Source organism: Gastrolobium bilobum, unplaced genomic scaffold (assembly GCF_033153095.1).
Source record: "Gastrolobium bilobum isolate Gb01-03AN ecotype WA unplaced genomic scaffold, APGP_CSIRO_Gbil_v1 utg46591, whole genome shotgun sequence".
NCBI lineage: Eukaryota > Viridiplantae > Streptophyta > Magnoliopsida > Fabales > Fabaceae > Gastrolobium > Gastrolobium bilobum.
In genome coordinates, this window is record NW_026899873.1 from 1 (window position 1) to 57,419 (window position 57,419).

The 57,419-nt window shown below is 35.0% G+C and overlaps 3 protein-coding genes and 1 long non-coding RNA gene across 4 annotated transcripts; 3 read left to right on the top strand and 1 right to left on the bottom strand.

Moving 5' to 3' along the window:
* The first annotated feature begins 627 nt into the window (after positions 1-627).
* On the top strand, positions 628-3,388 carry LOC133294043 (uncharacterized). Its single transcript, XR_009749136.1, has 4 exons — positions 628-762; positions 845-938; positions 2,398-2,492; positions 3,074-3,388. It is a non-coding gene; the product is annotated as an uncharacterized LOC133294043 (long non-coding RNA).
* Positions 3,389-4,284: 896 nt separating this feature from the next.
* LOC133294041 (uncharacterized mitochondrial protein AtMg00810-like) lies at positions 4,285-5,525 on the top strand. Its single transcript, XM_061492688.1, has 2 exons — positions 4,285-4,429; positions 4,594-5,525. The coding sequence occupies exons 1-2, from the start codon at positions 4,285-4,287 to the stop codon at positions 5,523-5,525; spliced, it is 1,077 nt and encodes a 358-aa protein (XP_061348672.1).
* A 1,889-nt stretch (positions 5,526-7,414) lies between these two features.
* On the bottom strand, positions 7,415-10,550 carry LOC133294042 (putative HVA22-like protein g). Its single transcript, XM_061492689.1, has 7 exons — positions 10,519-10,550; positions 10,308-10,406; positions 9,803-9,859; positions 9,650-9,713; positions 8,886-9,101; positions 7,658-7,941; positions 7,415-7,439 (listed from the first exon to the last, which is right to left on the bottom strand). Exons 1-7 carry the CDS (start codon positions 10,548-10,550, stop codon positions 7,415-7,417), a joined length of 777 nt encoding a protein of 258 aa, XP_061348673.1.
* A 13,485-nt stretch (positions 10,551-24,035) lies between these two features.
* Positions 24,036-24,569, top strand: LOC133294038 (transcription repressor OFP6-like). Its single transcript, XM_061492685.1, has one exon. The coding sequence runs from the start codon at positions 24,036-24,038 to the stop codon at positions 24,567-24,569; it is 534 nt and encodes a 177-aa protein (XP_061348669.1).
* The last annotated feature ends 32,850 nt before the right edge of the window (positions 24,570-57,419 follow it).

Consider the following 57,419-nt stretch of genomic DNA (forward strand, 5'->3'; position numbering starts at 1 on the left):
GGAGTAAGTTTGGGTTTACCTTGGTAATTAGGCCTAAATATAATTTAGGTTGAATAATTAATTAGTTTAGAGAAATTAGTAAGTTCAAAGTATCTTTAAATGATTTAAATGATACTTGGATTAATTGTTAAAATTAAGGAAAAGATGGATTAATTATTAAGCAATAAGATGAGTTTTGATTAGTAAAAAGTCAAACAAAATTCTTAGTCTTAATTATTTAAGTTGCAATGTTATGTCTTCTTTAAATTGCCATGTACGTAACTTTAGTAAGAAAGATGAGGAAATTTGATAGAATTGAACCAATAAATATTTAAGATGATACTTGATTAGTCAAATGAAGAATTAAAGAACCAATAGTATTTAATGTTGACAAATCTATATTTGGTGGAATTGAGTACTTTATCACCAAGTTTCATTAAAAGTCATTCACCAAATTGTTGTACGCTGCTTCATGAAGTTTTTATGCCTTCCTTCCTTTCTTATCACTTATGTGGGCCGTAGAGTTTAAGAAGAAAGCAACAAGCAAGTAGTTTGGTTGTTTAAACCAATGAGAAAGTGACATGTTGTCAAAAAAATAAATAAATAAATAAACTAAGACTACTTGGCTTCAATTAGGCGGTCCCTTCTCTTCCTTTCTTTTTTTTTTTCACGCTGCACTCCTCTTTCTTTCTTCTTCCTTAGTTCGTGAGCTTCAATGGAGAAAGGGCAAGAGAGAACTTGATGATTTGGTCACCATTTCATCCAGACTCCAACATAGAAAAGGTAGCTTAGCACCCCATCATTCTAACCCACCATTTTTCTAACTTTGGGAAGCTTTAAATCTCTTCTTTTCTCCTCTGGACAGCAGCGCCTGCACATGAAAGGAAGGAGAAAATGGATTGATTCCATAGTTCTAAGCTTAGGGAAGTCATCAATAGTTATTGGTTAGGCTATCTAAGGTATTAAACCTTCACTCCCTTGATTAAATTCTTAGAAATAATGATGATATTCATGATATAGGGCTGTTTATGATGATAATTTTGATGTTGGTTTAATGATGAATTTAAGTGGTTTTATTGATGTTTAAGTGGGTTAATGAGTTGTTGTGATGGATTGGTTTTCTATACTACAAAAAGAAATTGAAATCACATAAGGGATGAGTTTAATGAACTCTATATGGTTCAGATTTTGGTTGTAAAGATGTGCACACCAAGTGTTTGTAATATTTCCTAAGTGAAATACATGAAATTGAGATGACAAATTAAAGGTTCAAGTGATAGAAAAATTGAAAGAGAATTCATTAAACCTTGAGCTAGGCAAATCGGTCATCATGTGATAAAATAGTTAAAGGATGTGTTTAATCAAGTTGTATGTGGAAATGTAAGTGTAATATGATTTAGAGTTGGTTTGTAAAAAGAATGAAGTATAGGAATTTCAAAAGAACTTTATGGACCTTTTAGGATCAACATAGGGGCTGTTATGTTTAAAAATTCATATCTGAAGCTACAAGACTTCAAATGGATTGTGGTTTGCGCCAAATTAAAGCCTTAAGTGTCTACTATAACATCCAAAATTCAGGGGAATCGGAGTTAAGATGAATTTTTCGTGATTAAAATGGCACAGGATGTTGATGCTGTAAAAAATGTGTGTATTTCGGCCCTTTAGAATTAATTGTGCAAATTAAGTGTTTAATTCATTGGTTATGTAAAACAATGATCCTTAGGAGATTTAATGATGATTGGCTAGTATTTGAACCAAACATAAAGTGTGAAATCTTAATTAAGTCTAGGATGTAGACTATGTTTATGTTAGAGTTTTGATGAAAAAGTTATGTAATAGTTTATACAAGACTACTTAGTGATCAAACAAGGAATTAACTAAGATGAAATGGTAAATCCATGAGTATATGTATATGTAACTATTCGACCAATATGTATTAAATGGCTAAGGAAATTGATGTTAGTTTTATGTCAAGTTAATGGAATAATAGTGTATGAATGCTTTCACAAGAATTAAGCTAATTAGTTAAACATGACAACCAAAAGAATTGTATATGTGTTTATATATAGAGTTCGGCCATAAAGGAATAATGGGCATAGATTATGTGTTTTCAATTCAAGTGATTGATTTATAGCATTTTCCTAGAATAAGTAAGTATGATTCAAATGGTTTAAGATACGTGAAGCTTTGTTAAAAGTGTATGAAATGTTAACTATAAATTAGTAAATTAATTAACTAATTGAGACTCTAAGTCATGAAGTATAAATTAAGTTGTAAACTTATGGGATGGCATGAACTGTCAAGGGAAATGAAGTTGTCAAGTTGGTTATGAAATTAACATATGAATATAATTATTCGGATTTCAAGTAATGTATGTTTCATTGGAAATTAATGGTACTTTTATATGTACGGTAACAGAGTGTAATCAGATGAAGTAGGTGGACGAACAACTTGTAGACAACCAAGTGTACGTGTTATTAAATAGCAAGTTAGCAGCAGGAAAGAGACGACAGGTAAGCTTTCGGTTAGGAGTTTTCTCAGCCTTTTTGTTCCGCCATGATCAGTGGCGATTATGGTTTCCGTATGGATATAATTGTTGTTAATATTGATACTTTGCGTAGTTGCATTCATATAGTGCATGCATATGATATTATTTATGTTATGATAAGTTAATATGATATGATCTTCAATGAAATAAAGCCTTGGAAGTGTAAGTTATGGTTTCTGAACAGAGGAAACAATTATGGATATGATCACGGTATACATAAGGTATAGCCGATAATACTTTAGTTCTCTAATCATTATGAGTATGCTATTGAATATGATACGACATTACAAATATAAGATGGAAGCCTTATTCATACATAAGACATGAACATACTTAAGATTAATAAGAAAGTACATTATAAGAATAAATGAGAATTATTAGAAAAGATATATGATACAGAAATTCTAATATGGATTATATGGTGTTATCTATGTCTTGGTACTTGATATTTTCTTGCAGGAAGTGGACTCTTGGGTGGAGACTGCTCCATAAGCCCCAAGTTTATTGAGATTCATTCTCACCCCGCGTTATGTGGATATATTTCAGGTATCGCAGCAGTTGACGATCGTTCTCGGGGCAAGAGGCCCGTGGTTGATGAGTAGATCTGAGCATAGATGTTTCCTGCTTATTTTGGGAGTCTGTTGTATATATTGTGACACTGTGATGTATTATGTTTATGTAGGTTGATGTAGGATGTTGTAGTTATGGCACAGAGTCACCTTTTTGATATGATATATATAGAGTTATGGATCATGTATGTATACTACTGTATATGATATGGAATTGTTGTATATTGTGGGTTGTAAGAGCCCCAAGGCATTGCTGGTCCTTGTGTGTGCCACCCATTGGATTATTAGGTATATTTGTGGTATTAGCAAGCTTATGTAAATTGGGGATTTAAGGAAAAACAAAGGAAACTCTGGCGAATTTTCTGTAGAATTGGTGTGCCACCCATTGGATTATTAGGTCCTTGTGTGTGCCATACGCCTTTTTGAAGCTTGAGATGTCCCCTACATTGTGTAAAAATATTAGAATTTTATGGGTTGTGCGCAGCCCTGTGGAAGTCAGTGAACACAACTGCCCTGTTTTGCCCTGCACTTGGGGGCTGTTTTGGTCCAGTTTTGGGAATTTTATTCCTGCTTCATTTCTTGGTCAAATTAAGCGTATGATATATCAAATCGAAGATTGAGGTGTCTAGTTTATAGAATAAAAATTTGAGAGCAATTGGATGAGTGAATTTTCTGCATTAATTCGAGGAGTGAGAGAGGTTTTGAGCTGTTTTGGGGTTGGTTGGCTGTTTTGCTTATCCAACTTCAAACGGCGATATCCGGAGCAAACGTGCTCCGATCATAGCGTGTGATAGCTTTTTAGAAAGGTAATTAAGTAAGAAAAAAATATAACCTAAGTGGAAGGTCTGAATTTTTGTGGTGCATTCGCAGTAATTTAATTAGTGAACCATGTTCGGGTAAGTAAAAACGTAAAAGTTAGTAATTGGCTAAGTGGGTTTATGGGAACCCCTTAGTAACTTATGATAAGTAAAATAAGACATAGAAGTAGTTTAAATAAGTATTCCGAAAGAGTTTACAGTTACGGTCACAACTTTTAATTATTACGCTTTTATTATTTTAAATGCTCGCGTAATAATCGTAAAAAGTTTATTCGCATTTTTATAAATGAATTGCTGTGATTGTAACTGCGCTTAATATCATATTAATGTTAACAATACCGGTGTACAACGGGCTGTTACAGAAGTCTTCATGCGTTTCCCTCCTGGCTTCTCCAATGGTAAACCAGGTCATGCATGCAAGCTTCTACGCTCTCTTTACGGTCTTAAGCAGTCTCCAAGGAACTGGTTTGCCAAACTCCGCACATCTCTCCTCACTTTCGTCGGACCCCTTAGAGGTTCTAACCAGGGAGCACGCAAATCCCAAAACCGCATAGTTTCTCCACCAAAAATAACCTCTCCGGATTCAATCATTCTCATGCAGATTACACTTTGTTTACTTACACTCATGGATCACATTCGGTCACAATCCTAGTTTATGTTGATGATATCCTATTGGCAGGAGATGATTTAGCTCTATGTGATCGAGTCAAAGCCCATCTGCGCACCTGGTTCAAGATCAAAGACTTAGGCCACCTCAAATACTTCCTTGGTATTGAATTTGCTCCAAGCCAATTTGGCTTATTTCTTAGCCAACAAAAATTTGCATTGGATATCCTACAAGAATGTGGTCTTCAGGGTTGTAAACCAGCAGCATATCCAATGGATCCAAATCATAAACTTGCTCTTGCAGATGGTCTTCCTTATAACGATCCCAAACGCTACCGTCGCATCATTGGTCGTTTAGTGTACCTCACTATAACACGTCCAGAATTGAGCTATGCCGTGCACTCTCTCTCTCAGTTCTCGCACAACCCCATGCAGCTGCATTTTGATGCTACGATTCGAGTATTACGCTATATCAAGAAAAATCCTGGCCAAGGTCTTCTTCTACGCTCTGATTCTGATCTCCTTGTTCGAGCTTACTGTGACTCCGATTGGGCTAGTTGTCCACTTACCCGCAAGTCTGTCACAGGGTATTACATCACACTCGGCCACTCTCCCATCTCATGGAAAACCAAGAAACAACACACCATTTCTCGTTCCTCCGCTGAAGCCGAGTATCGCGCAATGGCAGCAGCTGCTTCTGAGCTCATTTGGATCAAATCCTTCCTGAGTTCCCTTGATCTTACTCATACAGAACCAATGACGCTTTTCTGTGACAGTCAATCAGCCATTCACATTGCTACCAATCCAGTCTTCCATGAGCGCACAAAGCACATCGAATTGGATTGCCATTTTGTTCGCGAACACATCCTCGACAAATCAATATCCACTCAGCACATTCGGACACAGTCTCAACCAGCTTACATTATGACAAAAGCACTAGGCTCAAAACAGTTTGATTTCTTAGTTGCCAAGTTGGGCATTGCATCCCTTCATGCCCCAACTTGAGGGGGAGTATTAGGAGTTTGTTATTTGCTGTTACAACTAATATATTTAGTTTAGATTATTATCAGATTGTATTGTTAATATCATATAGGATTAGTTTTATTTGCTTTCCTGTTTTCAAGTAATTAGCTTCACTGTTCCTTAGTTGTAGCTGTTTCTGTTGTAATCTTTTGGGTGTATATATTTGACCCCAAGCATTGAATGAAAGCAAGTTGCTGATTCAAGCACCTTCTGTTATATAGCTTCTAGTTTGATATTCTTTATCTCAAATGTTAATGATCTTTGTTGGGCTGACGGGAGGAGTTTATCGCAGGGAGAGACCGCAATCCATGGCTAAGTGAGCAATGACGTTAAGTGGGATTAAATACCGCAATCAAATCCAAAACCTTAAAATATTATGTGCACAAGTCTTTCTACTTATATTATGCTCACTTACTCTATTCTTAACCAATGGCGGAGCCACATTATGACACAGTAAGACCTTGGCCCAAGTTAATTTTTAAAAATTAGTCATTTTTAAACGTGGCTAAGTCACAGTAGCTAATTTGCAGGTTGATTTTCAAATATTAGCTACGTTTTAGACATGACTAAATAACTGTAGCTTTTGCTAAATTTTTTTGGCCTTAGATGGGTTTGCTATGCTGGCTTCACTATTGTTCTTAAGCAATGTGAAACTTCATCCACTCACACTTAGAATCCTCCCAACTATTGTTCTTAAGGAACAGAACAGTAATTTCAAGGCAAAGCAAATGAATATTGAGTCTATACAAGCCATCGTTGTTACGTTATGAAGGAGAACAAATTATGGATAAGGCAATATCCTCTTAGGACAAGTGAAACACGCATTGGAGCTCACTCTCAGGCATCATGCACGTGGGAATTTACAACCGCAACTAGTGGTACAACTCTAACAAATTAACTAACTTCAGCTAACCTATACAATGTACTACTATAAGAGACGGGGAATATTATTCTCATGTGACATTTTCATAATTTTTCTCTCATGCACTCACAAATTAAGGTGGGATTCAATCTCTATTTTTTCTCTATTCTCTCTCCTCTCTCCTCTAAGTTGTGTTTGCGTGAGAGAAAAATTCTCTCAAGAGTAATATTTTCCATAAGAGATATCCTACATGCACCGTTTCATGCGAATTCTTTCAAACGTCTTGGGCCACTCTTAACTGGACTTAGAGATCTCAGCTCGTCTTTGGGCTTTGGACTTGTATCATTTTCCAAAATCCAAATTATATTTTCTAACTAATATGCGAAAGTCCAGAACTGTATCTTAAAAATGTTCTCTCGTCATGATATATGTTGTGCATAATGCATACAATGAAATAATTACTTTCTCCCCTTCTATCCATTATATTTTATACATACTAAAATTTAAAATATAATGTAAATTTTTTGTATTTATTTATATTTATAGACATTAAATAGACAAAATTTTATTAATTTTTTTGAATAGATAAGCATAAAATTCTTACATAACAATATTATGTAAAATTTTAATACCGCAATTTAATTAATGTTTTTTTTAAAGTAATGTGTTATTAATTTACCAGTAAAAAAAAGTAACATATTATTATACTATTATAGAGCCTTTAATTTTTTTTTTTACTACTATTTAAATATTATACTATTGATACTTGATAGCGATATTAAATCAAAACTAGTAATATTAATAAATTAATATTACTAATGTATAAGATCAATATGCGAAAAATCCCCGCAAATTATAACTACATCAATCTGTCCCTGTCTTTGAAATTGATTGATTCTCTATTTTCTTATTTATTTTCAACAGTTTTTTTTTACTTGACCAAGGAATAACATATATTTCTCATTTTATTTTATTATTTTGGTCTCCAAGTACGAACCAATAAAAACATTCAACTTGAACCGAGTATTGCAAATCTGCATTAAAGTATATGTTACAAGAATAAAATTGTATATCAATGAATAACAATTTTTGGGATAAGAAAGAAAGAGAAAGCAGAGTCTAATTTCGTTTTCCCCATTTTTTTTCTTTCTCTACAGGGATTAAGGTGAGGACTATATATATATACAATTGTTGTTATTCTTGGTGTCGACGTTGTGGGGTTCGTGGGCTTCGAGGGTTTTGTGTATCTAACCGTCTAAGCCTAGCACGAGCACGGTTGATCTTGTCTTTCACGCTCACGCGCTCATCATCTTGACCTTCATCCATTGTAACAGGTTCAGGTTCATATGCCTCATCCTCCTCTTCAAACGAAGTTGGTGTCTCAGAGATGTTACGGTGGATTGTGTGATTTGGTGTTGATGGGGAACTTGGCGGCCACTTCTTGCTCCTGCTTAGGGAACTATTTTGCTTCATCTGAAACGATGATTGTTTTGAAGCCATTTGTGGGGGGGCACTTTGGTCTTGAATGTCGTTTTTCTGCAATGTGGTACTTTTCTCAGTTCTTACCCTTGTACTATGCCTAAATATATAAATACATATGAGAATAAAATGCTCTCGTGTGAAGTTATCTCTAAGGATCTCAACCTTGATTGATCCAGTGGTAAAGAGTTTGGATAATTTATATTATGTGTTCAATTCCTAACATTGTATCAAAAAAAGATCTCAACCTTATAAATAAATTATTATGTTAAAAGAGTGCATCAAGATTAAAAAAAGAAAGAAAAAAATAGATAAAAGTTGATTTGTAATTAGAGACTGAGATCATCTTCTATGATCTATGTAAGAGGATCCATTCTCAATATGTATATAAAAAAAATGAAGGAGTTATAGTTTGGGGGAATATATTTTCTAGCGTGACATAAGATTATATGAAACTATTTTAGCCATCTAAATAAAAATTAACGGTGATAAAGAATGCAAAAGAAGTGAGAAAATGATAACAATTAGTTTTTATCATGATTGGTTAAAAAACCTTAATTTGGATGAGATGATCCTTTATCATGATTTAGTATGATTTATTATTGGGAATAACATTTCTAATTTTGTTGTAGAATTTTTTTCTCTCCTATACTCACATACTCGATCTCACAATTTTTTTTATAACTATGACAGAATTTTTTTTTATGACAGGAAAAAATAAATTTTCATGACAAAAGTAAAAATATATTTTCCTTTATTAATAACTAAAGTATAGATGGAAAGACACGTGTAATTTGTGAGCTAAAGTACGGATACGTGTAATTTTCTGAAACATCAATAAATGTTACCCTATTTTAATTTTATCTATCAACTTTTTTTTTTTTTTTTTGTAATATTTTATCTATCAACTTTGTGTGTTAACTACCATGATCTAGTAAAAAAAGAAGGGGAGGTTTACAAGCAAGGTTGTTCAGTTGTTCCTATTTAAAGGGAGGGTTTACCTGAGTAGTTGAGTTGGGAGAAATTCTCGTAGACTGAGAAGCCAAGTGCTGAAGACCCTGTGCAAATGCGTTTTGGCCAAAGTGTGCGCAGTATTGCCAATAAAATATGACATAATCCCAAGCCCTTGCCTTCCACTCTAGTAATGTCCTATCAATCTCATTTTCGTGGCTTGATAGGAATGGCCTCAGCACTGTCTCATAAACATACCCCGTCCCCTGCGTTATACAATATCATTACATTATTTTTACAACATTTATTAAAGGGAGCATATTTTCTTATGGGATATATTTTTCTTATGTTGTAGGAAAAAAATTATCTCATGTTATAGAAATAAAAGTATAAGTGGGATCCACAGGTAAAAGGAGAGAGAAAAAAAGTGGTGGGACCCAAACTCTTTTTATGTGTGTAGAAAAGTGATTTATCTTATGTAAAATGAGATAAACATAACCCTTTTCTTATATAAGAGGAGAACATTGTTCTCATCTGACACACAAACACACTGATCCCACTGTACCGAAAAAAAACCAAAACAAAATAAAATAAAATGGGTCCACACCATTTTGAGTTAGCCGGAAAGTGGAGACTTTGCATAAGACTTATATTTTTTTTTTATTTTTTTTTGATAAACTGACTTATATTTCCCTTTATTATAATAAAACAATACATTCCATGACATATTTTATACTTTTTCCCCCTCAAACAAAAAAGGTGTTGGTGGGCAAATAACATGAAAATAAATCGATAAATGTAAGAAAAAAGGTACCTTGGTTTTGGGATACCACATGTAAACAAAGAGCACCAACTTCATCTCTCCATACAGTGGCAGCCTTCATAAAAGTTCCAAGTGAATTTACTGCTCAAATCTAAATCAAACGGCAACAATATAGAAAAAGGTTAAAACCTATACGACACTTACCATGAAATAAATATATCTGCAAACTTTTCCAACACAGTGAAAATTGCCACAATGATCCTGCAAATAGATGATGCACAAGGACGTGATTCAGAGGTACTAAAACTTAAATTGAGCAATGCTATATTAGAATTCAACATGTTTTTTTTTTTAATAAGACAAACAACCAAAATCAACTGCAGAAAGATAAATTCCTAATCTTTCCTATTCATTCAACCTTTTTTTGTTTTGGTCTCGGTTTAGAGATTTCAAAAGAAGATTCTTTTCTTGGCAAAAATTCAAGGACTCATTTATTATTTTTTTAACTCTTGGGCTCCATATAATTCTAGTTCTAGTAAATTGCAATCATCTAAAAATTTCTTCTACATCATAACTAATATTGTCAATATCCAACATCTTAAAACATATTAAATAACATGAGTGACGCAAATATTATAAAAATTGATAGAAAAATAGTCCCATTTCAGAAGAACTTTATTGCAAAAAGGAGATGGTGTTTTTCTTGTACCAGTATTTACACCAGAAGCGAAGTTCCTCAATCTGAACCCTATTTTTCTCCACAGTTTTATAGCATTCGAATCCAGGGTATGCATACCCTAGGAGGAGTCTGCAATAAAAAAATTAATGAACAATGTAAGACAACAACAAAACATGACTAAAAAACAAGTAGGAAAAGAACCATTCATTAAAAAAAAAAAACATGAAAGAAAGGCACTTACATGAGACACCGATTAATGAAATCCCCCAACATTTTCAACCCCTATTGCGCACCAACACTAACCGTGGAAACTCTGAAAACCAAAGCAATCAACCAATCAAATTCTGAATAATATACAACAACATCAATATCAACACCACATTTATTCCAAACTAGTTGGTTCGATGAGAAATGAACCCAAATGAAAATTATGAAAATTTTTGAATCATAGAGAAGTTAAAAAAAAAAAAAAAAAATTGTTGGGCACATTTTCAGTTATATAATGACCATTTTCACCAAAAGAAACAAGAGAAAGGGTTATTAAGCAGCACCTGTTTCACAAGGATCAAATAAACTTAAAACTAGATTCAGAGGCACCCTAAGTTCAAACCTTTGGTCAAGGAATTGGGGTGCCCCCTAACCCAACTCCTGAGGAATATTAACAAGTTGAGATTTTTATACTTTAGAAGGTAATGTGGTTCAATCCTCTGGAAGAATGGCCTCTGATTCTCTCTCTCTCTCTCTCTGAAACAAAATGAGGAAGAAGCCTTAGATAAGAGGCAACAAAAAAGCTTCAGAACATATAAATAGTAGTGCAGTTATATATTTAACAACGTGAAGAGAGTAATGTGTTTCTTTACTATTTTTTTAATAATAGAAAATAGAAAATCCGAGGAGAGAGAAAGAAGATTAAGGAGGATTTCTTGGTACGGACGCTTCTCTTTAATTTTAGACGCAAATAAATAACTGTCTCATGAGATTGAGGGGTTTCTCGATATTGCGGTTGGGCACGCACTGATACGAGGCCATTTGGGTCATTTCGCGTTGGTTATTGAATTGTGAAACGTAAATCACTATTTCTTCGTTTGATTATTATTAACTCTGTTAATCAGAAGAGAATGTGCAAGATTAGTTAATGCTTAATTATAGATAATCTAATTACCTTGTTGATGAATGATGGTGGATGAGCCAACTGGTAAGTGGAGATTATCACCTTGTTCATGCAATTAAGCCTCTCCATAATCTTAATTAATATCAAAAGAAATATATTGTTTTCTTTTTGTATGATACAAGATATTTTCATTGATGATCGAACCAAATTAAAATGAAAAAAATGGTATTGATCTCATATGAACTCAAAAGGGGGATAAATTAAGCTATGTATTTTTTTTTTAAATTTAAATTAATGTTAATTTCTCAATAATAATTACATGGGAAAAAAATTAAAAGGAGAAAAAAATTCACGATCCCAATTCGGATACTATCCAATTGAAAAATAAATCCACTATAATAAGATAACCTGAATTTAAATATAAGAATAAAACTTATTCTATCCTTATACAAAATATAATATATAACTTATTTTGCTAAGAGAATAGACAGAATATAGATATGGTAACCAGAGTATTGATGGGTCGACAGTGAAACTAAAAATAAGATTCGGTAGCTAGTCTTTATCAATTTTATTTAAATTTAAATAAATTATAAAAATATAAGAAAATGGTTTAAAACACAAACAATGTTTAGAAGTCAATTGTGCTTAGGGAAGTTTGAAAATTAAATTCTCCATAAGTTAGAAAACCTAACTCAACTCAACTTGTCAGATATTTATCCAATTTAAAATTAAACCCAAGTCCAAGTCAGCATGCTACCTTCAGGCCAGAAAAAAAATAAAAAATCTTAAATACGAACCTAAGAAAAGGGGAAAATAAAGGCAAGCTTTGGAGTTGGAAGAAGTTGAAAACAAGTATAATCATGGGCGCGATGGAATCTTTTTTTGAGAGTGTGATTGAATGTGTTTTTGTTTTTAAAATTATTTTATAAAACAATTTAGAAAAGCTGTTTTGTAGCAAAAAGAATAAAACAAATATTTTTTATTATAATTACCAGAATGCCATTAATGAAATGTTGTTAGAAAAAAATGTTTGTCATTTTTTAGAGTAAAAGTAGGAAAAAAGAACAAAAACAGATAAGTGTTGTTCTGTATTTTTTGTTTTAAAAAACTGAAGAACAGATGTTGTTTTAAGAATAGCAAATACAAAAAACTCATACCAAACAATATTTTTAATTAAAAAATTGTTTTGCATAACAAAAATCAAACAGAGTCGAGGGTGTGTTTAAAAGTGTTTTTGTTTTTGTTTTTAAAACTATTTTATAAAACAACTTATGAAAGTTGTTTTATAGAAAAGGAAGAAAACAAATCTGTTTGATTATAATTACCAGAATGCCATTAATGAAATGTTGTTCGTGTTTGGTATTTGTCATTTTAAAGGACATAAGTTATGTCATTTTAGGAGAGAGATAGACACAGAAAAATGGAAATCATGAGAGAGAGAAAGTGAGTGGTTTTTTTAATTTAAAATTTAAATAAAATTTTTTATGTGTCTGTCTCTCTCTTAAAAAGACAGAGTGTTATGTAGGGGTGTTTGCGGTCTGGATTGGATCGATTTTGGAAGTAAAAATCATCCGATCCAATCCTTTCGGTTTCATCATATAATCATCCATTCGGTTTTGATTTTTTTTCAAATCCGATCCGATCCAATCCAATTTTTTCGGTTTGGATTGGATCAGTTTTCGGTTTTTTGAAAATCCTAAAATTTATTTCATGATTATTGTGAAAATAACATCTTGTAAATATTTTTTTTTGAAATACAAAAGCATTAGTAAACTATAATATAATTTTTTTAATTTTGGCAATGAGATATGAAGCTCTACAAAGATAAAATTTTGTTGATCAGATATAAATAGATTTTTTCTTGGGTTTAGTTGATAGGTTAATGGGTCTTGGATTTAGAAATTTTTAGGCTATGATTAGGGAAATACCTAAGTAGTTAGAGGGAAATTAATATATTGGATCGGTTTTCATCAACCCATCCAAAAACCGATCCAATCCAATTAAAATTTACAATTTTTAATCGGTTTTTGGTTTTTCCGTTTTCGGTTTATTCGGTTATCAGTTTTTCGGTTCGGTCATCGCGGTTTGAATCGGTTGATGAACACCCCTAGTGTTATGTCATTTAAAATGACAAACACTTTTCCCATGTTGTTCTCCATGTTTTTGTCATTTTTAAGAGTAAAAGTAGGAAAAAAGAACAAAAACAGGTAAGAGTTGTTCTCTATTTTTTGTTTTAAAAACTATAGAACAAACGTTGTTTTTAGAAAAGAAAACATAGAAAACTCATACCAAACGAATTTTTTAATTATTTTTTTTAAAATTAAAAAATTGTTCTGCATAAAAAAAATCAAACATCTTAAATTTCTCTTTTATTATGATTTTTGGTCTCGATTCAATTCATGCATTCCATATTATCTATCGATAACAATATAAAAACATATTGAAGGAATAACTTAAATAATAGGAGATAAGACTTATCAGCTTAATCCTATGCAATTTGACTCTTACTCAGACTTTCATATTTACATGTAATCCTATTTATAAATAACGGGACAAGTCTCTCAGGTTATGTTATTAAACCCGAATTGATCATCAATTTGATCGGATATCGGGTCAATGAGTCACTGATTTAATCATTTGGTCATTAGTTGGACCGCATAAATTAAATTTATGTAAATATAAAAATATATATATATATATATATATATATATATATATATATATATATATATAAATAGGAGTATTGTGATAACCAAATTAAGTAATTTGGCTTAGTGGTTAGCATGTCATTTCCCTTCTCTTAGGTGCCAAGTTTGAATATCAAGAGTGCAATTGTGATGGAATATTTTGATATAATTTTTAAAAATTGGTTCAACCGAAAAACAAGTACCAATGGTCCAGTTCCAGGTTCAACCGGTCCGATCGGCTGGGTCGAGCCGATTTTAATAACACTGCTATCAGGTTTACATCTTCTGAATCATACTTTCATAGTTGTCATTGTGCACACAGGCCATGCCTTCGGTCTCAAGCCTTCATCTTTGTGCACAATGATCTACCATTCTTTTGCAGCGTCTCTTCCATAGACTACGACAAGTGTACAGATTCCATTTTGATTATGACCTTAGGTAAGACATTCAAGATCCTCTCGGATCAATGAACTCTAGCAAATTTTCTTAAATATTGAAGTTTTATAGCAACACTAGTATTGTTCCCTATCTAAAAATGTCTTTATTGCTGCTACCCGACTCGAATCGGATTAGTCAAATAATCAATGAACCGATGGACAGTATTAAAAAAGAAACGTCTTTATTGCTTTCCAACTTTCCATGTCTTGAAACTTCTTGCCAATCTCAATATCTTCTTATGTTGTGCAAATATTCCCATTATTATTACGTGACTTCGGACTCCAAAGGTAATGAGTTGAGTTTTAAAAGTAGTTCACAAGCTTTTCATAAAACTTTTGACTTTTAGTTGAAGCTATGGTGTAACACCCCAATTCAATGACGACATGATACACAACAGTAAGAAGAAACAAAATACATTTAAATATGAATACAAGGCTCAAGGTTGCTAATTACAAGGAAAAACAAAGTTGTCCAACTTCTTTGAAATTCAAGTACATCATTTTTTATGTCACCTAAAACGCATACATAGCTCTGCAAGATTCTTCAATTACAACCAAATAACAAAACTACACTAATTTAATCCTGCTACCCAAAGATAGAGAATCAAGAACTGTATCATCCACGAAAGATATATTCATGCGCTACTGAACTCATTGCCTTTATTTTGACCTAAAATAAATCCCATGAAATGAGTGAGATGTGAATCTCAATAAGTACCTAGGGAGACAACTCTCTATTCTAGACTAAGCAAACTAGATCAAATACGTAAGTGGTATTTGGAATTTCTAACATACCACCTGCAAAAGTTAGTTCTCACATATATATATTGACAACATTTAATTTAGCAATACATCAATTTATCATTAACTAATAATGCAGGGAAAACTCAAATGATAAACAATAACATGATTGTACGACTTTGCGCCTTCAAGATCTAAGCTACTATATGTGCACTATATTGCACTAGTTGATATGTATGTAATTTGAGCTTAAAATGCAGTGAGACATCCCTCATAGGTGTCAACTAAGCTATCACTATATCAATGAATACACCAATGGTGAAGATTACTAGCCATTCTTTTCTGTGAGGCAACAAAATACACAATATGTAAGTTAATAACACATGGATAATAATATAATTTCATTACATTTAATATCACATGATTTAAAATGAAAAATTAAATGGATTTCTATTGATGAGTATTCAGATACTTCTCGAAAAGTATCCGGGTACTTCTTCTTCAGGTATCTGGATACTCTTAGAGAAGTATTTGGATATTTGTTCATACTTGTTGAACAAGTATGCGGATACCCTTCGAAAAGTATCCAGATACTCGTTGAACAAATATTCAGATAACCTTCAAAAAGTATTCGGATACTTGTTGACAGAAATCAAATTCGGATACTTTGTATTTGAGAGGTTACCAAATCCTTAAGTAAATTTAAAGTGTAAAGGCATTCAAGAGCCCGAATGTAACACCTCGTAGTACTCCGATTGTTGACATACATGATATTTAGCATACACAACAAAAGACTTTATTTTACAAGAATAATGAAACGTCTTATAAAAATACAAGTAAACTTTTTCCAAAATATTTTCTAAAACATTTTCACAGCGTTCATCTGATATATTGTATAAGCGTAAAATTAACATCTAGGTATACTAAATAAAACCATTGGCCATCACTAATGGCCGTTGACCATCAGGATATGACATCAAGTGTCATTCCTGACGGAGTCTCACGGACAACATAATGGCTGTATTTCGGATAACTGGGAACATGGGTCCCACACATACACAACCTGATAGATACAATAATTAAACAAATAGCTTGCAAGTCCCACATGGACTGCAATCCCCTCTCGGGTCAATACAAACAATAAGGCTCCATGCCCAAATAGCGAAAAAAACATACATCAAGTCTATATTAAACTTCGAAAAATGTCGAAGCATCAGTAAATAATCCATGGCTCCAATATTACAGTCATAAGCCTAATCAAATGCATAACATAGTCTCAACATAAAATAACTAAGCATGTTAATAAATATACATGCCATCATAAAGTCTAATAATAATAACAATAAATCAGCAGCGTCATCCACTACTCCAAGGCGGGGCATTGCCCTTAGAAGCATCACCACTACTCTGGATACCTAAAATGATGTCCCCAAACAGGGTGAGATAACACATCTCAGTAAGATCAAGGTTCATAGAGGATCCTCTAATCTCTTGAGCCCACTTCCTGCATGACAAGTCAGATATAAAGCATATAATACAGGCATACAACATAAACATTGCATCATCATATCATCCTTGTGTAACCCCAGGGTCAAAGCCATAGACGGTTACGCATGTGTGACTCCAGGGTCAAAGCCATAGACAGTCAACACAACCTCTGTATGAAATAGCTCCCAGAGTCAAGTCATAGGCAGCCTATATACCATAATTACTGGTCAGGATTCCCGTAACATATATCATCAATGCATCATCATAACATCAAGAATCATATAACATCTATATGAATGTGAATGAATGCACATATACGTCATACCACATACTTTCATATAATACAACCATAATTCCCACCATCATGGTGGGGCCACAAGAGAGAGGATGCAACTAGAACTAGGAGCTTACCTCACTGAGCTTATTACAAGCCCAACTCCAACCGAAAAATACGTAAGCTCCAATAAATCCTCAAATGCCAAATCCTCTAGGAAAACCTAGAGTAAGAATCATTTACGACATTAATACTCAATCACATAATGATTCCATATTTCATTCTTACATGCCAATAATATGCCCATTACAAGTCTAGACCAATTATTACATAATTACGTATTTTAGTGCATTATTACAAGCAACCTCAATCTTCAATTACTTACATAACTTAGAATCACATGCAAGACTCACTTAGGTAACTTAGATTATTCTTAACTCATCCAAGCCATATATATAATTATTATAAGTTACTAAGGGTTCCCATAAGCTCACTTAGCCTAAATATCACTTTTATGATTTTTCCATAACTGTACATGCTTATGTTTTCTAGTCGCTGTGCGCAACTCACTTGTTATAAAATTCTCATATTTTAGTATGTTAATCTAGACTCAATTACCTTTCCAAAAAGGTATCACATGCCTCATTTGGAGTTTTCTAGCTCCGGTTATCACCATTTGAAGTTGGACAAGTAAAGCTGTTTGCCAACTCCGAACAGAGCCTTAAACATCCTTTACCATTTCTACGATTATAGAAAATATACTAAACCAATTGCTCTCAAATTTTTATTCAGATAACTAGACACCTTCAGCTTTAATTATACATATTATGAGCCCAATTTGAGTAAGAATAGAGGGAGAAACAATTCGTGGAAGTTGCAGCCATGTACAGCCCCTGCACATGGCCTTCCAGGGAAGTCTTCACTTAATCAAACATACAAAATTCTATACATCTTCAATTGGTACCAAATTTTGACACCATATAGCTAACATCTCAAGCTGCAAAATGATATAAGGAACAATCCTATAGGACCTTTGTGGAGGGAGATATGCTCTCCACAAGTTCAATAATTGCATGATTAGTGTTCCTAAACCCTAATTAGGTTCACTTTTAGGGTTTAATATTTAATTAGTGTATTATGCATAGTCCACCTCACTTAACCACTAGATTAATGTCCTACTTAGGTCTTAATATTAATTTTAACATAGTGACCCGATCTTAAGCATACATGGCTGAATCATTAGTGGTGAAGATTATGGTTTTAAGCTTTTTTCTTAATCATTTTTTTTAGTTAATTAGTCCCCACACTTAATTAATCCACTAATCCATGATTTCCTTATTTTTAACACAACTAATCCACATTACATCAAAGAGGGCAGATTTGATTAGTATTGTTCATTAGAATATTTAGCCATCCTTAATCAAAATTAATAGGTTTCACTTAAAGTTAATCAACTCAACTAGACTTTCTTAGTTTCTCTTGGAATATTTCCACACTTAATCACTTATTAATATTTTTTTTGTCATCAAACCCTTGTCCTCCATGGTATGACCGAATTGCTCATGGTCCCATTAGGGTTCATGTTCCTCTTTTTACATGAACACCACACAAGGGTCCAAAGATGGCACCTTTACACATCAAACCAACCTTTTCTTGGTTCAAAACTCACACACCCTTAAGAACAATCATCAAAACATCAACTTTAAAAATTTTTCAGCAATATTCCCCCATGAACATGACAAAACCGTGGCATATACAAGGAAAAAAGAAGGCTTTTTGGGTCATCTTTCCCAAAGTAAAGCTTACATCTTCAAGCTCACACCTTTAGCTCCAAGCTCCACCTTTTACCACCAAGAGTGCTCCTTTAAATAAGAACATACCTTCAGGAACATGCTCAAGAGTTAGACCTCATGAACACAAGAGAAAAAGATGAGATTTTTCAAGAAATATTTAGGAAACTTACACTAGAAATCAAAGGAACCAAGCAAACATGTGTTGTTCTTCAAGAGAACTCAAGAACACAACTCCATAGCCTTAGAACTTGACAAAACCGTGGCTGTTCATGGAAGTTTGGACCATGAAAATGGTATGGTTGTGAAGAGGAGAGTGAGGGGAGGAAGTTTGGTGCAGGAGGTTTAGTGATTTGGAGGGGTTTTGGAGGTGAAATCTTAGAGAGAAGTGAGAGCAATGTTTGAGTTTCAAATTTTAGAGAGAGAGGAAGGTGGGAGGCGCTGGAATCTGGTCTGAAATGGGAGGGGAAGGTGCCCTAATTAGGAGTGCCATGTCACTTTAGTGGCATTCGTCCTTTAGTGAGACCTGATGTAATTTTTATTTGAACCGTTGTCAAATTTTTACCCAGAAACTTCTAAGACTCTAATTTTAAGTAATTAACATTAATTTTGTCTAATTATCATGTCCATAACTTAAAAAATTTGATTAGTAGATCACAGATCCACTAATAGTTATTTAATTGCACTGTAGTCTTTACTGGTGTTATTAACTGTACTCGGATTTCATAATCTTCTTAAATTTAATATTATTGGTCTAATTATGACTTGTTAGGCATATATTGGGCTTTCATTCCCTTATTTAATCTTTTTCCCATTCCAGGATTCTACCGGTTGTTGCTACAGCAGTACAAAATATTTGATAAAAGTGACTTTTCAGAAATACCCAATATGAGTATCAATCTTCACCATTTTCATATACTAACCTCATTCATGATGTCTATATCATTAGATTAGCTCTCTAACTCATATTTGCTAGATTGGAGCTATTCTACAGACAGTTACTACGTCAGCAGTCAAAATTAACAGATAAAAATTCATCTGTGCAAAATACCCTCAATATGGGTATCAAAATTCTTAGAATTTCATCCTTATTCCATTCATGACCATAAGATCCTCATCATAACCCTCTAATTTAAAAGTAATATAATTAGGGTTATTATACCGAAATCTTAGAAGATTGTAGTGGTTTATCAAGCACCTTTGAAGCTTGATAGTTAGTGGAAAGTTGATTGAGCGGCTTCAGTCTGGACGTAGGTCTCGATTGTGGTGACCGAACTAGGATACATGTTGTTTGCAATTTCTCTAACTTTCAACTCTTTACTTTTATTTTGAAATTGCATTATTAGATTGTGTTGATTTATGTATTAGCTTATATTTATTGATTACACACTAGCACCTACACTTATAATTGTCCTTGTTAAATCACTTAATTGAAGAAATATTCTTTAAAATTTCAAAGGAGGCATTTTGCGAATTTTTTTATAATACTCAATTCACCCCCTCTTGAGTATTGAAGCCCCTTGTCTAACAGTTATTTCTCCTATCGACTGAGAAATATATTTATGAAATAGTATCTTTAAACATGTTGAGAGCTTGAAGATGACTGTATGTCATAAATTTTGAGATATCATGTTGTATTGTGACATATTGGATTATTTAACTTGAGCAATTTCATGTCGTTTGGAAATTGCGTCAATGCAATTTCATGTTAAGAACACTTGTATTGAAAATAACAATTTCACGTTGTTTAGAAGCGTTATGTGATTTCATATTGTTGAGAAATTGTATTAAGGAGTGTAATTTCATCTTGCTAGGAAACTACACTAATGTAATTTTAGGTTGTTGAGAAATTACATTGAGGAACGATAAAAATTAGAGTATTATACTGATTGATCATATTTTTGCTCTAATTCTTACCACACTGCTAGGCCCATAATTGATGAAGATATAATACTTATTGTATATATGTGTATGGAAGGTCTTATGTTATGTTATTTTTGACATATTAATCGCCATGTTCCTATAATAAAGTTATATTGGATTGGATTGAGATGCTAAAATCATAATATTGTTTTTAAAATCATGGCCACGTAAAATATTTTTCCTTTAGTTATTAACCCGATAGAGTCATTTTTAAAATAAAATCAAAATTAATTAGTATAGCCCAAATGGAAGAATATTATAAATTTTTATGTGAGTAGTATTAATTAATATGTTTTATGTTTTCTAAAAGTTAAATGGGTTAAAAATATTCCAATTTTATTTTATGATAAGCCTATTGTGATCATGTTGAGTTGGACTTTTGACATCTATTGATACTAAGCCTAGTTAGGCAGCACAATGTAGGTATTGATGTCTAATTAATTAGACTTCTGTGATGGGTGAATCCATCAAACACACTTTTGACTAAGGTTATGCTATACGTCCCCCCTCAAGCCTATACAATAGGGTTATACCTTGATAGTCGCCATGCTCCCATCACAAAAAAGGCTGCCTCATATGTTATAGGCCATAGAGAGGAAGATCTTAGTAGGAGGAACAACTCTCACTCAAGTTTGTTCAGCAAATTAGATTGCCCAATCAAGTATTCCTTATTCCTGAACTTTAGTTATTCATATGGTGTTTTATTGATTATATATGTATCGATTCTATAGATGAATTGTTATAGAAAATTTCTTACAATATGAAGTCACAGATATGTTTAAAAGTGATGCTCAAAATCCTTTTAAGATCCATCATAATTCCTTTTTAAATTAACTTTTTTTAATACAATGGCACGTTCTATATACGCATGCTTAAAAGTAATTTTATTGTATTTTTGTTTCATGCATTGACGACATGAAGATGAATTCCTTATATAGGAGAGAAAGGAAAGGGGAAGGAGCAAGGTTTTTTTCATGTGAAACTTAAATATGACTTCTCCAATGCATGACTTACAAATATGAAAAAGAATCAAATTTATGCCTTTCTTTTATTCTTTTGTTTTTCTTTGTTTTTATAATAATATCAATTTTTCATGTTTTTTATTCTCTCAAATAAAAGAACAAACTTGAATAAAGTCAGGTGTTCACAATTACTCTTCTTTACTTGGTTCTTAGAAGAGAAGGACAATATCTTCTCTTGGAGTAAGTATTTCTTTACTAAAAGTAGGATAAAATAGGACTTGAGTGACATTAATTAAAAAGGGTAGATAAAATAAGTAAGTTAAGTGAATTATTTTTTTCAATTTTAGCGATTGTGTATTCTGCAGAAGTACTGAAAGTATTTTTAAGAGAAGATGAATAATCATATATAATTATTATATTATCGTAGTACATGAATACAAATTTTGTCTCAAAAAATAATAAATGTTGAATTTATGTGAAAAATTAAATGACTGATTTATGTTAAAACAATGAATAACTTAATTTATGTGAAAACAAAAAATTGATGAATTTATTTGAAAGCAATATGAATTTATGCCAGAAGAGTAAAGATTGATTGGTTAAATTTAAGCGAATGAGTGAATGTAACAAACTTTGCATTAAATTAACCCGCTCTATCATGAAAACTGTCTTATCCTAATCGAATTACATTGATCCCCTCTATGTTTTTAACCCATTCTTCTCCCTTAACATATTATACCTCAATCCACTTCAACTGTGTTACTTCTAATTTGATCTTACGCAATTCACTTTTGATTTCTTACTCTGTCGGGCTATGATATTTTTTCTTTTTGGCCTTTCAATCCAAGTCGTGGTTTATTAGAATGCAAAAGGAAAACAGCAGTTTAATTAGAAATGTTTAAAAATGGACACTTGGTATATTTGTAGATTGGAGGCAATTATTCTATACAAAAAAAAAGATTGGAGGCAATTAACCCCTTTAATAAAAAGGCTCATAGACTAGTCTATCAAAAAAAAAAAAAAAAGGCTCATAGACTACACTACAGAATATATATGTCAAGTGTAGGGGATTTTTTTTAAACCTTAAACATTTAATCGTTTTAATAATAAAAATGGTTAGTCTATAAATAGGACAATGATAAGTTGTTCATTCAAAATTTGTTAACTGTTATGTACCGATTTAATGGATCTTTCACAATCGGGCTCACGATTTGTAAAGAACTTTGGTGGTGTATGTAAAGAACCTTGTGATACATCACCCTAAAAGCTAGCTCAAAGGGTGGGAGTGCCCAAAGTCTTATAAACTCCACATTAGTTGCTCATACAACCAATGTGAGATTATATATCTCAACACGATTCAACCCTAATCACTCTGTTAAAAACCTTTATAAAAATGAAGTTTCATCTCACATGTATGCACTTAAAACCCTAATCTCTTCGTTGTTATTCTGAACACATCATTCCCTCTAACTTACTGCCATCCTATAGTGGAAACAGTGATCAAAATGTTACTGTTTGACAATTTTTTACTCAAATATCACGCGAATAATACTTTTTATTATACTTCCACGCGATGTGATTCACTACGACTGGTAGCGAATTACGTTCGCTTATAATTTCGTGACACGTGATCACATTACGTACCAAATTCGCTATTATTAGTAGAGAATTTCATCTAGTCAATTTTTTTTTGCGAAAATATGCTACATGTTATAAAATTATTGACGAACATAATTCGCTACCAGTTATAATGAATAATAAAATATACTGTTCACGTGATATTTAAATATAAATTTTATCAAATAGTGGCACACCGGTGGATCTTTCCCATAGTGCACAGAAATCCATTTCTACCTATAAACACCGTCAACCCAAGATACAACATCAACCTTTAATTCAACCTGATCAAACATTAACATATCACATCCATTCGATCAGCTACACATTACAAGATTATTATTAATTATCTTAAAATCAGTGTAGTTAAGATCTCTCCCTAAAAAGCTGTAACTCTCAAAGCACTTATGATTGGATCGCCGGTGTCTTAGATACCTAGATGAACATTTGAATATTTGTTTATCCCAATAAAATCTGCGGTACAGGTCACTCTGTTACCAATAAAGTTTCACAAGCAGGGTCCCTCTTAACCTCACATGCAAAAAATAAATAAATAAAATAAAAATTAGAAACACGCTTGTTCTCCCTCAGTTCCTTCCATCTCACACACCACCCCCATAAAAGCCTCTTCCAAAAGCAACAGCTCACAAACTTAATTGTCTCTCATATCTCTCCTTTCCACGTTGTGGGTTTCAAGCAATACACAGAACACCGAAAACTGAGCAATGTCAAGCTCAAGAAGAAAGCTAGTTTTGAACACTGTGTCCGTGAACCTAGGCTGCGGAAGCTGCAGAAGACCAAAGCTTCGTTACATATTCCACCCAAAGCCAAAACCCAAGAACCCCATCTTCCAAAAACACAAGCTTTACAATAATTCTTCTTCAACACCGTGTGGTGAGGACAGAGATGACACTGCCACCACAAGCACCACCAACACCACGTTCTCTCCATTCTACGTCGAGTCATCACAGTTTTGTGTCAGAGGATTCGGAAGAGTTGGAAGCGAAGGCGTGGCCATAGAGAAAGATTCTGAAGACCCTTATATTGATTTCAAGCATTCCATGCTCCAAATGATATTGGAAAATGAGATATACTCAAAGGATGATCTTAGGGAGCTTCTGAACTGTTTTCTTCAGCTGAATTCACCGCACCACCATGGCGTTATTGTCAGAGCTTTCACTGAGATCTGGAATGGGGTCTTCTCTGTTAGGTCCAATTCCCCCAGGTTTCCCTTGACCCGTAAGTCACGTGACTTCTAGCTTCTGCACGTGACTAACATTTTGTATAAGTGCTAATCTATGTAATGTACTAGTTTGTGAAATCTAGTCAACTAAGTAACTTGCTTACGTTGTTGTGTTGTGCCACACATTTTGATAACCGAAACCAACAAATGAAACTCTCTGTTTTTTGCTTCTGTAAGAGTAACATTAGACCTGCTATGAAATCAAATTACAAAAAACAAAAAAAAAAAGGCAATTGCTTCTATTAACAGCTTGAAAGATAGTTTGTCAACTTTTATGTTTAATTTCATGCTTTAGCAAAGTGAAAATAATTTTTTTAATTTTGATTATGAAGCTGGATACAATTCAACCATATAAATGACTCTTTCATTTTTCAGAGGAAACAACTGCGTAAATTAGCATTTGTTGCTGACCTTGTTCTCTAAGTTTCAATTAACTCATTTTAAGTTTAAGATAATTTATAATTGAAAGTTTTTTATGAGTGTTTTAAAAATGACTTTTTATTTTACAATTTAATCAAAACCCAATATGCCAGTTGTATAACGTTAAAATAGTTGAATAAATATCTTTTATTTTCGTTACATATTTAATTTATTTATTTTTTAAATATTAACTGATGTCCAAAATTCTAACAAATTTTATTTTAAATTTAAATTTCTCTATTGTCTCCAAAAAAAATAATTTAAATTTCTGTATCTTTTTAAAAAATTATGACTATCACTCTATAAAAAATATTTATGGTATATCCATCACACATTGCATTTGATGCGATGGACCAATAGAAATGGAGCATCAACTATGATATTTGTACGGAAGATAGTAGAAAATATTTTTTTGTCCAAATATTAATTTCTAAATGGTAGATGCAGGTACTATAGATGTATAGAAAATGATTTGAATTGAATTCACGGCTTTTTTACTCTTATAACCCTTTATTATTAATTAATTACCGATTTGACCTTGATTATAAACTATTTCAAAAATTTAACCTCCTCAAAAAATATAACACCAATCTGCCCCTGTTTGACCGTTGACCACCAAGCCTACCCGGGTACACCCCTCTGTACCCGGGTATTTTTTGAAAATTTTTGTCTACCCGGGTAGGGAGGAGTGTACCCGGGTATTGTTCTTCGCACCTGAAAAATTACTTGAATTTTTTACCTGGGTAGAGAGGGGTGTACCCGGGTAAATCTTCGACCACCCGAGTATGATTACTCTTTGGATCTCCCATCCACTCTTCTTCTCCAAGCTTTGAATATGGAGGCACCCACTATCACGTGCTCCGCCTCTGCAACTTTTTTGGGTCTGTAAAGCACAAATATTTTTCAATGATTATTTCAGAAAGGGAATTATCAGTTAACACTATAAATCCACAACCACAAACCTTGTCCCATGCATATCTTCCCTGAACGTGATAATTCATCATTTACCAGTAAAATGAAAAGCTGCATGCTCACACTAAATTTCTGTACCATGAACCATGTCTTTATTTTCTTTCCGTCTCACTCTCCCCAATAGACCCGGTACCACATTTATATATAGGAGCGCGATTTTGACGTACATAAAAGTAGACCCCATCATAATCGATACGAACAGGGACCGCTTTGATGAGCAGTAAAGTGTTGATGTATGGAAATTCCAAATCCATTCTCAAAGCTAAAAGCTCTTCAAATTGGATAGGCATGCTTAACTTGATAATACTGATCTATCTCATTAGCTGTAAAAAAGAGAGAAAAAAAAATTACCATGAAACAATTAATTACACATCCGCAAATATAATTAACTTGTGGTAAAATCAAATAAATCATATCTGTTCTTATATCCATCAGCTACAAGTTGCCCCAGTTATAGCAAGTACCAAATGGGTGGTCGAAGATTTACCCGGGTACATCCCTCTCTACCCGGGTAAATAATTCAATCAATTTCTCAGGTACGAAGAACAATACCCGGGTACACTCCTCCTTACCCGGGTAGAAATTTTTTTTCAAAAAATACTCGGGTACAGAGAGGTGTACCCGGATAGGCTTGGTAGTCAACGGTCAAACAGGGGCAGATTGGTGTTATGTTTTGTGAGGAGGTTAAATTTTTGAAATAGTTTATAATCAAGGTCAAATCGGTAATTAATTAATAATAAAGGGTTATAAGGGTCAAAAAGCCTGAATTCACTGATATAATTAAAAATATTAAAATGAGTCATAATCACCTACGTACTAAAATATTATTTATAATCACCTACATCTCTCCTTCCGTTTATTTTTTTATAGTATAAGTAAGCACTGTGCGTGGCCGTGTGGAGCAACGAATCCAGGTCTGGCCCCTCATGAATTTGGGTTTGGTACGGGGATTTGGTCAAAAATAGTTACCAACTTGCCAGGTTTTGGAGAAAATTTAATAGATTTTATAAGAGTTACGTTGTAAGAAAAATAATTATATTATATTATAGAAATTCATTTTGCGTGTAATAATATTTTTTTTTCTTCAAATCATGCGAGTCTCATAAAATGTTGTGTGTAGAAAATTTTTTGTGATCATGTTAAATGATAAATACAAACCTTAAATTTAATACGATCCAGAGCATTGAATGTTTGGATACTTCCTTTTACAAGCACAATTTTTTTTTTCAGTTTTATTTATATTTTTTTTTCTTTTTCTTTTTCCCTTTTATCCTCCCTATTTGTGAGAAGGAACACACAAAAAATGGTGTTTCAATTGCACCGAAAATAATCTCCAGATTTTGAGTACTGACTAGTGTGGCAAAGATGGAAAGATATAAGCATTGGGATTTGAACTACAAATAATAAGCATTGGGATTTGAATTACTAATAATAAGAATGGTCAGAGCCTGGAGGGACAGATGGTTTAATGCCTTTCAATGAGATGAAGGCAGAAATTTCTGTGACAGACTTGAATGCTTTTCCCAATATTGGAATTGAAGTTTGGGTACTCCGTACTATTTGTTTTTATTATAATTGCCAGTTGGTATGTATCTATCAACACTTTCTTGTTGCTATTGAAGTACCTATATATATATATATATATATATATATATATATATATATATATATATATATATATATATTTTCCATTTATTTATGTATTTCAACACTCATTAGTCATTACTCGACTATAGATAGTGCATGCATTTAGTTCCTCTTGTGCATTGATAGTATGAATGCCGGCCGGTAGCTCTATTTGAATTTAAACCCCACAAGGGAGGTAGGTTCCAATGGTTGATCAAGGTCACCAAGCATTTATATCTACCACAAAAGACTCTAATCTTTTATTAACATGAAATTATGTTAATTAAAATATCTCTCAACCTTGACCTTAAATTAAAGACACTGAAGATCACTTGCTGAAGAAGTATGAAGAATGGCTGCTAACTATTTTAGTTTCACATAATGAGTCATACATCATTTAGGGTACTATATAAACTTCCTAACACTAACTTAGAAAGAATATTGATAGGAAGGGGTCATTCACAAAAATATCTTTGGTACTTTCATAATATGAAGATTCAGTACATTACTTATTAAAATTTGTTATAAGTAATATAATTGACTTAACTCATTCTACTCATCCCTTGATGGTTAATGTCACATAAGCCCCACTTTTTCTTATTTTTAATAAATGAGTACCTATTAAGATATGCTCATTTAACTTAGGTTGTTCATGAATTTCCTGCGAGTCAAAGTATATAAGATATGAAATATTTTTTTTTTTTTTTATCATTCAAAGAAAATTTAAGTGAGTTTTACTTTTACTTGAATGATCCATATATTGATAGACTGAAGGGGAAAAAAGCATGGATGCAGATTTTTAGCAGCAGTTTTCAGTGAGTTGAATCTTCAAAGGACAAAATAAACCCAAAAAGATGTGCTTTTAATCTCTCTGTCTCTCTTATTATTAAATAAGATTCTGGATCAGGAGATGGATTTAAATGTGGCCTAGTTTCAAGGGATGGTCAAATCTTCATGGTAGTGGAAACATAGTGGGTCATTATTAAAATCAAAATCCAGACCATATAACACAATTTGTCATAAAGATATGTAACTAAATTAGCAAGTTGTCCAACTCAGCCTTGTCAAATACTTGCTTTTATTGCTTCCATGATTATAAATATCTTATTTGTGAATAATAGTATTAAAACTCTTTTCACTAAAAAGTTTGGTTCTATTTCAAAGGAACTTAATCGAAGTTGAGAACTTGAGAGGAGAACATAAATCGGAACATGAAGCCTCTGGAATAGACATAATGACAATCTTTATCTTGTCACCTCTTTTTTGGATAGTGGGAAACATCTTTGTACTTGTGTAGGCCAGAGTTAACATGATTTGTTACCTGAACTGAAATCAAAGTTGTGTTATGATTTATCATCAACAGAGAGAACTAAAAAAGTTTATACAGAAAGATGTTAATTGGTCTTGTCTTCACAAGAAAAGCAAACTAGCTTCTGATGGATCTATGCAATGAGTTGGTATTTTGGACTTTGGCACAAAAGATATAATGAGAGTATTGGCACACACTTTCTAAAATTTGATCTCAATCAACCTTAATATTTATTTATTGATTGATTGAAAACCTTAATCTTTATTAATAGTTTGATCAAATGTGCACTCGTGTATTCTAGTGTGTGTATAAACTAAGCTGCATCATATTACATGAGTGGATAAGAGCTTCTTTTCTGTTCTGTTTTCTTTCTTTTATTCTTTAGGTCCCCCAGGGCCAAGGGCTGCCCTTGCTACTTCCTACTTCCTAGGCAAAGCTAGAGTACTCAGTGTGACTATTTGCACATCGCTAGCGGACAAAAAATAATTATTATAATCAGCTGCTGATCTCAAAAATAGAGTAACCTCAACCTCATATAAGGTGTGCGCTTGTTTCAAGAGATGAAATTTTTATAAATTACTTTACCTTTGTTTACTATATAAATGTGAAAACTCATTTTACTTTTATTTTAAAAAGTCAATATCCACCAAAAAAAGAATAAAAAAATTCAGTCATTCTAAAAAGTGAGTTAAAAATAATAAACAAGCAACAATTATCAATCTTATTCTATTTTCTCTTCTTAATTCTTCATATTTCTATTTTAGACCCACACTAAGACTAGTCTTACTCAACCATAACTACATAAACAAATAACATGAATTTTAGTTACATATTTGGGAAGGAGCTAGAACATTACCAAACGGATAACAATTTTTTTATTCATATTTTAGTCAGAACTCCCACGAAAGAGTAATCTTATTACCTACTTTAAGACTCAACTAACCCTAGTACAATTTTAACTATCAGAGATAACTCAAACTTATTGATGCACTTGAGTTACAATGAGTTATTATAATTGCAGACGTTTCAGTTTTAAGGCCTTTTATGAATTTTAGTAATTGCAGACGTTTCAGTTTGCATGACTTTATGTTTTGTTTATGGTTATTTTTGTTTTGTATCAGTTTTTAAGACCATTGATGGTGCTTTATTATCAGTTACTTTTTGTATTTCCTGATTAAAAGGCTTGTTAGAAAAATGTGAAAGGAGGACTTTTGATTGTTGAGGAATAATAATATAGCAGAAAACTTCTGCATGCGTTTTTCCTGAAAGCCTACTTTCTCTATAATTCTGCATCATTTGGTATCAAAGCTCAGGTTGCCTTAAAGATGGCTGAGCAGGAAAATCGCGGAGGTCGTGGTCGTGGACGAAGAGGTCGTGGTGGCAGAGGACGCGGTCAACCTACCAATGACGATTATTATACTGATGCGAGAGATGCTGAAATTGAGTAAAAGGACAGACGAATCCAAGAACTCGAACAACTACTTACAGAGGCACAGTTGCACGAGTCAGAAGGGAGACAAGAATCTGAACTGTCATCTCCAGAGGAAGAGGAGGTCGAAAATCCATTTTGGAATTGCGAAAGACCAAGGAGAGGTAGAACCGGTGATCAACCCTACACATCCAATTTTGGGATGAAGATCGAGATTCCAGAATTTGAGGGATCAACTCACCCTGATGTATTCATCGACTAGTTACACACCGTCAAAAGGGTCTTTGATTTAAAAAACTCAGAAGAGCAAAAGGTGAAATTAGTGGCAATCAAATTAAGGAAGCATGCCTCAATCTGGTGGGAACATGTCAAGAAACAAAGAATCAGAGACGAAAAGTCTAAAATTCAAAAATGGGACAAGATGAAGAAATTGTTGCAACAAAATTTTTTGCCCGCTCAATACAGACAAGAGGCATTTATTGAGTATCACAATTTCAGGCAATGTGACCTTACGGTGGAACAGTACACCACTGAATTTGATCTTCTTTGAATGCGTTGTGACATGGTCGAAGAAGATGAACATGTGATTGCTCGATATCTAGGTGGATTACGAGATGACATTTCTGATGTTGTGTACCTACAACAGTATTGGTCTTATGAATATGTGTGTTAACTGTCCTTAAAGGTTGAAGGACAATTTAAAAGAAAAGGTGACAGTTCGAAGTTTCAATCAAGATTTCCTAGAAAGAAATTTGGAGCTAAATCAGTGACTTCATCAGCAACTTCACCTGCTGGAATGAGTTCTACGCCTCAAAAAAATATTCCCAACAAGGAAGGGTCAAATAAAGGAAATAGTGTAGGGAAGAGATGTTTCAAGTGCCAATGAATTGGACACTTTGCTGCAGATTGTCCAAATAAACAGATTGTGACGTTTGCAGAGGCTCCAATTTTTTATGAAGAACCTATAATAACCCTAATTATATGACTTTTAAATTAGAGGGTTATGATGAGGACCTTATGGTCATAAATGAAATGAGATTGAAATTCTAAGAATTTTGATACCCATATTGAGGGTATTTTACACAGGTGAATTTTCATATGTTAATTTTGGCTGCTGACGCAGTAACAATCAGTAGAATAGCTTCAAGTGAATAAATTATAGGTAGAGGGCTAATCTAACGATATAAACATCATGAATGAGGTTAGGATATGATTTGATGAAGATTGATACCCATATTGGGGTATTTTTGAAAAGTCATTTCTGCCGGGTATTTTGTACTGCTGTAGCAGCAGCCGGTAGAATCCCGGAACGAGAAAAAGATGAGAAAATGGAAATAAAGACCAATATATTCCTAACAAGTCATAATTAGACCAATAATGTTAAAGTTAAGAAGATTATGAAATACAGGTACAATTAAGAACACCGGTAAAGACTACAGTGTAATTAAACAACTGTTAGTAAATCTGTGACCTACTAATCAAATTTTGAAGTTATGAACATGATAATTAGACAAATTAATGTTAAGTACTTAAAGTTAGAGTCTTGGGGGGTTTCCAGGTAAAAATCACATCGGGTCTCACTAAAGGACAAATGCCACTAAAGTGACATGGCACCCCTAATTAGGGCACCCTTCCCCTTCCCCCTCATTCTGAATCAGCAACCCCTTTCTCACTTCTCTCTCTAAATTTCAAATTTTGAAAACTCTTTCACTTCTCTCTAAGATTTCTTCACCTAAATCTCTCCAAACCACCAAATTTTCTTCACAAAGATTGTTCCCCTCACTCTCCTCTTCACAACCATACCGTTTTTATGGTGTGGGTCAAAAACTTCGCGCCCCTTATCATCCCAAACAGCCACGGTTTTGTGAAGAGTAAAGGCCATGGAGTTGTGTTCTTAAGCCCTATTGAAGAACCACACTTGCTTGTTTCCCTTGATTTTTGGGTAAGTGTTCTTGAATGTTTCATGAAAAATCTCATCTTTTCCTCTTGTGTTCTTGAACTTTAACTCATGAGCATGTTCATGAAGGTTTGTTCTTGATTAAAGGAGGGTTCTTGGTGGAAAAAGGTGGAGCCTTGAGCTAAAGGAGGAACCTTGAAGATGTAAGCTTCCATTGAGAAAAATAACTCAAAAAGCCTTCCCTTTTTGCCATGTGATGCCTCGATTTTGGTTGTGTTCTTGAGGGAAAATTGTTTAATTTTTTTTTATGTCATGGTTTGATGATTATCCTTAAGGGTGGGTGTGTTTTGAACCATGGAATGATGGATTGGATTACTAAAGGTGCCACCTTTGGACCTTTGAGTGATGTTCATGTAAAAAGATGACTATGGACCCTAATATGGACTATGTATGATTCGGCCAAGTCAAGGATGGTTAGGGTTTGATGACAAAAATATGTGATAAAGTTGTTAAGTGTGAAAAAATGATGAGAAATATTAACTAGGTGGGTTAACTCTAAGTAAAACTCACTATTCTTTATTAAGGATGGTTAAAAACCTAATTAAAATAGCTCATCAAATCTGCCCCATAAAGTATATAAGGATTTAGTTGTGTTAAAATTAAGGAGATGATGAATTAGGGGATCAATTAAGGGTAGGGATTAATTAACTAAAGAAAGGATTAAGAAATAAGCTTAAAAACCCTAATTAGCCCACTAATAATTTGGCCATGTATGCTTAAGATAGGGTCACTATGTTAAAATTAATATTAAGACCTAATTAGGGGTTAAGTGAAGTGGACTTTTCATAATACACTAATTAAGGATTTAACTCTAAAATTGGACTGAAGTAGGATTTAGGTGCACTAATCAAGCAATTAGTAAACTTTAAGTATCATGACATAATGTGACTAAGGGGATTTCATAATGTGACTTAATAATAGAAAAATCCAAGAATTAAAGTGAATTAGGATTTATAATCAAAAGTAATTAAGGTTTGTTAAGTAAACACATTTAGGGCTAAATAACCAGTTTTTAGGCTAAGTTAGGGAGAACATATCTCCCTCCACATAGGTCATATAGGGTTGTGTCTTATATCATTTTGAAGCTTTAGATTTAATCTATGTGGTGTAAAATTTGGTAGCAATTGAAGATGTATAGCATTCTGTGTGATTGTGTGAGTGAGGACTGCCCTGGGAGGCCATGTGCATGGGTTGTACATGGTTTCAACTTCCACGAATTGTTTCTCCCTCAATTATTACTCAAATTAGGATCATATTATGTCGAATTAAAGTTAAAGGTGTCTAGTTATCTGTATAAAAATTTGAGAGCAATTGATTTAGTAGATTTTCCAGAATCGCAGAAATGATAAAGGATGTTTAGGGCTCTGTTCGGAGTTTGCAAACAACTTTGCTTGTCCAACTTCAAATGGTGATAACCGGAGCTAGAAAACTCCAAATGAGGCTTGTGATACCTTTTTGGAAAGGTAATTGAGTCTAGATTAACATAATAATATATGAGAATTTTATAACAAGTGAGTTGCACTCAGTGTCTAGAAAACAGAAGCGTGTACAATTTTGGGAAAACCGTAAAAGTGATATTTAGGCTAATTAGGCTTAAGGGAACCCTTAGTAACTTACAATAATCATATATATGGCTTGGATAAGTGAAAATAATTTAAGTTACCTAAGTGAGCCTTGCATGTGATTCTAAGCTATGTAAGTAATTGAAGATTGAAGTGATTTGTAATAATGCACTAAAATATGTAATAAGTAATAATTGGTCTAAACTTGTAATGGACATATTATTGGCATATGGGTATGAAAAGTGGAATCATTAAATGATTAAGTCGTGGATATGACTTGATTAATTAATATGTACTTAATGATGTGAATGGTTCCTACTCTAGATGTGCCTAGAGAACCGTGCACTTGAGGATTTTGTTGGAGCATACATATTATATTGAAGTGTTGGCTTGTGCTAAGCTCCCCGAGGTAAGCTCCTAGTTCTAGTTGACTGCTCTCTCTTGTGGCCCCACCATGATGGTGGGCATTATGGTTGTATTATATGAAAGTATATGGTATGATGTATATGTGCATTCATTCACATTCATATAGAAGTTATATGATCTTGATGTTATTATGATGCACTGATGATATATGTTATGAGGATCCTGGCTAGTGATCATAGTATGTAGGTTGCCTATGACTTGACTCTAGGAGCTATTTCATACAGAGGTTGTGTTGACTGCCTCTGACTTGACCCTGGAGTCACACAGGTGTAACCGTCTATGGCTTTGACCCTGGGGTTACACAAGGATAATATGATGATGCTACGTTTTTGCTATATGTTTGTATTATATGCTTTATATCTGACTTGTCATGCAGGAAGTGGGCTCAGGGGATTAGAGGATCCTCAATGAACCTTGAGCTTAAAGAGATGTTGTTATCTTACCCCGTTTGCGGACATTATTTCAGGTACCCAAAGCAGTGGTGATGCTTCTAGGGGCAAGGCCCCGCATTGGAGTAGTTGATGATGTAGCTGATATTTTATATTATGTTTAGACTTATGACGGCATGTAGATTTGTTAACATGCTTAATTATTGTGTTGAGATTATGTTATGGATTTATTTAGGCTCATGATTGTATCCTTAGAGCCATGGATGATTTTCTGATGTTATGTTTTAGGATTAATATAGACTTGATGTATACATTCAGTTAATTTGGGCATGAAGCCTTATTGTTTGTATTGACCCGAGAGGGAATCGTAGTCCGTGTAGGACTTGCGAGCTTTTTGTTTTAATTATAATTTGTAGGTCAACTGTATGTGTGGGACCATGTTCCCAGTAATCCGGAATACAGTCGTTATGTTGTCCGTGAGACTCCGTCAGGAATGAAACTTGATGTTATATTCGGATGGTCAATGGCCACTAATACTGGCTAATGGGATTAATTAGTAGATGTATGTTTTAGACTTACGCTTTCGCAGTATTCACATGAACATTTTTAGAAATGTTTTCTTAAAATGTTTTGGAAAAAGTTTACTCGTATTTTTATAAGACATTTTATTTATTTTTCAAATAAATTCTTCCGCTGTGTATGCTAGATATTATGTATGTTAACAACCGGAGTACTACGATGTGTTACATTCATGGTATCAAAGCAGTTTCACCGGGACGTTCACTGATTTATTGCTTAAGTGTTAACTACCTATAGAGTGTTTCTTTGAGTTCTTTGATAATGCATATGTCATCACTTGTATGAGCGTAGCTAACTCATTCCGGGTGTAGTTGTGTGCAATTATCATGGTTCCTCAAAGGAGGACCCGTCGGGTAGTTGAGGATCCAACACTGGATCCCGTAGCAGCTGCTTTAGGAGGTCTTCAGCAGACCTTGAATACTATCAAGAAAGCTAATCTGTAGAGGTTGGCTGAGGCCAGAGAGAGAGATATGGAGCACATGAGGAAGACCAGTGAGGATCTCATGACTCATAACAGATTAGCGAACGTGGAGATGATGAGACTATTATTGGCTGAGGTTCGAGCAGGACCTCCACCACCACAGCAAGACATACAGGAGTATTATAGGACACGAGGTAAGGATGTTGCAGGCAAGAATCTCTGTGGGAAGACTACTCCCTGGAACGGGAAGAGCAAGGGCTTGCAGGTGAAGCAAAACGGAAACAAGTCTCATAGAAATGGGAACTTTAAGAAGGAAAATAGAAGAGCTGAGAATAGGAAGACTCCTACTTGTGTTAAGTGTAGGAGGCTTCATTATGGTGTTTGCCGGATTGGGCATAATGTATGATACAATTGTGGTCAAGCAGGACATTTTTTTAAAGAGTGCCCTAGGAAAAGTGGGCAAGTTGTGGCTATTCAGGCTATTCCTATTTAGGCTATTTCGACTACCATTACTATTGAGGAGCATCCAGTACCTTCTGCTACACGAGTTTATGCAGTTACCCAGCAGGAAACAGAGAAGTCTCCAAATCTGATCAGAGGTACCATTTCCATTGATAGCCATGATTTTGATGCATTGTTTGACTCGGGAGCTATACACTCCTTTATTTCGGATTTTGTTGCGAATGGTTTAAACTTACCTATGTATGCATTTACGCCTCCTATGGTAGTGAAGACTGCCACCAGAGACTTGGTTTCCACTTCTTTGATGTCTAAGGAAGTCAAGTTCAGTTATGAAAAGAAAGAGTATGTGGTTGATCTGATTGTGCTTGAGGGTATGAATCTGCACATCATTCTAGGCATGGATTGGCTACTCATACATGGAGTTATGATTGATTGTTGTAGCAGAAAGAATTATTTCTCTGCTAAGAATGAGAAGAAGGACTCCCCATATTTATCAGTGTTGCAGATGATTAAGGCTCTAAATGCGGGAGAGGCAGGATATATCATGTTAGGAGGATTGGTTGGTGTCTCTAAGGAGCCAACTTCTAGTATCTCGATTGTATGTGACTTTGAGGATGTATTTCCAAAAGAGATCCCACAATTTCCACCAGAAAGGGAGATTGAATTCTCCATTGACCTAGTGCCTGATATGAGGCCTATCTCTTTGGCTTCATACCGGATGTCACTAGTGGAACTTGTAGAGTTGAAGAAGAAAATTGAAGATCTTTCCAGCAAGAATTTCATTAGACCTAATGTGTCTCTTTGGGGAGCACCAGTTATCTTTGTGAAGAAGAAGGATGGAACTATGAGGTTGTGCACGGATTACCGACAATTGAACAAGGTGACTGTGAAGAACAAGTACCCTATACTTGCAATGATGATTTGTTGGATCAGCTTAAAGGGCTTCAGTATTTTCGAAGATTGATCTTCGTTCCAGATATCATAAGATCCGGGTAAAAGCAGAAGCTATTCTAAAGACGGCTTTCCGATCTAAATATGGGCACTATGAGTATCTAGTGATTCCATTAGGGCTTACAAATGTCCCAGCGGTGTTCATGAGTATGAACCGGATCTTCAAACCTTACTTAAATCAATTTGTTGTGGTCTTCATTGATGATATTATCATCTACTCCAAGAACAAAGAGGAGCATGCAGAGCATTTGAGGATAGTTTTACAGATTTTGAGAGAGCATCAGTTGTATGTGAAACCGTCCAAGTATGATTTCTGGTTGTCTGAGATTCAGTTTCTTGGTCCCGTTATTTCATCTGCAGGAGTGGCTATTGATCCGAGTAAAATAGAAGCAGTATTGGATTGGGAGAGACCAAAAAATGTTACTAAAGTTCAGAGTTTTCTGGGTTTAGCAAGATACTACAGGCGGTTTATTAATGGATTCTCCAGAATTGCCTTGCCATTGACTAGATTAACCCAAAAGGGGGTGCCATTTGCATGGACCCTTGGGTGTGATATGAGCTTTCAAGAATTGAAGGATAAGTTGACTACCGCATCATTTTTGATTCTTCCTGACCCAGAAAAGAGATTTGAAATCTATTCTGGTGCATCCAAGTATGGATTAGGGTGCGTGTTGATGCAGGTGCGAAAGGTAGTGGCCTATGCTTCTAGACAGTTGAGACCACATGAAGAGAACTGCCCTACTCATGATCTTGAGTTAGTGGCTGTGGTTTTTGCATTGAAAATATGGAGGCACTTCTTGTATGGTGCTACTTTCACAGTTTTTAGTGACCACAAAAGCTTGAAGTACCTGTTCGATAAAAAAGAGCTTAATATGAGGAAAATGAGATGAATGGAATTTCTGAAGGATTATGAGTTTGATCTTCAGTATCACCCTGGAAAGGCGAATGTAGTGGCTGATGCCTTGAGCAGAAAAACCACGGGTGTGGCTAGCATTATGATTACAGAGTATGATTTGATTGAGGAGTTCAAGGATTTGATAATTTCTGTGACATCACTTGAAACTTCATATTTTATGACTACGGTTGAAGTCCAAAATTCACTGATGGAGAGAGTTAAAGCGGCCCAAGTGCTTGATGAAGGGATTGAAATGATGAAAGGGCAGGATTTTGTGTTTACCGATGCTTCTAACGTGAAATACTACAAAGATCGGTTAATTGTTTCGAAGGGGCCAATGGTGGAAGAAGTGTTAACATAGGGTCATATGAGTAAGTACATCATCCACCTTGGTGCAACCAAGATGTGTCAAGATTTAAAGTGGAACTTTTGGTGGTCTGGGATGAAGAAAGACATAGCCCAGTTTGTGAATAAGTGTCTTATTTGTCAGAAGGTATAAATTGAACATCAGAAGCCTTCTGCTTTGTTACAACCATTAGATATTTCGGAGTGGAAGTGGACGAGTATATCCATGGATGATTTTAGGCTCATGATTGTATCCTTAGAGCCATGGATGATTTTCTGATGTTATGTTTTAGGATTAATATAGACTTGATGTATGCATTCAGTTAATTTGGGCATGGAGCCTTATTGTTTGTATTGACCCGAGAGGGAATCGCAGTCCGTGTGGGACTTGCGAGCTGTCTATTTAAATTATAATTAGCAGGTCAATTGTATGTGTGGGACCATGTTCCTAGTTATCCGAAATACAACCGTTATGTTGTCCGTGAGACTCCGTCAGGAATGACACTTGATGTTATATCCGGATAGTCAATGGACACTAATACTGGCTAATGGGATTAATTAGTAGATGTATGTTTTAGATTTAACGCTTTTGCAGTATTCACGTGAACATTTTTAGAAATGTTTTCATAAAATGTTTTGGAAAAAGTTTACTCGTATTTTTATAAGACGCTTTATTTCTTTTTCAAATAAAGTCTTCTGCTGTGTATGCTAAATATCATGTATGTTAACAACCGGAGTACTACGGGGTGTTACAGAACCAATCTATGACAATGTAGATGAACAAGAAGAAGCAGAATCTGAAGAGGTAGAAATTGTCTATGCTGATACCGAAGAATCACTAGTCACTCGAAGAGTCTTGAATGAGGATTTGGTGAATGATGAAACGTGGCTTCGGCACACCATTTTCCACACCAAGTGCACCAGCGGGGAAAAGCATGCAGTGTGATTATAGATGGAGGGAGTTATGAAAACGTGGTTTCTACCACAATGGTAAAAAAATTGGGGCTTGTCTTGGCTAAAAAAAAGGAATGAGGTGAGGGTAACCAAAAGATGCCTCGTGTGCTTTTCAATTGGGAAAAAATATTCAGATGAGGTATGGTGCGATGTCATTCCTATGGATGCCTGTCAAATTTTATTAGGTAGGCCATGGAAATTTGATAAGAAGACAAAACATGATAGTTTCAAAAATACTTACACCTTCAAAAATGATGGTCGCCTTATTACACTAGCACCTTCAGATTGGAGAAAGGAAGCGAAGAATTCTCTGCTGTCCAAGGCAGAAATTTTAGAACTGACATAATTCGCAGATGTAATGCCGAAAGAGTTGTCGCCTGGATTACCACCTGAAGAAGTTAACATCAATAAAGACGATGCAGATTCGAGGGTGAATCTTTTTCTAGAGGGAGAGGATGATGCATTTGAGCCACCATAAGTTATTATAATTGCAGACGTTTCAGTTTTAAGGCCTTTTATGAATTTTAATAATTGCAGACATTTCTGTTTGCATGACTTTATGTTTTGTTTATGGTTATTTCCGTTTTGTATCAGTTTTTAAGACTATTGGTGGTCCTTTATTGTCAGTTACTTATTGTATTTCTTGATTAAAAAGCTTGTTAGAAGGATGTGAAAGGTGGACTTTTGATTGTTGAAGAATAATAATATAGCAGAAAACTTCTGCATTTTTCCTGAAAGCCTATTTTCCCTATAATTCTGCATCACTTATGTTCTATATTCGAATATGAAGGAGGGATTTGTTGGTCCCGGATGAACTCAAGAGTGGGGTGAATTGAGTTTTATAAAAATAATTTGCTAATTAAAAATTAACTCAAAGCATAAATCAAGATAAGGATATAGATATATTAACACAATATTTTATACGTCGAAAACCCAAAAGGGAAGAAAAATCACGGGCCCTAAAATCGAATACTGAAATTCAACAGACAACTCCAATATGAAACTTGTGTACAAGGAGTTCTTTAGTATCTTAGTTTTTTAGTCTACCCCTTACACAAATTCCCATCTGGTATCCTAGTTTTCCAGTATGAAATCCTAACCCTTTAGGATTTCAAAACCCTATCACACAAGGGTTCTCAAGTCACTGTCAATTTCCAAAGAAAAGAGATATGCTGGTATCTCAGTTTTCCAGCATAAGAACTGGTATCCAAGTTTCCCAGTACAGACCTTCAAAAAGATCAAGAAGAAATTTACAATTAAATGATTTATCTCAGTGCTTCTTTTTCTCAAGCATATAGGTAATATAAATTCCTATGGAGAAATATTCACTTTGCCAAAGGATGAATGTATGAATGAATATTCTTGAGAAAGCTCTTCAATTGATGCACAAGAAAGAATCCTAATCTTGAAAATCTAATTCTTTCTTTTCTTTCTTGTATATTCTTCCCTCCTCTCTCTTTTGTATTTTCTCCTCACATGAATAATATGCAATGAGCCCTATTTATAATAATAACATTTTCTCTCTCCTAAAAGCCCAAAAGGTATAATATTTAAATTTGAAATCTTTTACCCTTAAATAAAATTTTAAATGTAATTTTCAAAAATAACATTTCTGATTTTTCAAATAAAAAATACGTAAAGCTTAAATATCTTTTTCTAGTATGCAATACAATCCTAATCTAAATCTTTGACAAAGAATATTTTATTTCTCTTACCTGAAATCTAAAAGATAAAATTTATCCAAAACTTTCTGATCCCATGTTTTTCTCTCTCTTCATGATATCTTCCATATTGTAACACCCCATGTGCACCCTGTGTATTATCATACATATGGTGAATTAAAACCTGCTTAATTAATTAAAACATTGTGCGGAAGCTTACTAATTCAATTATAAATATATCCTGTGCAATTATCTCAATGTTAAACCTCAATGTATAAAAAGAAACTTTAGTACTAAACCTATATGTAATGCCAGCTCATGTACTATATAACCTCAAATAATATAAAAATACCATAGTACTACATTAAGTAGCCATGACAATGTGCTGATACATTATTACATAACTCAAGTCTCAACATAAAATACTATCTCAAGTGGCAGGGACAATCCCCCTGCTCACACAAATATAAATAACCAAGTCTGATTAAAACGTAACAGCATCAAGTCTCAGCATAAGTCATATACATAAAACAAAGTAAATCTCCATGCAAGCATACTATCAACTATATATCTCCGGCCTCTTGCCTCTAGGGTCCTCCATATAACTATCTGAACCTGAAAATGTGCCCCAGACGAGGTGAGATTTCTAAAAAGAAACCTCAGTAAGATAAGGGGTCCTCAAGGACTTTTTCGCCCCAAGCTCACTTACAGGTATATAATAAATTCAAAACAGATGAAATGCATGAGCATATTATAACAATTCATTCAATCAGCAATACTCTATATTCCACAGTAATATCTCAACAACAATAACTCAACAACAATAACAATATCTCATATATGTGAATGTGATGTATGCATATGTAGTTCGAAAACAGTAATTACAATGCATGATCATGTAAGGCATTTAAATCATGACAACATATCTTCTGCTCAACGAGCCAAATACTACAACTCATATCTCATTTGATCTATGCAAATGCGGTTCAACTGGCCAGGGAACAAGATAGGGTTTATGCACGTATGCAACCTATCTAAACGTAAGGGTCGCAGCCTTATGCCTTACACACCAGGGTCACAGCCTGATCGTGTAAGTAATCAACATCACATTCATACATTACATCAACAACAAAATTAACATATCTTAGGCATATATCAATGCATATATTATCTTTCATAAAAGCATACATGCATATTAACCACCCTCCCATGGAGGTCAGTGGAACAAGCAACAGATTAATCCGAGGACACGAAATCTTACCTTGCAAGCTAACAATCCCAACGAAGAGTCCAACCCAGTCCAAGGTCCACAAACAGCACTCGCACAGTCTGTTTATAACAGAAATAATCATTATCATTCATAGCCCAAGGTTTCATTAATTGTCTAGGACTTCCCAACTTGTTTTAAGTGATTTTAGGCTAATTCTGCAGGAGGTATTCGAATACTCCTCGATGAGTATTCGAATACTCCATGTCTCCAGAAAGTATCTGAATACTTTCACTAAGGTATTCGTATACCACATGGTATCTGAATACTTTCACTACAGTATTTGAATACTTCACAGTATTTGAATACTTCCACTAAGGTATCCGAATACTTTTCTTCCCAGAAAAGTATCCCAATACTTCTTCAAGAGTATTCGACTACCTGCTGATGAGTATTCGAATACTACACGAAAAGTATTCGAATATTTATCAGACAGAATGCAGGAACTCGAGCAGGTTTCTGCATAAATCCATTTTTAAGGGTCCAAACACGATTTGAAGTCTAATAACTCCATAAACATATATTCATTTATATATTTTAAACATGGTTCATCAATCTTTAACTTGAATGATCAAAGTTTCCCTTTTTAATGGTTTAATTAAGCTAAAATCATGAATATACAAGGGAGGTGATCATGGTATACCTCCAGCTTCAAAAACTCAAAAAATGGAACTGACTTGGAGCCTCCAACATAGCTCCAAGGTTTTGACTTTGCCAAGCCACGAATTTGGCACACAAGCTTGGTCTTTTACACTTACAAATGGCTTCTTGAAGCCTTAAATGCCAAGAAAATACTCCTACACATCACCACAAAGTTGGACAACCACAAACCCTCACCAACAGCAGCTCACACTCAGAAATGATATACCAAACTCCCTCACAAGGTTATCCAACTCAGTGTTTGCAAGACCAATGGAGAAAAATCAATGAAAAGGTGATGACTTGGTTGGTGGCAGCCAAGGTGGAGCACTAAGGCAGCTCAGAATTTCACGTAGAGGGGTTAAGGTTTCTGACCTAGGTTAATGTGCCACCCAATATATAGGTGCACTTAACTTAAATCATCGGTATTAACTCTAATAGCTACGTTTATCATTTTAATCCCAAACTTTGAATTCTGAACCTAGCTATTTTTCTAAGATTTATCGTATTTTTATTATAATTTTCGCAGCACTTTGCCGGTATGCGTTTTTACGTAGCCGGTATCAGTCCTGATGCCAGTTCTCATTATTCTTACTCCAAACTTGTTATGTCAATCCTAAATATTATTCTAGTAATATATAGATACATTTTATAATTTTTTGGGATACTTCATCAGTACGCTCTTATACCGTGAAGCAGAACCGGTATTTGCACTTTTCGTCAGAAAACAACTTTCAACATTATTAAGTCCTTATATTAATTATCCAAGTCTTCTCATAATTATTCTAGGTCAATTATGGAATTATTTCATAAATTCATATTTAATTATTTAAATTCCTAAATTAACGGTGCAGGTTCTTACACATATCTTTTCAAATTTTCATGCAATCTTCAATTATCTTGAATACTTTTCATATCAGAATAAAGGCTTTTTCACCCTTTTGCCCCTCATTAATTATTTAATAACCAATTTGTCCCTTATTGCAAACTATCTACCAATTTGCCCCTCTTTAATCGTTTAAATTGAATATTTAATCGATTAAATGGTGAAATGAAGATTTAATCGATTATATCTTGAACTTAATCGACTAAATCTTCCTCTTTATCAGAAGAACAACCTTATGCATGGAAGATTTAATCGATTAAATAGGGAGATTTAATCGAGTAAATCTTCAAGTCAACGATTTTTTGCCTATTTTGACCATTTAATCGATTACATTTTTGGCTTAATCGATTAAAGAGGGGCAGATTGATAGATAGTTCTGAATAAGAGGCAAAATAGTTATTAAATGATTAATGAGGGGCAAAAGGGTGAAAAAGCCTCAGAATAAATATTATTCTAAAATCTCAAATAATCAGCTTATTAGTAATTTTAAGGCAATAAATTATTATCAATTAAATTAACATTAAATTGATTGTAATCATCAAAACATATTTTAAATCAATTAAACAATTAGGTATAAAAAATATCCAACAAGATTTAGTTTTTTTAATGCAAAAGTTTTGTTACACAAAGAACAAATTAGATATGTTTATGGAATAGATTCCAGAGAATCATTTTGTAGCAAAATTACAAGGTTAAAAAAAAGGTTACCCGATGGGTCATCTAGTTTTGACCCGCGTCAGACTCACTTTAATTTACTCGGTGGGTTATAGTCTATGTTGCACCGACACTGACACGGGACACGACATGCCGATACGTTAATTCTAAAAAATGTAATAATTTGACATGTTGGGACACGTTTTGATATTAAATAATATTTTTAATATATATAATATAATTTATATTTAAAATATATAGCAGTCATAATAAGTCATATAACCAATTAAATATTCAAATTTCATAACATAAATATAAACAAAAATAATTTTTTGTCCCTTGTTAATTTTTTATGTCAAATTTCATAACAGAAAAAAATTGATTTATAAATTATTTTTTTATGTTTAATTAATAAAATAAAATTAAGACTAAAAAAAAATGTGTCGGATGTGTGTCGGAGCATTGACTACGTGTCAGAGAGTTGACCACGTGTCTCAAAATTTTGACCGCGTGTCGAACGCGTGTCGGAACGTGTCGGTGTCCGACACGCATCTTTAAAAAAAAGGCGTGTCCAGGTATCAAAGGTTATAGTGAGTTGACAATCCAAAATAGGCAAATTAAATGTGTTGATTTGTTTTATTAGCTCTAAATGCTACATTTTTTTCCTATATTTTAATTAAATTAAAAAATAGCTTATCATAAAATTGTATTACATTTTTTTATTTTTAAATTTTTTTTTTTGTACTTATTTTCTCTTCTTTGTAAATAATTGAATTTTTTATTTTTGTATCAGTCGGATTATCTTTGACCCAAAATATAACAGTCAACAACAAATTAATTTCTTGACATTAATATATTTTTTAGGTACCAAAACTTTAAATATATTATCTATTCATATTATCTTTCTCTGTATGCATTATATTAAAATATGATAATATTTTGAATAAAATATAATTATATTAAGTGTTGTATGGAAACTAAAATATTAAAATATAACTACATTGAATGTTATATTAAAACTAGGACATTCTTTAAATATTTTTTTCATGTATAAATATTGTGTTAAAGTTATAACATTTTCCATCAAGTATCTAATCCAATTGTTTTCTTGCCTTCTCGTATCCTAAACCTTGTTTTTTGCTCCCCTACTTGAGGGTTATTCATCATGGACCTGTGTGCTCGGTGTTCTGGAGGCTTTCCAACATGGGCAGTAAGGGATCAACCTCGAGCATGTTACCAATGTGGCGAACTTTTTTTCTCAACTAACCCTCCCATTCTTGAGCCCCATCATCTTTCGAGCTCTATACTCCAGGAGTATGCTCCACAACCAAGCACTCAACTCCAGCAACATGCGCAACCACTGAGCATTACACTCCAGCAGCAGGCTCAAACCGCGAACACTCAACTCCAACAGTAGGCTCAGCCTCTGAGCACTCAACTCCCACTGAGTGTTCCAGCCCCAAGAACTCAGCATCGGCGACATGGTCAGTGTTAGTCTGTTGACCATAACCATCCTCGTATTCGAAATAAGCGCACTTTTGACCCTGGTCTTTCTTTTACTCGAGAGAAGCGTACTTTTGACCGTAACCATTCTCCTACTCTTGAGTAATAATGATGGTCGTCGTTATTAATGTTATATTTAGAAATTATTATGTTGTTTTTAATTTTGACCTTATTAATTATTATTGTATTTTAAAGTTGTTGTAAGTTTAAAAATTATAATTTGACTGGGGTTTGTTTTGATAAGCTTATAAATACCCCTACAAATTACATTGTTAGTTACTTTTGCATTAATTCTAGATGAAATAAAGAAATTTTTGGCTAGTTATGGTTGAATCACACTATTTTGTTCTTGATTTTAAATTACAAATGCAGGAAGATTTTCAATTGTTTATGTGATAATGGTATCATTGTCTTCGACATAATTTATGATAGCTTGAAATGATAACATTTGGTAAATCAAGTTGTGAGTAAAGTAAAATAATAAGAAAAATGTAAATTAAATGAAGGTAGACAAATAAAATTTGATAATATTAAGTTAGGTCAAATATATATGTATATAACACACACACACACATATATATATAGGGCATGATCTTCTTAGACTGGTGTAAGAATAATAAATCTTACACTCAATCTTAACCGTTATTTTTTGATATTTGACGATTATAATTTATTGAAAATTAATAATTATTTAATGAGAATAATAATAATTAATTAATGAGAATAATCCAATTAATTATAGTCATTTTATAGATGGAAATCAAATATGAAGATTGAATGTAAGATTTATTATTTTTATACTGGTGTAAATTGGTCCTATCACTATGTGAAGTCAAAAGAAAATATAGCAGATCGATTATATTATTGTATAAATGGATTATAAATAAGAAGTTGCAAAAGTTGCGCCTCTTACTTTGCGAATAGTAGCGTCTTTTCATTTTCAAACAGTCACGTCTCTTTCGAAAAGTCATGCCTCTTCTCCTATGATCGTTCACCTCTTATATATACCAGTGGTTAGTGAATTCCAATAACCAAGTTTTCTGACTCCTTACCAAAACTCTACCAAGATTAACCATCTCATACTGCCTTGGTCTGCGATTGATCAACGTTCGTTGTGTTCGCTAGTGTTTTTTTTTTTTTTGCCACCATCGAAACAAAGGTAACACGTTCTATCCTTGGAGGCATTTGTCCATGAACCTTAGGCACCGTTGAGGGGGCAAAATTATCTTAAGGACATAGTATTCAAGACTGGGCTCAGGTTAATTTCCTGTAAATAGATATATATATATATATATATATGGGGCAGTGGGAGAGCATATCTCCCTCCACAAACATCCAATTGAGACGAGCCATACACCATTTTAAAGGTTGAAATGTCAGATATGTTGTGTCAAAATTTGGTACTATTTGAAGCTGTGTAGCATCCTGTAGGTTCAAATGTGTGAGGATTGCCCAATTTGGTCGAGTGCAGGAGCTGTTCGGGTCCGCTGCTTGCAAAAGTGGTTTCTCCCTTAATTCTTACTAAAATTAGGCTTATGATACATCAAATTAAAGCTCAAGTTGTCTAGTATTCTGTATAAAAATTTGAGAGCAATTGGTTGAGTAAATTATGCAGAATCGCAGAAATGGTGAGGGAGGTTTGGCACTCCGTTTGGGATTGGCTAACAACTTTGCTTGTCTAACTTCAAACTGTTATAACCGGAGTTAGAGAACTCCAATTGAGGCGTGTGATACCTCGTTGGAAAGGTAATTTAGCCTAGTTTAACATACTAGAAGATGAGAAACTCATAATGTGTTGAGAACTCACAGTAGTGGAAGACAGAAAAGCATACTCAGTTATAGAAAAATCGTAAAAGTGAGATTTATGCTATGTGGGTTTATCGGAACCCCTTAGTAACTTAAAATAAGTAATGTATGATATCTAGGTAAGTATTATATTAATTTCGCATATAGATTTTAGTTATGATCACAGTTTATATCATTATGTTTTATATTGTTTTCAAACACTTACGTAATAAAAAGGAAAAAGTTTACTCGTTTATTTAAACAAACTATTATGATTGTAATTGTGCTTAATATCATAATCAATGTTAACAATACTGATGTATAATGGAGTGTTACATTTTATGATATCAGAGCAGTTTAGTAGGGAATTTTGATTATGTATGACTGTGTTTTGTGTTGTATAGCTGTCTGTAGACTCTTTATGAATGTATATGTGATTTCTTAGCGTGGGTCTGATCAGCTCATTCCTTTATGTTACATGTATAGTTATCATGAGGAGGATTCATGGCGGCCGTGTGGCACGAGGTGCAGATCTGCCATCGCCTGATCCGGTTGCTGTAGTATTAAATGCTCTGCAGACGGAGACGTCAACAAATAGAACTATGACAGAAAACCTGATGAAAGCTAATTAGGATCTGATGCAGGCTTTTACGGCTGAGATGAGGGCTGAGAGAGCTGCTCATAGGAGGGTTGATTCTCCTCCTCAAACGACTACGGTAATTCCTACACCTACACCATTTGTTACACCCCATCTGGGGGAGAGTGGGGCTAGTCATCACACTGGTGAGGCTAGTCATTTTAAATGTGGTAAGGTTGGTCATTTTGCTAGAGACTGTTACAGAAATATTGGGTAGGCTGCGAATCTGCAGGGCTTGCCATCTGTTCCTACTGTGAGACTGAAAAGGCACTTAATTTGGTAAAAGGTATAATCTTTATTTCTAATCATGACTTGTCTGTTTTGTTTGATTCGAAAGCGACACATTCTTTCGTTGCGGAATATGTAGCTATGGGGCTAGGTTTAAACGTAACAAAGATGGATCCCCCTATGCATATTACTACTGCTAGAGGAAATGTCAGTGATTCCTCCTTTATTTGTAGAGGTGTTGAGTTTCTTTATGAAGGCAGGGGTTATGTTGTTGATTTGATTGTCTTGTCCCTGACATCTATTAATCTGATTTTGGGTATGGAGTGGTTGTCTTAATACTGCACAATGATTGATTGCTGCGAAAAAAGGTTGATATTATCTCCTGAGAAGCTCGCTGTTTGTCTGTCTCTTTATTTATCTGTCTGTCAAACTGTTAAGGCCTTGAAGACTGGTGATCTGGGTTATGTATTACTTGGTGATGAGGAAGAAGAAATTGTGAATATTCCAGTGGTTAGTGAATTTATGGATGTATTTCCTGATGAGATACCGAAATTTCCACCTGAGAAGGAGATTGAGTTCTCCATTGATCTGTTGCCTGGTGAGGAGCCTATCTTTTTGGCTCCATATCGGATGTTGCCACTAGAGTTGGCTGAGTTAAAGAAACATATTGAGGAGCTATCTGCAAATAATTTTATCCGGCTTACTTTCTAAAGAAGAAAGATGGTAGCATGAGACTCTGTACTGACTATCGACAGCTAAATAAGATTACTATTAATAACAGGTACCCTTTGCCAGAAATTTATGATCTTCTGGACCAACTGAGGGGTGCTTGTGTGTTTTCTATCATTGACCTTCGATTTAGATATCACCAGATCCAGATTAAGTCGAAGGATGTGCCTAGAACGATGTTCCAAACATTTTGAGTACCAGGTGATTCCATTTGGGTTTACTAATACTCTGGCGGTGTTCATGAACTATATGAATAACATTTTTAAACTATATCTGGACCAGTTAGTTATTGTATTCTTTGATGATATCTTGATTTATTTTAAAAGTAAAGAGAAGCATACGGATCATCTGAGGTGCAATTTCTCGGTCATGTTATTTCTTTTAGTGGTGTTGTGGTGGACCCGAGTAAAAATAAAGTAGTAAGTGACTAAGAACGACCTAAGACTGTGACTGAGATCAAGAGCTTTCTGGGTTTAGCTGGTTATTACCGTAGGTTCATATAGGGTTTTCGACAATAGTACTTCCATTGACCCGCTTGACCTGAAAGGATACTCCTTCTGTGTAGATCCAGGAATGTGAAGAGTGTTTTCTGACACTGAAAGAGAAATTGACTATTGCTCTTGTGTTGACTCTTTCCGATCCGGAATATGAATTTGAATTGTATTGTGATGCTTCTAAGAAGGCTTGGGGAGTGTTCTGATGCAAGAAAAGAGAGTGGTTGCTTATGCATATAGGCAGTTAAAGCCTCATGAGGAAAATTATCTGACTCACGACTTGGAGCTCGCTGCTATTGTTTTTGGATTGAAAATCTGGAGACTTTTTTTGTACGGGATGAAGTTTGCTGTGTTCAGTGATCATAAAAGTCTGAAATATCTGTTTGATCAGAAAACGCTGAACATGAGACAATGGAGATGGGTTGAATTCTTAAAGGATTATGACTTTGAACTAAAATACCATCCGGGGTAAAGCGAATGTGGTGGCAGATGCTTTGAGCAGAAAATTCGTTACTTTATCTAGTACGATGATGTGGGATAATGAAGTAATTGAGCAGTTCATAGATTTAAGGATAACTGATTTCTTTGTGGGTAGAGTTTGTGATATTGAGTTGACTAGAATTGAGAATGAATTACATGAAAAGATAAAGAAAATCAAATACAGAATGATAGTGCTAAGTATTTGAAAGGTCAAAGTGTCATATCTTGGAATGAACATGGTTTATTGTTGTATTAAGGCTGAATTGTTTTGCCCAAGATGTTAGTAAAGTAGGTTATGACAGAGGCCCATAAAGGTCAGTATGCTATTCATCCAGGTGCGACGAAAATGTATCAATATCTAAAAGTGAAATTCTTGTGGCCTGGGATAAAAAAGATGTGCAGACTATGTATCTAAGTGTTTAGTTTGCCAGAAAGTTAAAATTGAACATCAGAAACCTGCTGGTCTACTTCAGCCACTTGATATACCAGAGTGAAAATGGTAGAGCATCTCTATGAATTTTGTAGTTAGTTTGCCTCGGACTCAGGTTGGTTACGATTCAATTTGGGCTACCGTGGACAGACTTATGAAGTTTGCACATTTTTTGCCAGTGCGAGTTGACTTCTCTACTAAGAGATTGGCAAAGTTCAATGTGAATGAGATAGTATGACTTCATGGGATTCCTGTTCGTATTGTGAGTGATCAGGAACCATAATTTACTTCACATTTTTTGGGAGCTTTGCAGCACGCTTTTGACACTTAGCTCAGGCTGAACACTGCGTATCATCCGCAAACTGGTGGTCAGACTGAGAGGACCAGACAGACGTTTGAGGACATGCTGAGAGCTTGCACACTGGAGCAGGATACTGCTTGGCGTATATACTTGTCATTGGTAGAATTCTCGTATAATAACAGTTTTCATTCCAATCTGGGCATGGCACCGTATGAGGCATTGTATGGACGAAGATGTCGGACTCCTACTTGCAAGACTGAGGTAGGTGATAAAGAGAGATTTGAGCCAAATTTTGTGTAGGAAATTGCCATACAGATTGAGATGATAAGAGAAAAATTGAAACGGGCACAGAATCGGCAGAAAAGTTATTAAGATAATAAACATAGACCGCTGGAATTTGAAGAAAGGAAACATGTATTTGTGTGGTTATTTCCGGTTACGGGTGTTGGCTGTGCATTGGGAGTGAGAAAATTGAGTCCTAGATTTATTGGTCCATATCAGATTATGAAAAGAGTGGGATTAGTGGCATATCAACTTGCCTCACTGATGAGTCTCCAATTTACTATGTATTAAGGGTCAATATGAGTGTGAAATTAATTTAAAAGTAAGTAAAAAGTATGAGAATTATAATTAAATTGTTATTTTATTCTCAATAATATTTTCGTAAGATTTCTGATATTTTGCAGTAATTTCAGCTCAATAAAGAGATAAATTAGAGATACCAAGTAGAGTTGCTTTGGATTTCTGAAAGATTTGAAAGATTGATTCAAAGATATGATTAGAAATTCTAGTGAAGATTCTATTGAAGATTCGATCAAGATTTGAATCAGAAGGAAAATCTTTAACTTACCTCATATTGTATCAGAGAAGATTGGACCAAGATACAAGATGAAGATTTGATCAAGATTTCTAAGCAAGGAATAAACTCTATAAATAGAGACCCAGACCCCATAGCAAACAACCTTTGGCTGGAGAGAATTCTTGGAGGCTCACGCTGGATGTAACACCCCGTATATATCCGGTAATGATATCATAGTATCGTATTAAGCTGCGCTTAATTAAAAATGCAGAATATCTTTTTCTTTTCAATTATGATGTCATTATCATTACCAGCTTGCTTAATGAATCGATTAATAAAATATTACCTGTATGTAGATTGCAAAAGACAGCTAACTGAAATACCTCATAACATAAATAATATAAGTATGTCTCTAGACACGGAACTACAATACGTAGATCGGTCCAACTAGCAGTTTATACAACTCCAACTATAAGTACTAACATCAGTGACATGGACAATCCCCATGCTCACACAAATAAGGCAACAAAGCCCACATCGTCTCAACAACAGCAACATAATAAAAGTAAGCTAATACATCAAGTCAGCAGATATAACCAGCATCTAACATGTCAGCATAAATAACAGCAATATCATCAGCTAAGCTCTGGCCTTCTGCCGCCAGAGACATCAGCCCCCAAATTACCTGAACCTGAAATAAGAGCCCCAAACGTGGGGTGAGATCTCTAAACAAGAAATTTCAGTAAGACAAGGGGTCCTCAAGGATCTTCCACCCCAAGCTCACTTACATGTGCAATATAAGTTCAAAAGCAGTTCATCAATATCGTTTCTAAAACAGTGCAATGCATCAGATAATCATGTCATGTGTGTCAATACTATTCTACTGGCCAGAGAAATGCAGAATTTATATACGCCAAATACCCACACATAGTGCAAGACGCCACTTGCATCCACCCCGGATCACCGTTTTGTATGACGCCACATACTCAGGCTTACCGTCAATATGGAACAACACATGCATATTAAAAGCCATTACACATAAAGCTCAACAGCATTCCAAATATATCAAAGCATGTAACACAACATGCATATAACCATTCCCCCATGGGGCACGGTGGAACTACACAATGGCTAAACCGAGGACACGAAAGCTTACCTAGCAAGCTAACACTCCAAGCCAAGAGTCCAACCAATCCTCAAAGTCCAAACACAGCAGAATCACAATCTAATATGGACCAATAATAAATCAATAAACATGCACTACAAGCGTACATCATAAAGACAACGCCTTTCTTATACGTTTTACGTCTTGAGGCTTCACACAAAGTCATAAGCCCTTAATCACTTGATTCTGACTTAGTCCAATTAATACAGAAGTTCAACTTCCTCAATCTAGGGTCCACAAACCCCCAAACATCAGTTCAGGATGAACAATAAACTACTGTACCTCGCAAACCCAGAATATCCGGATATATGTCGGGAGCATATCCGGATATCAATATCCTGATATCTCACTGGCAATATCCGGATATCCATATCCGGATATCCAGATCCCCATATCCGGATACCATATCCGGATACCATATCCAGATATCCATATCCGGATATCCATATCCGGATATTTCATGATGAAATATCCGGATATTTCGCGACAGAATGCAGTTTCTGCATTTTGCGAAGATATCCTTCCAAGGTTCCATTTTTACCGATTACAAAAGCCTAAACATGCATTTCTAGGTGTGTTTAATCTTACCCACCCTTAAGTTGTCAACTTAGCTCATTACATGCATCAAGGTTCCATTTTTAAGCATTAAACTCATGATCAAAGGTTGGTACAACATACCCAAGCTTCAAACTCAGAACAAAAGGCTCTTGGAGCTCACTTGACACTCCCAAGGTTCAGACTTCCACTGCTCACGAAAATGCTACCAAAGCTTGGCCCTTTCCTCACAAAGGAAGCTTCTTGGAGCCTCCATACACAAGACAAAGGCCCCAACCTCACAACTCAAAAGACTCAGCACCTTAACCTGACAAGGCAACTCACTCAATTCAGAAAAGAAGGCTTAACATTCACCCCAAGACTCAACCACACTCAACCAAGGTGTTTAGATGAAGAAATCATGAAGAAAGATGATGTCTTTGGAGGTTTCTAAGTAAAAATGAAAATGACCAAGAGAGGGAAAGGTGGCAGCAGTCAACTCACGCATACAAGGCTGGAAGATCAGCCTAGGGTTGTGTGCAACCCTCTATATATAGCCACTTAAGCAATAAACACATAGTATTAACTTTAACTGCTACGCTTAGCATTTTAATCCCAAACTCAGGGTTCTTAACCTACTCAATTTTACAAGAATTGTCATATTTTTCTTATATTTTTCGGAGCACATTTTCGATACGCGCTTTTCCATAGCTAGTATCAGTTCTGGCACCAGTTCTCATTATTTTAATTTGAAACTCGTTTTAAAAGTCCTATATATTATTCTAGGAATATTCATGCACTTATTATAATTTTCTGGGATACTTTGCCGGTACGCACTTATACCGACTAGCAGAACCGGTATCTGCACCTTTCGTCAGAAAAGCAACTTTCAGCATTATTACTCACTTACTATAATTATTAGAGTCTCATAATAATTATTAGGGTCAATTATGGAATTATCTCATTAAACTCATAATTAACTGATTAATTTCCTTAATTAACGGTGCGGGTTCTTACATTCACTCCATCTTTTTAGGATTTTGTCCTCAAAATCATAATATACCTGTCTCGGAAATCGGGATACTGCTGGAGAAGCTCGTCCTCTTGCTCCCAGGTACACTCCTCAGGAGTCCTTCTTGACCATTGCACTTTGACCATCGGAATGATCTTGCTCCTCAGCTGCTTCTCGCCACGATTAAGAATCTTGAGTTGTCCGACGGGAGTTTTCAAGTTCTCCCGAACCTCCACATCATCAGGTTGCACCACGTGCGAAGGATCCGCTACATACTTACGAAGCTGAGACACGTGAAACACGTCGTGGATGTTGGCCAAGTTCGGAGGCAAGGAAAGTTGGTAGGCAACAGGTCTTACTCTACGAAGAATCTGGTATGGCCCAATAAACCGTGGGCTCAGCTTCCTCACTCCGAGTGCCCGTCCAACACCGGTGACAGGTGCAAGTCTCACAAACACGTGTTCACCCTCACTAAAATCCAGTGGACGATGCTTGACATCGTAGTAACTCTTCTAGCAATTCTGCGCCTGCTTCAGCTTTTCTCTGATCATCTGGATCTGCTGGGTAGTATCTTGAACAAAGTCCAAGCCAAACAACTCTATATCTCCAACCTCAGACTAGCAGGTAGGTGTATGACACCTTCTACTATACAATGCCTCGTAAGGTTCCATGCCCAGGCTAGCATGGAAACTGTTGTTATACTAAAACTCCAAAGTCTGGATAGTCTGCTCAGTCTGTCCATCAGTCTGAGGGTGATAGGCTGTACTCAATCTCAACTGAGTACCAAAAGTTCCCTGCAGCGCCTCCCAAAACCGAGATGTGAACTTCGGGTCCCTTTCACTGATGATACTCTCGGGCACCCCGTGAAGCCTCACGATCTCGCGAACATACAGTTTGGCCAACTGCTCAGTAGTGAAGCTCACCTTCACTGGAAGAAAATGGGGAGACTTCGTCAGTCTGTCCACCATGACCCATATCGAGTCACAGCCAACCAGAGTCTTCGGCAAACCCACAACGAAGTCCATGGAAATGCTCTCCCATTTCCATTCCGGAATCTCAAGAGGTTGAAGTTTACCAGACGGCTTCTGATGTTCAATCTTCACCTTCTGGCAGATCAAACACTTGGACAAATACACAGTTATGTCCTTCTTCATTCCTGGCCACAAAAAATTCCTCTTTAGGTCTTGGTACATCTTTGTAGCACCAGGGTGAATAGTAAACTGTCCCTTATGGGCCTCCGCCATAACCTCTTTGGTCAAAGGACCTCGAGGAATCACAACACGCTTCTAAAACAACAGAAGTCCATCCTCATTCTAAGACACACCGTCTTGGTTCTTCACGTAGTCGAGATACTTTCTCTGCACTTGCGACTCGTTGATCTTCTCCATAAGCTCATTATTGACTCTCATAGTCTCCATCTCGAGAAGTGCACCCCCAAACAAGGAAGTCTCCTTCAGGTCTCGAAACTTCTCTATGATGTCGAAGTCACCCACAGTCAAACTAGATAGACTCACAGATTTCTGACTCAAAGCATCAGCTACCACATTGGCCTTGCCAGGATGGTACTTCAACTCAAAGTTGTAGTCCTTCAAAAATTCCATCCATCTCCTCTACCACATGTTCAGCTCCTTCTGATCAAACAGATACTTCAAGCTCTTGTGGTCACTGAACATCGTAAACTGCATACCGAACAGGTAATGCCTCCAAATCTCGAAAGCAAAAACAATCGCAGCCAACTCCAAATTATGAGTCGGGTAGTTCTCCTCGTGAGGCTTCAACTGCCTCGAAGCGAAAGCAACAGCTCTACCAGACTGCATCAACACACAGCCCAGCCCTCTTCCAGAAGCATCACAGTAAAGCTCAAACTGCTCCTCAGGATTAGGAAGGACCAACACAGGTGAAGTAGTCAATCTCTCCTTCAACGCCTGAAAGCAATACTCACACTCGTGAGTCCACACAAATGGAGTCTCTTTTCGGGTAAGGCGAGTCAAAGGGAGAACCATCGTGGAGAAACCCTTTATGAACCTCCGATAGTAACATGCCAGACCTAAAAAGCTTCTCACCTCTATAACTGTCTTGGGCCTCTCCCAATCTAGCACGGCCTCAATCTTGTTGGGATCCAATGCAACTCCATCCGCTGAAATCACATACCCCAGAAACTTGACTGATTTGAGCCAAAATTCACACTTAGAAGGCTTAGCATAAAGCTTTTTCTCCTTCAGCACTTGCAGAACAATCCTCAGATGCTCCGCATACTCCTCCTCAGTCTTGGATTAAATCAGAATGTCATCAATAAAGACGATCACAAACTGATCCAGATACGGCTGGAAAATCCTGTTCATGTAATTCATGAACACTGTCGGCGCATTGGTGAGTCCAAACGGAATCACCAAATACTCAAACTGACCGTATCTCGAACGAAACACGGTCTTAGGGACATCCTCCGGCTTCACCCGAATTTGATGGTATCCAGACCGAAGAACAATCTTGGAATACACGCAAGCACCCCTGAGCTAAACCAACAGATCATCAATCCGAGGAAGAGGATACTTGTTCTTGATCGTCACCTTGTTCAATTGCCTGTAGTCGGTGCACAATCGCATTGTCGCATCCTTCTTATTCACAAATATGACCGGTGCTCCCCAAGGAGACACGCTCGGCCGAATGAAATCTTTTGCCGAAAGATGCTCAATATGCTTCTTCAGCTCAGCCAACTCCGATGGCCACATCCGATATGGAGCTAAAGAAATAGGCCCCACACCAGGCAACAAATCAATGTAGAACTCTATCTCCCGCTGTGGCGAAAACTCAGGAATCTCCTCAGGAAACACCTCGAAGAACTCCCCCACCACAGGAATGCCAGTGATATCCTCTGTGTCCCACTCACCAAACCTCCTAACATGACATAACCCAATGCCCCTGCTCTCAAGGCCTTCCTAGCCTGCAGCAATGAAATATATGGTGA

Bases quoted from the DNA above. Each gene is read 5' to 3' on its own strand.
- LOC133294041 (XM_061492688.1), top strand. From the start codon at position 4,285: ATGCGTTTCCCTCCTGGCTTCTCCAATGGTAAACCAGGTCATGCATGC. The intron at 4,430-4,593 runs GTTCTAACCAGG...TCCTATTGGCAG, and splicing joins TTTCGTCGGACCCCTTAGAG to GAGATGATTTAGCTCTATGT.
- LOC133294042 (XM_061492689.1), bottom strand. From the start codon at position 10,550: ATGTTGGGGGATTTCATTAATCGGTGTCTCAT. The intron at 7,942-8,885 runs GTAAACCCTCCC...ACCACATTGCAG, and splicing joins CTCCCAACTCAACTACTCAG to AAAAACGACATTCAAGACCA. The intron at 7,440-7,657 runs GTTAGATACACA...ACTTTAATGCAG, and splicing joins GCTCGTGCTAGGCTTAGACG to ATTTGCAATACTCGGTTCAA.
- LOC133294038 (XM_061492685.1), top strand. From the start codon at position 24,036: ATGTCAAGCTCAAGAAGAAAGCTAGTTTTGAACACTGTGTCCGTGAAC.